The following is a 72,089-nucleotide window of genomic DNA, read 5'->3' on the forward strand; positions in this document are numbered from 1 at the left end:
TGACGGTGTGAAACCTTTTCATTTTTCCAAAAGTAAAATTAAAAATTAAAAATTAAAAATTAACTGACGGGTTTTAATATCTATTATCAGATTAAACTCTTAAATCCCCCTTCTCAGAATTCAAACTGCTAATACATCTCCCTTAAAGTTTTTGTTTTAGAACGGAATATATGGTGTATTCTGGGTAATTAGCATGCCCTGTCCGCATGTTCCATCTAAATTAGAGTACATGCATTACCCTATGCTGCCATCTAGTGGTCAAATTGAGGAGCCGTTCAGATTAGATCAACATCTCTTGTATATAGAAAGAGTCAGAAAACGAGTTGGTTAGAAGAAGAACTCAAAGTTTATTAATTAAATCATTGAGTCAAAAGTCGTTTTAATTAAATTTATTGAGAAAAGGAAAGAAAATAGACAAATAGGGGAAGTGAGAGAGAGAGAAAAAAATTGTTTGGGGAAGAAAAGGAAGAATTAAAAGATAATGAGAAAAAGTGATGTGGGACAAAAAAGGGGGAGGGTTTGTGAGTGAGAGGAAGAGGGAAAGAGAAAGGGGGAGGAACAAGATAAGAAAATAGAGGGGGGGGGGGAATTTAAGAAGGAGTGAAAGGTGGAAAAATCAAAAAAGTTTGAGAGAATAGAGAAGGAAAAAGAGAAAGGGAAAAATAAGAGCATCCTCATATATTTTGAGAAGGAGAGATTAGAGTCTCGGAGAGGGGTCTGTACGGACCGAACCCTCCGTAGCCGGACCGGGCTGGCGACTCTAATCTCCCACTGGCTCCCTCCTATTTGGAGGGAAGAATGGGAAAAAGAGTGAAAGTAGACCAATATAAACATTTCTCTAGTAAGTCTAAAAATAATAAAAGAATAATAAAAGAGATACTCAAGTCATCAGGGATATAATGATTTATTTGTATGAGGCCCCTCTTTAGCTGATATTATCCAGAGTCCAATATGTGAAGAAGATTTATTCTCAATCAACGGATTACGCAACTCCATTTATCTAAATATTAACTTTAATATTGTGCCTCTTCCGCTTCCCATATTTGAGTGTCCAGGTCAAAGTTTATTCCGAAATTAGAGTGGTTCGTCTACCTTATCTCCATCCGTGTATTCCTTTTTATGTTTACTATATTAATGAAACTGTTTATGTCTGTTTTATCCAGAAAAAGAGGAGGAGGTGTCAGCGGTGAGTAAAGCCAACATATCATGTTGTCGCAGGTGCAACTACTCTGTTGGTTAGACACTCTTATCACATCCTCCATCTACTACTCCTCTTGCGGTATTAATTGTGATCTTTTCGTCATCCTTCCTTAAAGTAGAAAATCGCATTGTTAAGCGTCAGACACCTACTTGTACCAATTTAATTGGTTATTTGTTGTCTTCATCGCTCCGTTTACTTTTTATAGTTACAGTAAAGACTGAATTTTTCAGGTTATCCAACGATTTTAATAAGTCCCCTTATTCAAAGTAAGTCTTATTTCCATTATTTAAAATCTAACTTGATCCATGTTTCAACTCCAAATTGTCAGGCATTTTTTCTATTTTTGTTTGTATTCCATTAGTCCACTACTATTCCCCTGCTTTTTTGTACTTTTCATTTAGACCCCCCGGGTATATAGTTCCTAATTTTCTAATCCATCCCCATTCCTTTTTCTTTCTTTCTGTAGATGTCCACTTGGAGTTTTGTTCAAGAACTCGAAATTTCATTCTTTCCTCCCCATGTCGTAAGAAGTGTTTGACTAGATAGGTATCTGTCTTTTTCTCGGTTCTAACGTTATATTTGTGATGTGCCTTTCTGGTGAGGAGAGTATTTCTGGTTTCCCCCACATATTTAGCTTTGCACATATTGCAGCTTATTAGGTATACACAGTTTGATTTATTTGGAGCCGTATAGTGTGGAGTTAGACGGTCCCCCGTGTTCTCATTTCTGAGTGTTTTTTGGTGTTTTGTTCGTTTGATGGTCGTCATCGGAGAAGTCAATCTAGATCTAACTAACAAGTCTTTAAGGTTTGGATTTTTCCCGAATGCCGAAACAAAACGTAAGTGTGATGAGTTGGGTACCTCTTTCATTTTTTCTTGGAAGTTCTGACGCAATTGTCGATGTGCTCTCAATGCAAAAGTCGAATACGTGGAGATACAGGGTAGTAACCGCCGTTGTGGTGTATTCTTGGCTCCTTGCGCTTTCTCGGTGTAGACCTGTTTCCTGATGGATCGTAGAAGAGTCCTGGAGTAGCCCCTGTTGCGTAGCGATCTGAACAGAGTTATTTCAGCTGCCTTCCTATGTCGTAATTCGGAACAGATTCTGTCGTATCTAAGCAACTGTGACTTAACTACCCCTTTGAAGGTGTGTTTTGGGTGGAAGCTGGTTCTATGCAACAACGCGTGTGTGTCTGTAGGTTTAAAATATATCCTAGTCATTAAAGTTTGTGGTAACGTATCGGACTTGTACACCAGTGTATCCAAAAACTGTATTTCTTTTAAACTGGTCGTTCGTTCTAGTGTAATGAGGGGATGATGATCATTTAAAAGTTTAAAGAAACTTTCAAGATCTTCCTTAGAGTGTTCCCATATCCCCCATATGTCATCCAAGTACCTCAAGTACAGTTTTGGAATTTTCTCACATGTTTTCAAAATGGATTCCTCCCACACCGCCATATAAATATTTGCATATGCAGGGGCAAATTTTTTGCCCATCGCTGTTCCCTTTGTCTGTAAATAATATTTATCATCAAACTCAAAGTCATTCCGCGTTAAACTCACATGCAAGAGTTTAAGGATGTCATCATCCGGTCTATTCTTGTCCGGGAATTTAGCCAAAGTGTCCCTCACCGCCGCCATGCCTAGGTCAATATCAATGTTAGTATACAGGCTATTTACATCCAAGGTGAACAGAGTCAAGGGTTCTGTAACTTCAACATTTCTGACTTTTTGTATAAAATCTGTCGTATCCTTCAGGTAGCTTGGATGTTTTGTCGAGATCGGAGTAAGAAAAGAGTCTATATAGCTCGCAATTTCGTAGCTCTCACTTCCGCAGTCCGATACAATTGGGCGACCCGGTGGCATAATACCAGGAACCGGCCATTTACTTGGCAATTTGTGCACCTTAGGAAGCATATAGAAGTATCTGGGTCTAGGTTTTTCAGGCCCTTCCAAAAACCTGGTTTGTTTTTTATTCAGTACTTTTCTTTTTTTCATATTTATCAGGATATTCTTGATAATTTCTTTTGTTTCCGGATACCATGGAGTTATTAACGGTGTGTAGTAATGTGTGTCCTGTAATTGTCTTAGTCCTTCCTTTATATACTGTATTTTGTCCATTATTACCCAACTGTTGCCCTTATCCGCTGGTTTCAGTATTATTCTCGAATCTTCTTGTAATTCCTTTAAGGCCCTTGATTCTTCCTGTGTAATATTTGTTTTTTCCTTAGTGTTGTTGATTAAGTCTTTAACCGATCTCCTATCCATGTCAATCAAGTCCCTGATTTGATCCGGAAGCAAGCGTGCGTCTGGTGCCCAATTAGATTTGGGGAGGAAGTGTCCCCCTGTAGGTGGATCTGAGAGTCCAAAGTAAATTTGACATTTTAGTCGTCGGTGATAGGACCGTAAATCTGTTTTAATGGAATCTCTAAGATGCTCCTGTCTAGTCTTTTGTTTTAGTGTGGGAATAAACGTTAGTCCCTTACTGAGTATACTTTCTTGGGCCGGAGTTAGTTTAAAATTCGTCGACAGGTTTATAATGCCATTTGCCCTTTTTAGGGGTTTCGTGGTTCCCCGAGAATTGGTTGGGGTGAGTCTAAAAAAGACGACCACCATTTCCACATTTGGGCACCTGTTTCGAGGGTCCAGTGAATGTTGTCCTGGATCGTCTTAAATTGATCTTTTTGGAGTCTCTGTATACCTCTTTGCGTAGACTGGATGTGAAAGTTCATCATCTGAATGTTTGCCATTTCTTTCCTTGGGAGTAAGTTGGACGCATTTACAAGCGGGATGTAAACCTCTGCCCGAGGGAACACTACCGTCGCTGCCTTGAGGAGTCTATTTATTTCTTTTTTAACATTTACCATGTTGGAATGGTGACGGTTATTTATTCCAAAGGAGAGGATGACTGCAATGACCTCTTCTGAAATTGGTGTGTTGTTTTTTAAGATATTTGTGGCATTATCCAGTTTGGCCCCTGGAAAACAGTCCACCTGGATTCTATTGTCCTCTATTTGTGGTAAATTCGCCATATTTGAATCTCCCATAATCAATATGGGGCGTCCCGGTGTCAAGGTCCAGTTATTAAGTTTGTCCCCGTCATGTTCGTGTCTCTCAAATAATGATCGTTGTGGTACAATGGGACGCATAGGTAGAAGTGGAAATACCTGCGATAGTTCGTGTTGCGCCAATGCCTCATCCATTGCCGTTGGAAAAAGTTCAACATCTGAATTAGTCTCAAACGGTTCCAGGCAATAAGTTTTTGACTGTTCCAGCTCAGGGTCCAGTGTTTCAGGTGGAATGTCTGCCCTACGTTTGCGTGGGGATTCCCCCGGCGGTGTAATCATGTCCTGTAATTCCGCAATTGTAGCTAGTAGCCAGTCCTGATTAATTCTCCTGAGGTCCTTATTGACCCATCTTTTTGCCACTGCAACCGCGTCTTCCCATTTGTCTCTTGGAAGACCCATAAGTTTTTCCACCGCTTCCGTCATACAGTCCGTGTGGTGGTCCTCCAATGTACGAACAGTTGCGTGTGTCCAATTTTTTGCATTTACAATTTTTTGGTTGGTCGACATTTCAGTTGGATGGGATGGGAAAACCCTCCTTATTAACGTATCTTCCATGTACATGAGTCTATTTGGGATCGGAGTTGTAGAGTTGGTTCGTTGTAAATGGTGTTTAGCTTTTATATATTGACTAATACCCCTCGTCATCAGTTGAAAGTCATCATATTTGGCACGTTGAGCCATTTCGAGGGAATCCTTCTGTAATCACAAACACAAAGGTAAACCCCGCTTAAAATACTTGAAAAAATTCTTGACAAAACCTTTATAGTTGCCTACACAGTAATATGTATGCACATCAGTATAATTTATGTACATAGTGAGACACATACTGCTTGACCAAGTGCGAACGTCCGAAGGCTCTGGCTGGGTTAGGTTATGGCATAAGGGTTAACTCCCGGGTATTTCCCGCCTCATCAAATTGACTGGACGGTTGTCGAAATACCAGGGGCAAGGCACGGGCCGGCGCTCGTCATACAGCACTCTTATGCTTATGTCTCTCACCTCTGTTTAATAAAAATCTTAATATCATAAAAAAATCTCAATATCATAAAAAATCGTCATATAATAAAAAATGTGTCTGACCTTTATTAAACTTGTACCCACAATAAGAGTTTCCTTTTGAGATACTTAGCCTCTACTCAAGCAAAAAGGTATCCAGACTAAGATCTGCTTTCAATAAAACCCTCCGAGGGTTGGGTTTAGGGTTTGGACCAAGGTAGGGTTTATATAGAGCCCCAAATGGTTGAGGTTAGGGTTAGGGGTTGGGGTTAGGCACCCTTCCTAGAATATATATTAATTCCACTGGTTGAGGTTAGGACTTTGTACCGGGGTGGGTTAACACCATACTTGAAATGGGTTGAGGTTAGGGCAACTTTCCTAGAATATATAGTAATTCAACTGGTTGAGGTTAGGAATTTGTATCGGGGTGGGTTAACACCATACTTGGAACCGGTTGAGGTTAGGGCAACCTTTCTAGAATATGTAGGAATTCAACTGGTTGAGGTTAGGATTTTGTACCGGGGTGGGTTAACATCATACTTGAAACTGGTTGAGGTTAGGGCAACCTTCCCAGAATGCGTAGTAAGTCAACTGGTTGAGGTTAGGACCTTGTATCGGGGTGGGTTAACACCATACTTGGAACCGGTTGAGGTTAGGGCAACCTTTCTAGAATATGTAGTAATTCAACTGGTTGAGGTTAGGATCTTGTACCGGGGTGAGGTTAACATCATACTTGCAACTGGTTGAGGTTAGGGCAACCTTCCCAGAATGTGCAGTAAGTCAACTGGTTGAGGTTAGGACCTTGTATCAGGGTGGGTTAACACCATATTTGAAACGGGTTGAGGTTAGGGCAACCGTCCCCGAAAATGCAGTAATAAAACGGTAATTTTTTTTTTTTTTTTTTTTTTTTTTTTTTAAATAGGACATTGTGCAGGGGTGGGTTAACACCATATTTGAGACAGGTTGAGTTTAGGGCTGGATTTTCACCTTTCATGAAACTATAACCCATACTAACCACAAAGGTCCCACATTTAAATAAAAACTTATCGCAATGAGTACAGCAGGGTATTATTTCCTATTTCAGTTAACAGTTTTATAGTGTCCCTGCTGTGATTTAGGGTAGGAACACATCATCAGTAGTGAACCTTGAGATCATTGGGTGTTTCGGCCATTGTCACTAGACACCCTCCCTCAAGGGCGGCCCCGCCAGAGTTGATCAAGCTCCGGGGTGTGTTCCTCTATTTTGGGTCCAATTCAGGTCATTGTATTTTAACGTTATCGAAACCCTTTGTTAGCAATTGTGTACCCTTGATTTGTTGGTGCTTAATGAAACCAACCTTGTAATATGTCATTTGGAAATTGTACTTTAAGCCCGATTTATTTTATGTTTAAACCATCCTATATGTGGTTCGTTGTACCATAAGGTCCCATAAAAATCATTCAATGCATGATAGATTTTTGCAACTTTTTCCCGTTCCCTAATTTTCTCATTTTAGTAAATGTCTCCCTCTATGGGTACCTTTCGGGAGTCCATCAGAGGTTAATGAAGTCTATATGAGACAAATTACATGCTTCTTCCACCATCTGTTTAGTAAACATTTTACATTCCCAAGGGAGTTGAAGTTGTCAGCCAGTTTTTATGTCCTGTCCAGAAATGTTTATTATTTATTTCAGATACCTAGTATTTCATTATATACTATTGAGGCGTTAATAACTATACACCCTCTATAGAAGTAATACATTACCTCCCTTTGTGACCGTTTCTAACCTTTGGTTCTGTATATATTCAACATTCAGATGTATAAAATGTACTCACCCTCAGTCGAGGGGAAAGGCGGTTGAGGGGGAAGGTAGTTGAAATCGAAGGATGAACTACCTTAGTCTGTTGCTTACAGGAGTGATTATCACCACGAGATGTCGCTAAAGAGCAAGAACGAAGTTTAATAGGATGAATTAAAATTAAGTGGAGAAAACAGATGTATAGACTTTAAGGTATTAAAGGAGAGTGAAGTTATTGACAGAAGAAAATAGGGGGGGAAATAGAGAGTAGGACAGAATTAAAGAAGAAATAAAGATTGTAAGAAAGCACAGAGGTTAGAGTTAAGAGAGAAATAGAAAAGGTACAGAGGTATTAAAAAAGATCGAAATTATAGACAGAGAAAAAAAGAAAGGACAGAGAGTAAGACAGAATTAAAGAAGAAATAATGGCTGTAAGGAAAATAAGAAATGAAATGAGAACTAAAGAGGGAAATAGAGAACGTACAGGTGATAAGAAGAAGAGGAGAAAAGGAGGAGAAAAGGAGGAGAAAAGGAGGGGAAAAGGAGGAGAAAAGGAGGGGAAAAGGAGGGGAAAAGGAGGAGAAGAAGAGGAGGAGGAGGAGGAGGAGAAGAAGAGGAGGAGGAGAAGAAGAGGAGAAGGAGAAGAAGAGGAGAAGGAGAGAAAGTTAGAAAATGCCAGTGTTATCATACATCGCAAAACCCCTGGCATTTTTTGAAAATACCAGTGCTCCATTACACCGCACAGCCCCTGGTATTTGTAACTATGTAAGAAAATAACAAGAAGAGACTGCGTATACTGACCAATCTGGAAGGCGTGCCTCAATCAGGATGGTTTGTCCTACCACTTACGTCGAAAAGCCCTAGAGGTCATTACTGTCCGTACTCCTTTAATTGACGGTGTGAAACCTTTTCATTTTTCCAAAAGTAAAATTAAAAATTAAAAATTAAAAATTAACTGACGGGTTTTAATATCTATTATCAGATTAAACTCTTAAATCCCCCTTCTCAGAATTCAAACTGCTAATACATCTCCCTTAAAGTTTTTGTTTTAGAACGGAATATATGGTGTATTCTGGGTAATTAGCATGCCCTGTCCGCATGTTCCATCTAAATTAGAGTACATGCATTACCCTATGCTGCCATCTAGTGGTCAAATTGAGGAGCCGTTCAGATTAGATCAACATCTCTTGTATATAGAAAGAGTCAGAAAACGAGTTGGTTAGAAGAAGAACTCAAAGTTTATTAATTAAATCATTGAGTCAAAAGTCGTTTTAATTAAATTTATTGAGAAAAGGAAAGAAAATAGACAAATAGGGGAAGTGAGAGAGAGAGAAAAAAATTGTTTGGGGAAGAAAAGGAAGAATTAAAAGATAATGAGAAAAAGTGATGTGGGACAAAAAAGGGGGAGGGTTTGTGAGTGAGAGGAAGAGGGAAAGAGAAAGGGGGAGGAACAAGATAAGAAAATAGAGGGGGGGGGGGAATTTAAGAAGGAGTGAAAGGTGGAAAAATCAAAAAAGTTTGAGAGAATAGAGAAGGAAAAAGAGAAAGGGAAAAATAAGAGCATCCTCATATATTTTGAGAAGGAGAGATTAGAGTCTCGGAGAGGGGTCTGTACGGACCGAACCCTCCGTAGCCGGACCGGGCTGGCGACTCTAATCTCCCACTGGCTCCCTCCTATTTGGAGGGAAGAATGGGAAAAAGAGTGAAAGTAGACCAATATAAACATTTCTCTAGTAAGTCTAAAAATAATAAAAGAATAATAAAAGAGATACTCAAGTCATCAGGGATATAATGATTTATTTGTATGAGGCCCCTCTTTAGCTGATATTATCCAGAGTCCAATATGTGAAGAAGATTTATTCTCAATCAACGGATTACGCAACTCCATTTATCTAAATATTAACTTTAATATTGTGCCTCTTCCGCTTCCCATATTTGAGTGTCCAGGTCAAAGTTTATTCCGAAATTAGAGTGGTTCGTCTACCTTATCTCCATCCGTGTATTCCTTTTTATGTTTACTATATTAATGAAACTGTTTATGTCTGTTTTATCCAGAAAAAGAGGAGGAGGTGTCAGCGGTGAGTAAAGCCAACATATCATGTTGTCGCAGGTGCAACTACTCTGTTGGTTAGACACTCTTATCACATCCTCCATCTACTACTCCTCTTGCGGTATTAATTGTGATCTTTTCGTCATCCTTCCTTAAAGTAGAAAATCGCATTGTTAAGCGTCAGACACCTACTTGTACCAATTTAATTGGTTATTTGTTGTCTTCATCGCTCCGTTTACTTTTTATAGTTACAGTAAAGACTGAATTTTTCAGGTTATCCAACGATTTTAATAAGTCCCCTTATTCAAAGTAAGTCTTATTTCCATTATTTAAAATCTAACTTGATCCATGTTTCAACTCCAAATTGTCAGGCATTTTTTCTATTTTTGTTTGTATTCCATTAGTCCACTACTATTCCCCTGCTTTTTTGTACTTTTCATTTAGACCCCCCGGGTATATAGTTCCTAATTTTCTAATCCATCCCCATTCCTTTTTCTTTCTTTCTGTAGATGTCCACTTGGAGTTTTGTTCAAGAACTCGAAATTTCATTCTTTCCTCCCCATGTCGTAAGAAGTGTTTGACTAGATAGGTATCTGTCTTTTTCTCGGTTCTAACGTTATATTTGTGATGTGCCTTTCTGGTGAGGAGAGTATTTCTGGTTTCCCCCACATATTTAGCTTTGCACATATTGCAGCTTATTAGGTATACACAGTTTGATTTATTTGGAGCCGTATAGTGTGGAGTTAGACGGTCCCCCGTGTTCTCATTTCTGAGTGTTTTTTGGTGTTTTGTTCGTTTGATGGTCGTCATCGGAGAAGTCAATCTAGATCTAACTAACAAGTCTTTAAGGTTTGGATTTTTCCCGAATGCCGAAACAAAACGTAAGTGTGATGAGTTGGGTACCTCTTTCATTTTTTCTTGGAAGTTCTGACGCAATTGTCGATGTGCTCTCAATGCAAAAGTCGAATACGTGGAGATACAGGGTAGTAACCGCCGTTGTGGTGTATTCTTGGCTCCTTGTGCTTTCTCGGTGTAGACCTGTTTCCTGATGGATCGTAGAAGAGTCCTGGAGTAGCCCCTGTTGCGTAGCGATCTGAACAGAGTTATTTCAGCTGCCTTCCTATGTCGTAATTCGGAACAGATTCTGTCGTATCTAAGCAACTGTGACTTAACTACCCCTTTGAAGGTGTGTTTTGGGTGGAAGCTGGTTCTATGCAACAACGCGTGTGTGTCTGTAGGTTTAAAATATATCCTAGTCATTAAAGTTTGTGGTAACGTATCGGACTTGTACACCAGTGTATCCAAAAACTGTATTTCTTTTAAACTGGTCGTTCGTTCTAGTGTAATGAGGGGATGATGATCATTTAAAAGTTTAAAGAAACTTTCAAGATCTTCCTTAGAGTGTTCCCATATCCCCCATATGTCATCCAAGTACCTCAAGTACAGTTTTGGAATTTTCTCACATGTTTTCAAAATGGATTCCTCCCACACCGCCATATAAATATTTGCATATGCAGGGGCAAATTTTTTGCCCATCGCTGTTCCCTTTGTCTGTAAATAATATTTATCATCAAACTCAAAGTCATTCCGCGTTAAACTCACATGCAAGAGTTTAAGGATGTCATCATCCGGTCTATTCTTGTCCGGGAATTTAGCCAAAGTGTCCCTCACCGCCGCCATGCCTAGGTCAATATCAATGTTAGTATACAGGCTATTTACATCCAAGGTGAACAGAGTCAAGGGTTCTGTAACTTCAACATTTCTGACTTTTTGTATAAAATCTGTCGTATCCTTCAGGTAGCTTGGATGTTTTGTCGAGATCGGAGTAAGAAAAGAGTCTATATAGCTCGCAATTTCGTAGCTCTCACTTCCGCAGTCCGATACAATTGGGCGACCCGGTGGCATAATACCAGGAACCGGCCATTTACTTGGCAATTTGTGCACCTTAGGAAGCATATAGAAGTATCTGGGTCTAGGTTTTTCAGGCCCTTCCAAAAACCTGGTTTGTTTTTTATTCAGTACTTTTCTTTTTTTCATATTTATCAGGATATTCTTGATAATTTCTTTTGTTTCCGGATACCATGGAGTTATTAACGGTGTGTAGTAATGTGTGTCCTGTAATTGTCTTAGTCCTTCCTTTATATACTGTATTTTGTCCATTATTACCCAACTGTTGCCCTTATCCGCTGGTTTCAGTATTATTCTCGAATCTTCTTGTAATTCCTTTAAGGCCCTTGATTCTTCCTGTGTAATATTTGTTTTTTCCTTAGTGTTGTTGATTAAGTCTTTAACCGATCTCCTATCCATGTCAATCAAGTCCCTGATTTGATCCGGAAGCAAGCGTGCGTCTGGTGCCCAATTAGATTTGGGGAGGAAGTGTCCCCCTGTAGGTGGATCTGAGAGTCCAAAGTAAATTTGACATTTTAGTCGTCGGTGATAGGACCGTAAATCTGTTTTAATGGAATCTCTAAGATGCTCCTGTCTAGTCTTTTGTTTTAGTGTGGGAATAAACGTTAGTCCCTTACTGAGTATACTTTCTTGGGCCGGAGTTAGTTTAAAATTCGTCGACAGGTTTATAATGCCATTTGCCCTTTTTAGGGGTTTCGTGGTTCCCCGAGAATTGGTTGGGGTGAGTCTAAAAAAGACGACCACCATTTCCACATTTGGGCACCTGTTTCGAGGGTCCAGTGAATGTTGTCCTGGATCGTCTTAAATTGATCTTTTTGGAGTCTCTGTATACCTCTTTGCGTAGACTGGATGTGAAAGTTCATCATCTGAATGTTTGCCATTTCTTTCCTTGGGAGTAAGTTGGACGCATTTACAAGCGGGATGTAAACCTCTGCCCGAGGGAACACTACCGTCGCTGCCTTGAGGAGTCTATTTATTTCTTTTTTAACATTTACCATGTTGGAATGGTGACGGTTATTTATTCCAAAGGAGAGGATGACTGCAATGACCTCTTCTGAAATTGGTGTGTTGTTTTTTAAGATATTTGTGGCATTATCCAGTTTGGCCCCTGGAAAACAGTCCACCTGGATTCTATTGTCCTCTATTTGTGGTAAATTCGCCATATTTGAATCTCCCATAATCAATATGGGGCGTCCCGGTGTCAAGGTCCAGTTATTAAGTTTGTCCCCGTCATGTTCGTGTCTCTCAAATAATGATCGTTGTGGTACAATGGGACGCATAGGTAGAAGTGGAAATACCTGCGATAGTTCGTGTTGCGCCAATGCCTCATCCATTGCCGTTGGAAAAAGTTCAACATCTGAATTAGTCTCAAACGGTTCCAGGCAATAAGTTTTTGACTGTTCCAGCTCAGGGTCCAGTGTTTCAGGTGGAATGTCTGCCCTACGTTTGCGTGGGGATTCCCCCGGCGGTGTAATCATGTCCTGTAATTCCGCAATTGTAGCTAGTAGCCAGTCCTGATTAATTCTCCTGAGGTCCTTATTGACCCATCTTTTTGCCACTGCAACCGCGTCTTCCCATTTGTCTCTTGGAAGACCCATAAGTTTTTCCACCGCTTCCGTCATACAGTCCGTGTGGTGGTCCTCCAATGTACGAACAGTTGCGTGTGTCCAATTTTTTGCATTTACAATTTTTTGGTTGGTCGACATTTCAGTTGGATGGGATGGGAAAACCCTCCTTATTAACGTATCTTCCATGTACATGAGTCTATTTGGGATCGGAGTTGTAGAGTTGGTTCGTTGTAAATGGTGTTTAGCTTTTATATATTGACTAATACCCCTCGTCATCAGTTGAAAGTCATCATATTTGGCACGTTGAGCCATTTCGAGGGAATCCTTCTGTAATCACAAACACAAAGGTAAACCCCGCTTAAAATACTTGAAAAAATTCTTGACAAAACCTTTATAGTTGCCTACACAGTAATATGTATGCACATCAGTATAATTTATGTACATAGTGAGACACATACTGCTTGACCAAGTGCGAACGTCCGAAGGCTCTGGCTGGGTTAGGTTATGGCATAAGGGTTAACTCCCGGGTATTTCCCGCCTCATCAAATTGACTGGACGGTTGTCGAAATACCAGGGGCAAGGCACGGGCCGGCGCTCGTCATACAGCACTCTTATGCTTATGTCTCTCACCTCTGTTTAATAAAAATCTTAATATCATAAAAAAATCTCAATATCATAAAAAATCGTCATATAATAAAAAATGTGTCTGACCTTTATTAAACTTGTACCCACAATAAGAGTTTCCTTTTGAGATACTTAGCCTCTACTCAAGCAAAAAGGTATCCAGACTAAGATCTGCTTTCAATAAAACCCTCCGAGGGTTGGGTTTAGGGTTTGGACCAAGGTAGGGTTTATATAGAGCCCCAAATGGTTGAGGTTAGGGTTAGGGGTTGGGGTTAGGCACCCTTCCTAGAATATATATTAATTCCACTGGTTGAGGTTAGGACTTTGTACCGGGGTGGGTTAACACCATACTTGAAATGGGTTGAGGTTAGGGCAACTTTCCTAGAATATATAGTAATTCAACTGGTTGAGGTTAGGAATTTGTATCGGGGTGGGTTAACACCATACTTGGAACCGGTTGAGGTTAGGGCAACCTTTCTAGAATATGTAGGAATTCAACTGGTTGAGGTTAGGATTTTGTACCGGGGTGGGTTAACATCATACTTGAAACTGGTTGAGGTTAGGGCAACCTTCCCAGAATGCGTAGTAAGTCAACTGGTTGAGGTTAGGACCTTGTATCGGGGTGGGTTAACACCATACTTGGAACCGGTTGAGGTTAGGGCAACCTTTCTAGAATATGTAGTAATTCAACTGGTTGAGGTTAGGATCTTGTACCGGGGTGAGGTTAACATCATACTTGCAACTGGTTGAGGTTAGGGCAACCTTCCCAGAATGTGCAGTAAGTCAACTGGTTGAGGTTAGGACCTTGTATCAGGGTGGGTTAACACCATATTTGAAACGGGTTGAGGTTAGGGCAACCGTCCCCGAAAATGCAGTAATAAAACGGTAATTTTTTTTTTTTTTTTTTAAATAGGACATTGTGCAGGGGTGGGTTAACACCATATTTGAGACAGGTTGAGTTTAGGGCTGGATTTTCACCTTTCATGAAACTATAACCCATACTAACCACAAAGGTCCCACATTTAAATAAAAACTTATCGCAATGAGTACAGCAGGGTATTATTTCCTATTTCAGTTAACAGTTTTATAGTGTCCCTGCTGTGATTTAGGGTAGGAACACATCATCAGTAGTGAACCTTGAGATCATTGGGTGTTTCGGCCATTGTCACTAGACACCCTCCCTCAAGGGCGGCCCCGCCAGAGTTGATCAAGCTCCGGGGTGTGTTCCTCTATTTTGGGTCCAATTCAGGTCATTGTATTTTAACGTTATCGAAACCCTTTGTTAGCAATTGTGTACCCTTGATTTGTTGGTGCTTAATGAAACCAACCTTGTAATATGTCATTTGGAAATTGTACTTTAAGCCCGATTTATTTTATGTTTAAACCATCCTATATGTGGTTCGTTGTACCATAAGGTCCCATAAAAATCATTCAATGCATGATAGATTTTTGCAACTTTTTCCCGTTCCCTAATTTTCTCATTTTAGTAAATGTCTCCCTCTATGGGTACCTTTCGGGAGTCCATCAGAGGTTAATGAAGTCTATATGAGACAAATTACATGCTTCTTCCACCATCTGTTTAGTAAACATTTTACATTCCCAAGGGAGTTGAAGTTGTCAGCCAGTTTTTATGTCCTGTCCAGAAATGTTTATTATTTATTTCAGATACCTAGTATTTCATTATATACTATTGAGGCGTTAATAACTATACACCCTCTATAGAAGTAATACATTACCTCCCTTTGTGACCGTTTCTAACCTTTGGTTCTGTATATATTCAACATTCAGATGTATAAAATGTACTCACCCTCAGTCGAGGGGAAAGGCGGTTGAGGGGGAAGGTAGTTGAAATCGAAGGATGAACTACCTTAGTCTGTTGCTTACAGGAGTGATTATCACCACGAGATGTCGCTAAAGAGCAAGAACGAAGTTTAATAGGATGAATTAAAATTAAGTGGAGAAAACAGATGTATAGACTTTAAGGTATTAAAGGAGAGTGAAGTTATTGACAGAAGAAAATAGGGGGGGAAATAGAGAGTAGGACAGAATTAAAGAAGAAATAAAGATTGTAAGAAAGCACAGAGGTTAGAGTTAAGAGAGAAATAGAAAAGGTACAGAGGTATTAAAAAAGATCGAAATTATAGACAGAGAAAAAAAGAAAGGACAGAGAGTAAGACAGAATTAAAGAAGAAATAATGGCTGTAAGGAAAATAAGAAATGAAATGAGAACTAAAGAGGGAAATAGAGAACGTACAGGTGATAAGAAGAAGAGGAGAAAAGGAGGAGAAAAGGAGGAGAAAAGGAGGGGAAAAGGAGGAGAAAAGGAGGGGAAAAGGAGGAGAAAAGGAGGGGAAAAGGAGGAGAAGAAGAGGAGGAGGAGGAGGAGAAGAAGAGGAGGAGGAGAAGAAGAGGAGAAGGAGAAGAAGAGGAGAAGGAGAGAAAGTTAGAAAATGCCAGTGTTATCATACATCGCAAAACCCCTGGCATTTTTTGAAAATACCAGTGCTCCATTACACCGCACAGCCCCTGGTATTTGTAACTATGTAAGAAAATAACAAGAAGAGACTGCGTATACTGACCAATCTGGAAGGCGTGCCTCAATCAGGATGGTTTGTCCTACCACTTACGTCGAAAAGCCCTAGAGGTCATTACTGTCCGTACTCCTTTAATTGACGGTGTGAAACCTTTTCATTTTTCCAAAAGTAAAATTAAAAATTAAAAATTAAAAATTAACTGACGGGTTTTAATATCTATTATCAGATTAAACTCTTAAATCCCCCTTCTCAGAATTCAAACTGCTAATACATCTCCCTTAAAGTTTTTGTTTTAGAACGGAATATATGGTGTATTCTGGGTAATTAGCATGCCCTGTCCGCATGTTCCATCTAAATTAGAGTACATGCATTACCCTATGCTGCCATCTAGTGGTCAAATTGAGGAGCCGTTCAGATTAGATCAACATCTCTTGTATATAGAAAGAGTCAGAAAACGAGTTGGTTAGAAGAAGAACTCAAAGTTTATTAATTAAATCATTGAGTCAAAAGTCGTTTTAATTAAATTTATTGAGAAAAGGAAAGAAAATAGACAAATAGGGGAAGTGAGAGAGAGAGAAAAAAATTGTTTGGGGAAGAAAAGGAAGAATTAAAAGATAATGAGAAAAAGTGATGTGGGACAAAAAAGGGGGAGGGTTTGTGAGTGAGAGGAAGAGGGAAAGAGAAAGGGGGAGGAACAAGATAAGAAAATAGAGGGGGGGGGGGAATTTAAGAAGGAGTGAAAGGTGGAAAAATCAAAAAAGTTTGAGAGAATAGAGAAGGAAAAAGAGAAAGGGAAAAATAAGAGCATCCTCATATATTTTGAGAAGGAGAGATTAGAGTCTCGGAGAGGGGTCTGTACGGACCGAACCCTCCGTAGCCGGACCGGGCTGGCGACTCTAATCTCCCACTGGCTCCCTCCTATTTGGAGGGAAGAATGGGAAAAAGAGTGAAAGTAGACCAATATAAACATTTCTCTAGTAAGTCTAAAAATAATAAAAGAATAATAAAAGAGATACTCAAGTCATCAGGGATATAATGATTTATTTGTATGAGGCCCCTCTTTAGCTGATATTATCCAGAGTCCAATATGTGAAGAAGATTTATTCTCAATCAACGGATTACGCAACTCCATTTATCTAAATATTAACTTTAATATTGTGCCTCTTCCGCTTCCCATATTTGAGTGTCCAGGTCAAAGTTTATTCCGAAATTAGAGTGGTTCGTCTACCTTATCTCCATCCGTGTATTCCTTTTTATGTTTACTATATTAATGAAACTGTTTATGTCTGTTTTATCCAGAAAAAGAGGAGGAGGTGTCAGCGGTGAGTAAAGCCAACATATCATGTTGTCGCAGGTGCAACTACTCTGTTGGTTAGACACTCTTATCACATCCTCCATCTACTACTCCTCTTGCGGTATTAATTGTGATCTTTTCGTCATCCTTCCTTAAAGTAGAAAATCGCATTGTTAAGCGTCAGACACCTACTTGTACCAATTTAATTGGTTATTTGTTGTCTTCATCGCTCCGTTTACTTTTTATAGTTACAGTAAAGACTGAATTTTTCAGGTTATCCAACGATTTTAATAAGTCCCCTTATTCAAAGTAAGTCTTATTTCCATTATTTAAAATCTAACTTGATCCATGTTTCAACTCCAAATTGTCAGGCATTTTTTCTATTTTTGTTTGTATTCCATTAGTCCACTACTATTCCCCTGCTTTTTTGTACTTTTCATTTAGACCCCCCGGGTATATAGTTCCTAATTTTCTAATCCATCCCCATTCCTTTTTCTTTCTTTCTGTAGATGTCCACTTGGAGTTTTGTTCAAGAACTCGAAATTTCATTCTGTCCTCCCCATGTCGTAAGAAGTGTTTGACTAGATAGGTATCTGTCTTTTTCTCGGTTCTAACGTTATATTTGTGATGTGCCTTTCTGGTGAGGAGAGTATTTCTGGTTTCCCCCACATATTTAGCTTTGCACATATTGCAGCTTATTAGGTATACACAGTTTGATTTATTTGGAGCCGTATAGTGTGGAGTTAGACGGTCCCCCGTGTTCTCATTTCTGAGTGTTTTTTGGTGTTTTGTTCGTTTGATGGTCGTCATCGGAGAAGTCAATCTAGATCTAACTAACAAGTCTTTAAGGTTTGGATTTTTCCCGAATGCCGAAACAAAACGTAAGTGTGATGAGTTGGGTACCTCTTTCATTTTTTCTTGGAAGTTCTGACGCAATTGTCGATGTGCTCTCAATGCAAAAGTCGAATACGTGGAGATACAGGGTAGTAACCGCCGTTGTGGTGTATTCTTGGCTCCTTGTGCTTTCTCGGTGTAGACCTGTTTCCTGATGGATCGTAGAAGAGTCCTGGAGTAGCCCCTGTTGCGTAGCGATCTGAACAGAGTTATTTCAGCTGCCTTCCTATGTCGTAATTCGGAACAGATTCTGTCGTATCTAAGCAACTGTGACTTAACTACCCCTTTGAAGGTGTGTTTTGGGTGGAAGCTGGTTCTATGCAACAACGCGTGTGTGTCTGTAGGTTTAAAATATATCCTAGTCATTAAAGTTTGTGGTAACGTATCGGACTTGTACACCAGTGTATCCAAAAACTGTATTTCTTTTAAACTGGTCGTTCGTTCTAGTGTAATGAGGGGATGATGATCATTTAAAAGTTTAAAGAAACTTTCAAGATCTTCCTTAGAGTGTTCCCATATCCCCCATATGTCATCCAAGTACCTCAAGTACAGTTTTGGAATTTTCTCACATGTTTTCAAAATGGATTCCTCCCACACCGCCATATAAATATTTGCATATGCAGGGGCAAATTTTTTGCCCATCGCTGTTCCCTTTGTCTGTAAATAATATTTATCATCAAACTCAAAGTCATTCCGCGTTAAACTCACATGCAAGAGTTTAAGGATGTCATCATCCGGTCTATTCTTGTCCGGGAATTTAGCCAAAGTGTCCCTCACCGCCGCCATGCCTAGGTCAATATCAATGTTAGTATACAGGCTATTTACATCCAAGGTGAACAGAGTCAAGGGTTCTGTAACTTCAACATTTCTGACTTTTTGTATAAAATCTGTCGTATCCTTCAGGTAGCTTGGATGTTTTGTCGAGATCGGAGTAAGAAAAGAGTCTATATAGCTCGCAATTTCGTAGCTCTCACTTCCGCAGTCCGATACAATTGGGCGACCCGGTGGCATAATACCAGGAACCGGCCATTTACTTGGCAATTTGTGCACCTTAGGAAGCATATAGAAGTATCTGGGTCTAGGTTTTTCAGGCCCTTCCAAAAACCTGGTTTGTTTTTTATTCAGTACTTTTCTTTTTTTCATATTTATCAGGATATTCTTGATAATTTCTTTTGTTTCCGGATACCATGGAGTTATTAACGGTGTGTAGTAATGTGTGTCCTGTAATTGTCTTAGTCCTTCCTTTATATACTGTATTTTGTCCATTATTACCCAACTGTTGCCCTTATCCGCTGGTTTCAGTATTATTCTCGAATCTTCTTGTAATTCCTTTAAGGCCCTTGATTCTTCCTGTGTAATATTTGTTTTTTCCTTAGTGTTGTTGATTAAGTCTTTAACCGATCTCCTATCCATGTCAATCAAGTCCCTGATTTGATCCGGAAGCAAGCGTGCGTCTGGTGCCCAATTAGATTTGGGGAGGAAGTGTCCCCCTGTAGGTGGATCTGAGAGTCCAAAGTAAATTTGACATTTTAGTCGTCGGTGATAGGACCGTAAATCTGTTTTAATGGAATCTCTAAGATGCTCCTGTCTAGTCTTTTGTTTTAGTGTGGGAATAAACGTTAGTCCCTTACTGAGTATACTTTCTTGGGCCGGAGTTAGTTTAAAATTCGTCGACAGGTTTATAATGCCATTTGCCCTTTTTAGGGGTTTCGTGGTTCCCCGAGAATTGGTTGGGGTGAGTCTAAAAAAGACGACCACCATTTCCACATTTGGGCACCTGTTTCGAGGGTCCAGTGAATGTTGTCCTGGATCGTCTTAAATTGATCTTTTTGGAGTCTCTGTATACCTCTTTGCGTAGACTGGATGTGAAAGTTCATCATCTGAATGTTTGCCATTTCTTTCCTTGGGAGTAAGTTGGACGCATTTACAAGCGGGATGTAAACCTCTGCCCGAGGGAACACTACCGTCGCTGCCTTGAGGAGTCTATTTATTTCTTTTTTAACATTTACCATGTTGGAATGGTGACGGTTATTTATTCCAAAGGAGAGGATGACTGCAATGACCTCTTCTGAAATTGGTGTGTTGTTTTTTAAGATATTTGTGGCATTATCCAGTTTGGCCCCTGGAAAACAGTCCACCTGGATTCTATTGTCCTCTATTTGTGGTAAATTCGCCATATTTGAATCTCCCATAATCAATATGGGGCGTCCCGGTGTCAAGGTCCAGTTATTAAGTTTGTCCCCGTCATGTTCGTGTCTCTCAAATAATGATCGTTGTGGTACAATGGGACGCATAGGTAGAAGTGGAAATACCTGCGATAGTTCGTGTTGCGCCAATGCCTCATCCATTGCCGTTGGAAAAAGTTCAACATCTGAATTAGTCTCAAACGGTTCCAGGCAATAAGTTTTTGACTGTTCCAGCTCAGGGTCCAGTGTTTCAGGTGGAATGTCTGCCCTACGTTTGCGTGGGGATTCCCCCGGCGGTGTAATCATGTCCTGTAATTCCGCAATTGTAGCTAGTAGCCAGTCCTGATTAATTCTCCTGAGGTCCTTATTGACCCATCTTTTTGCCACTGCAACCGCGTCTTCCCATTTGTCTCTTGGAAGACCCATAAGTTTTTCCACCGCTTCCGTCATACAGTCCGTGTGGTGGTCCTCCAATGTACGAACAGTTGCGTGTGTCCAATTTTTTGCATTTACAATTTTTTGGTTGGTCGACATTTCAGTTGGATGGGATGGGAAAACCCTCCTTATTAACGTATCTTCCATGTACATGAGTCTATTTGGGATCGGAGTTGTAGAGTTGGTTCGTTGTAAATGGTGTTTAGCTTTTATATATTGACTAATACCCCTCGTCATCAGTTGAAAGTCATCATATTTGGCACGTTGAGCCATTTCGAGGGAATCCTTCTGTAATCACAAACACAAAGGTAAACCCCGCTTAAAATACTTGAAAAAATTCTTGACAAAACCTTTATAGTTGCCTACACAGTAATATGTATGCACATCAGTATAATTTATGTACATAGTGAGACACATACTGCTTGACCAAGTGCGAACGTCCGAAGGCTCTGGCTGGGTTAGGTTATGGCATAAGGGTTAACTCCCGGGTATTTCCCGCCTCATCAAATTGACTGGACGGTTGTCGAAATACCAGGGGCAAGGCACGGGCCGGCGCTCGTCATACAGCACTCTTATGCTTATGTCTCTCACCTTTGTTTAATAAAAATCTTAATATCATAAAAAAATCTCAATATCATAAAAAATCGTCATATAATAAAAAATGTGTCTGACCTTTATTAAACTTGTACCCACAATAAGAGTTTCCTTTTGAGATACTTAGCCTCTACTCAAGCAAAAAGGTATCCAGACTAAGATCTGCTTTCAATAAAACCCTCCGAGGGTTGGGTTTAGGGTTTGGACCAAGGTAGGGTTTATATAGAGCCCCAAATGGTTGAGGTTAGGGTTAGGGGTTGGGGTTAGGCACCCTTCCTAGAATATATATTAATTCCACTGGTTGAGGTTAGGACTTTGTACCGGGGTGGGTTAACACCATACTTGAAATGGGTTGAGGTTAGGGCAACTTTCCTAGAATATATAGTAATTCAACTGGTTGAGGTTAGGAATTTGTATCGGGGTGGGTTAACACCATACTTGGAACCGGTTGAGGTTAGGGCAACCTTTCTAGAATATGTAGGAATTCAACTGGTTGAGGTTAGGATTTTGTACCGGGGTGGGTTAACATCATACTTGAAACTGGTTGAGGTTAGGGCAACCTTCCCAGAATGCGTAGTAAGTCAACTGGTTGAGGTTAGGACCTTGTATCGGGGTGGGTTAACACCATACTTGGAACCGGTTGAGGTTAGGGCAACCTTTCTAGAATATGTAGTAATTCAACTGGTTGAGGTTAGGATCTTGTACCGGGGTGAGGTTAACATCATACTTGCAACTGGTTGAGGTTAGGGCAACCTTCCCAGAATGTGCAGTAAGTCAACTGGTTGAGGTTAGGACCTTGTATCAGGGTGGGTTAACACCATATTTGAAACGGGTTGAGGTTAGGGCAACCGTCCCCGAAAATGCAGTAATAAAACGGTAATTTTTTTTTTTTTTTTTTTTTTTTTTTTTTAAATAGGACATTGTGCAGGGGTGGGTTAACACCATATTTGAGACAGGTTGAGTTTAGGGCTGGATTTTCACCTTTCATGAAACTATAACCCATACTAACCACAAAGGTCCCACATTTAAATAAAAACTTATCGCAATGAGTACAGCAGGGTATTATTTCCTATTTCAGTTAACAGTTTTATAGTGTCCCTGCTGTGATTTAGGGTAGGAACACATCATCAGTAGTGAACCTTGAGATCATTGGGTGTTTCGGCCATTGTCACTAGACACCCTCCCTCAAGGGCGGCCCCGCCAGAGTTGATCAAGCTCCGGGGTGTGTTCCTCTATTTTGGGTCCAATTCAGGTCATTGTATTTTAACGTTATCGAAACCCTTTGTTAGCAATTGTGTACCCTTGATTTGTTGGTGCTTAATGAAACCAACCTTGTAATATGTCATTTGGAAATTGTACTTTAAGCCCGATTTATTTTATGTTTAAACCATCCTATATGTGGTTCGTTGTACCATAAGGTCCCATAAAAATCATTCAATGCATGATAGATTTTTGCAACTTTTTCCCGTTCCCTAATTTTCTCATTTTAGTAAATGTCTCCCTCTATGGGTACCTTTCGGGAGTCCATCAGAGGTTAATGAAGTCTATATGAGACAAATTACATGCTTCTTCCACCATCTGTTTAGTAAACATTTTACATTCCCAAGGGAGTTGAAGTTGTCAGCCAGTTTTTATGTCCTGTCCAGAAATGTTTATTATTTATTTCAGATACCTAGTATTTCATTATATACTATTGAGGCGTTAATAACTATACACCCTCTATAGAAGTAATACATTACCTCCCTTTGTGACCGTTTCTAACCTTTGGTTCTGTATATATTCAACATTCAGATGTATAAAATGTACTCACCCTCAGTCGAGGGGAAAGGCGGTTGAGGGGGAAGGTAGTTGAAATCGAAGGATGAACTACCTTAGTCTGTTGCTTACAGGAGTGATTATCACCACGAGATGTCGCTAAAGAGCAAGAACGAAGTTTAATAGGATGAATTAAAATTAAGTGGAGAAAACAGATGTATAGACTTTAAGGTATTAAAGGAGAGTGAAGTTATTGACAGAAGAAAATAGGGGGGGAAATAGAGAGTAGGACAGAATTAAAGAAGAAATAAAGATTGTAAGAAAGCACAGAGGTTAGAGTTAAGAGAGAAATAGAAAAGGTACAGAGGTATTAAAAAAGATCGAAATTATAGACAGAGAAAAAAAGAAAGGACAGAGAGTAAGACAGAATTAAAGAAGAAATAATGGCTGTAAGGAAAATAAGAAATGAAATGAGAACTAAAGAGGGAAATAGAGAACGTACAGGTGATAAGAAGAAGAGGAGAAAAGGAGGAGAAAAGGAGGAGAAAAGGAGGAGAAAAGGAGGGGAAAAGGAGGAGAAAAGGAGGGGAAAAGGAGGAGAAAAGGAGGGGAAAAGGAGGAGAAGAAGAGGAGGAGGAGGAGGAGAAGAAGAGGAGGAGGAGAAGAAGAGGAGAAGGAGAAGAAGAGGAGAAGGAGAGAAAGTTAGAAAATGCCAGTGTTATCATACATCGCAAAACCCCTGGCATTTTTTGAAAATACCAGTGCTCCATTACACCGCACAGCCCCTGGTATTTGTAACTATGTAAGAAAATAACAAGAAGAGACTGCGTATACTGACCAATCTGGAAGGCGTGCCTCAATCAGGATGGTTTGTCCTACCACTTACGTCGAAAAGCCCTAGAGGTCATTACTGTCCGTACTCCTTTAATTGACGGTGTGAAACCTTTTCATTTTTCCAAAAGTAAAATTAAAAATTAAAAATTAAAAATTAACTGACGGGTTTTAATATCTATTATCAGATTAAACTCTTAAATCCCCCTTCTCAGAATTCAAACTGCTAATACATCTCCCTTAAAGTTTTTGTTTTAGAACGGAATATATGGTGTATTCTGGGTAATTAGCATGCCCTGTCCGCATGTTCCATCTAAATTAGAGTACATGCATTACCCTATGCTGCCATCTAGTGGTCAAATTGAGGAGCCGTTCAGATTAGATCAACATCTCTTGTATATAGAAAGAGTCAGAAAACGAGTTGGTTAGAAGAAGAACTCAAAGTTTATTAATTAAATCATTGAGTCAAAAGTCGTTTTAATTAAATTTATTGAGAAAAGGAAAGAAAATAGACAAATAGGGGAAGTGAGAGAGAGAGAAAAAAATTGTTTGGGGAAGAAAAGGAAGAATTAAAAGATAATGAGAAAAAGTGATGTGGGACAAAAAAGGGGGAGGGTTTGTGAGTGAGAGGAAGAGGGAAAGAGAAAGGGGGAGGAACAAGATAAGAAAATAGAGGGGGGGGGGGGAATTTAAGAAGGAGTGAAAGGTGGAAAAATCAAAAAAGTTTGAGAGAATAGAGAAGGAAAAAGAGAAAGGGAAAAATAAGAGCATCCTCATATATTTTGAGAAGGAGAGATTAGAGTCTCGGAGAGGGGTCTGTACGGACCGAACCCTCCGTAGCCGGACCGGGCTGGCGACTCTAATCTCCCACTGGCTCCCTCCTATTTGGAGGGAAGAATGGGAAAAAGAGTGAAAGTAGACCAATATAAACATTTCTCTAGTAAGTCTAAAAATAATAAAAGAATAATAAAAGAGATACTCAAGTCATCAGGGATATAATGATTTATTTGTATGAGGCCCCTCTTTAGCTGATATTATCCAGAGTCCAATATGTGAAGAAGATTTATTCTCAATCAACGGATTACGCAACTCCATTTATCTAAATATTAACTTTAATATTGTGCCTCTTCCGCTTCCCATATTTGAGTGTCCAGGTCAAAGTTTATTCCGAAATTAGAGTGGTTCGTCTACCTTATCTCCATCCGTGTATTCCTTTTTATGTTTACTATATTAATGAAACTGTTTATGTCTGTTTTATCCAGAAAAAGAGGAGGAGGTGTCAGCGGTGAGTAAAGCCAACATATCATGTTGTCGCAGGTGCAACTACTCTGTTGGTTAGACACTCTTATCACATCCTCCATCTACTACTCCTCTTGCGGTATTAATTGTGATCTTTTCGTCATCCTTCCTTAAAGTAGAAAATCGCATTGTTAAGCGTCAGACACCTACTTGTACCAATTTAATTGGTTATTTGTTGTCTTCATCGCTCCGTTTACTTTTTATAGTTACAGTAAAGACTGAATTTTTCAGGTTATCCAACGATTTTAATAAGTCCCCTTATTCAAAGTAAGTCTTATTTCCATTATTTAAAATCTAACTTGATCCATGTTTCAACTCCAAATTGTCAGGCATTTTTTCTATTTTTGTTTGTATTCCATTAGTCCACTACTATTCCCCTGCTTTTTTGTACTTTTCATTTAGACCCCCCGGGTATATAGTTCCTAATTTTCTAATCCATCCCCATTCCTTTTTCTTTCTTTCTGTAGATGTCCACTTGGAGTTTTGTTCAAGAACTCGAAATTTCATTCTTTCCTCCCCATGTCGTAAGAAGTGTTTGACTAGATAGGTATCTGTCTTTTTCTCGGTTCTAACGTTATATTTGTGATGTGCCTTTCTGGTGAGGAGAGTATTTCTGGTTTCCCCCACATATTTAGCTTTGCACATATTGCAGCTTATTAGGTATACACAGTTTGATTTATTTGGAGCCGTATAGTGTGGAGTTAGACGGTCCCCCGTGTTCTCATTTCTGAGTGTTTTTTGGTGTTTTGTTCGTTTGATGGTCGTCATCGGAGAAGTCAATCTAGATCTAACTAACAAGTCTTTAAGGTTTGGATTTTTCCCGAATGCCGAAACAAAACGTAAGTGTGATGAGTTGGGTACCTCTTTCATTTTTTCTTGGAAGTTCTGACGCAATTGTCGATGTGCTCTCAATGCAAAAGTCGAATACGTGGAGATACAGGGTAGTAACCGCCGTTGTGGTGTATTCTTGGCTCCTTGTGCTTTCTCGGTGTAGACCTGTTTCCTGATGGATCGTAGAAGAGTCCTGGAGTAGCCCCTGTTGCGTAGCGATCTGAACAGAGTTATTTCAGCTGCCTTCCTATGTCGTAATTCGGAACAGATTCTGTCGTATCTAAGCAACTGTGACTTAACTACCCCTTTGAAGGTGTGTTTTGGGTGGAAGCTGGTTCTATGCAACAACGCGTGTGTGTCTGTAGGTTTAAAATATATCCTAGTCATTAAAGTTTGTGGTAACGTATCGGACTTGTACACCAGTGTATCCAAAAACTGTATTTCTTTTAAACTGGTCGTTCGTTCTAGTGTAATGAGGGGATGATGATCATTTAAAAGTTTAAAGAAACTTTCAAGATCTTCCTTAGAGTGTTCCCATATCCCCCATATGTCATCCAAGTACCTCAAGTACAGTTTTGGAATTTTCTCACATGTTTTCAAAATGGATTCCTCCCACACCGCCATATAAATATTTGCATATGCAGGGGCAAATTTTTTGCCCATCGCTGTTCCCTTTGTCTGTAAATAATATTTATCATCAAACTCAAAGTCATTCCGCGTTAAACTCACATGCAAGAGTTTAAGGATGTCATCATCCGGTCTATTCTTGTCCGGGAATTTAGCCAAAGTGTCCCTCACCGCCGCCATGCCTAGGTCAATATCAATGTTAGTATACAGGCTATTTACATCCAAGGTGAACAGAGTCAAGGGTTCTGTAACTTCAACATTTCTGACTTTTTGTATAAAATCTGTCGTATCCTTCAGGTAGCTTGGATGTTTTGTCGAGATCGGAGTAAGAAAAGAGTCTATATAGCTCGCAATTTCGTAGCTCTCACTTCCGCAGTCCGATACAATTGGGCGACCCGGTGGCATAATACCAGGAACCGGCCATTTACTTGGCAATTTGTGCACCTTAGGAAGCATATAGAAGTATCTGGGTCTAGGTTTTTCAGGCCCTTCCAAAAACCTGGTTTGTTTTTTATTCAGTACTTTTCTTTTTTTCATATTTATCAGGATATTCTTGATAATTTCTTTTGTTTCCGGATACCATGGAGTTATTAACGGTGTGTAGTAATGTGTGTCCTGTAATTGTCTTAGTCCTTCCTTTATATACTGTATTTTGTCCATTATTACCCAACTGTTGCCCTTATCCGCTGGTTTCAGTATTATTCTCGAATCTTCTTGTAATTCCTTTAAGGCCCTTGATTCTTCCTGTGTAATATTTGTTTTTTCCTTAGTGTTGTTGATTAAGTCTTTAACCGATCTCCTATCCATGTCAATCAAGTCCCTGATTTGATCCGGAAGCAAGCGTGCGTCTGGTGCCCAATTAGATTTGGGGAGGAAGTGTCCCCCTGTAGGTGGATCTGAGAGTCCAAAGTAAATTTGACATTTTAGTCGTCGGTGATAGGACCGTAAATCTGTTTTAATGGAATCTCTAAGATGCTCCTGTCTAGTCTTTTGTTTTAGTGTGGGAATAAACGTTAGTCCCTTACTGAGTATACTTTCTTGGGCCGGAGTTAGTTTAAAATTCGTCGACAGGTTTATAATGCCATTTGCCCTTTTTAGGGGTTTCGTGGTTCCCCGAGAATTGGTTGGGGTGAGTCTAAAAAAGACGACCACCATTTCCACATTTGGGCACCTGTTTCGAGGGTCCAGTGAATGTTGTCCTGGATCGTCTTAAATTGATCTTTTTGGAGTCTCTGTATACCTCTTTGCGTAGACTGGATGTGAAAGTTCATCATCTGAATGTTTGCCATTTCTTTCCTTGGGAGTAAGTTGGACGCATTTACAAGCGGGATGTAAACCTCTGCCCGAGGGAACACTACCGTCGCTGCCTTGAGGAGTCTATTTATTTCTTTTTTAACATTTACCATGTTGGAATGGTGACGGTTATTTATTCCAAAGGAGAGGATGACTGCAATGACCTCTTCTGAAATTGGTGTGTTGTTTTTTAAGATATTTGTGGCATTATCCAGTTTGGCCCCTGGAAAACAGTCCACCTGGATTCTATTGTCCTCTATTTGTGGTAAATTCGCCATATTTGAATCTCCCATAATCAATATGGGGCGTCCCGGTGTCAAGGTCCAGTTATTAAGTTTGTCCCCGTCATGTTCGTGTCTCTCAAATAATGATCGTTGTGGTACAATGGGACGCATAGGTAGAAGTGGAAATACCTGCGATAGTTCGTGTTGCGCCAATGCCTCATCCATTGCCGTTGGAAAAAGTTCAACATCTGAATTAGTCTCAAACGGTTCCAGGCAATAAGTTTTTGACTGTTCCAGCTCAGGGTCCAGTGTTTCAGGTGGAATGTCTGCCCTACGTTTGCGTGGGGATTCCCCCGGCGGTGTAATCATGTCCTGTAATTCCGCAATTGTAGCTAGTAGCCAGTCCTGATTAATTCTCCTGAGGTCCTTATTGACCCATCTTTTTGCCACTGCAACCGCGTCTTCCCATTTGTCTCTTGGAAGACCCATAAGTTTTTCCACCGCTTCCGTCATACAGTCCGTGTGGTGGTCCTCCAATGTACGAACAGTTGCGTGTGTCCAATTTTTTGCATTTACAATTTTTTGGTTGGTCGACATTTCAGTTGGATGGGATGGGAAAACCCTCCTTATTAACGTATCTTCCATGTACATGAGTCTATTTGGGATCGGAGTTGTAGAGTTGGTTCGTTGTAAATGGTGTTTAGCTTTTATATATTGACTAATACCCCTCGTCATCAGTTGAAAGTCATCATATTTGGCACGTTGAGCCATTTCGAGGGAATCCTTCTGTAATCACAAACACAAAGGTAAACCCCGCTTAAAATACTTGAAAAAATTCTTGACAAAACCTTTATAGTTGCCTACACAGTAATATGTATGCACATCAGTATAATTTATGTACATAGTGAGACACATACTGCTTGACCAAGTGCGAACGTCCGAAGGCTCTGGCTGGGTTAGGTTATGGCATAAGGGTTAACTCCCGGGTATTTCCCGCCTCATCAAATTGACTGGACGGTTGTCGAAATACCAGGGGCAAGGCACGGGCCGGCGCTCGTCATACAGCACTCTTATGCTTATGTCTCTCACCTCTGTTTAATAAAAATCTTAATATCATAAAAAAATCTCAATATCATAAAAAATCGTCATATAATAAAAAATGTGTCTGACCTTTATTAAACTTGTACCCACAATAAGAGTTTCCTTTTGAGATACTTAGCCTCTACTCAAGCAAAAAGGTATCCAGACTAAGATCTGCTTTCAATAAAACCCTCCGAGGGTTGGGTTTAGGGTTTGGACCAAGGTAGGGTTTATATAGAGCCCCAAATGGTTGAGGTTAGGGTTAGGGGTTGGGGTTAGGCACCCTTCCTAGAATATATATTAATTCCACTGGTTGAGGTTAGGACTTTGTACCGGGGTGGGTTAACACCATACTTGAAATGGGTTGAGGTTAGGGCAACTTTCCTAGAATATATAGTAATTCAACTGGTTGAGGTTAGGAATTTGTATCGGGGTGGGTTAACACCATACTTGGAACCGGTTGAGGTTAGGGCAACCTTTCTAGAATATGTAGGAATTCAACTGGTTGAGGTTAGGATTTTGTACCGGGGTGGGTTAACATCATACTTGAAACTGGTTGAGGTTAGGGCAACCTTCCCAGAATGCGTAGTAAGTCAACTGGTTGAGGTTAGGACCTTGTATCGGGGTGGGTTAACACCATACTTGGAACCGGTTGAGGTTAGGGCAACCTTTCTAGAATATGTAGTAATTCAACTGGTTGAGGTTAGGATCTTGTACCGGGGTGAGGTTAACATCATACTTGCAACTGGTTGAGGTTAGGGCAACCTTCCCAGAATGTGCAGTAAGTCAACTGGTTGAGGTTAGGACCTTGTATCAGGGTGGGTTAACACCATATTTGAAACGGGTTGAGGTTAGGGCAACCGTCCCCGAAAATGCAGTAATAAAACGGTAATTTTTTTTTTTTTTTTTTTTTTTTTTTTTTTTTTTTTTTAAATAGGACATTGTGCAGGGGTGGGTTAACACCATATTTGAGACAGGTTGAGTTTAGGGCTGGATTTTCACCTTTCATGAAACTATAACCCATACTAACCACAAAGGTCCCACATTTAAATAAAAACTTATCGCAATGAGTACAGCAGGGTATTATTTCCTATTTCAGTTAACAGTTTTATAGTGTCCCTGCTGTGATTTAGGGTAGGAACACATCATCAGTAGTGAACCTTGAGATCATTGGGTGTTTCGGCCATTGTCACTAGACACCCTCCCTCAAGGGCGGCCCCGCCAGAGTTGATCACGCTCCGGGGTGTGTTCCTCTATTTTGGGTCCAATTCAGGTCATTGTATTCTTACGTTATCGCAGCACCTTTGTAAGCAATTGTGCACCATTGTTGTGTTGGTGCTTAATGAAAACCTCCTTGTAATATCTCATTTGGAAATTGTACTTTGATCCTGATTTATGTTATGTTTAAAACATCACATATGCAGCCCGTTGTACCATAAGGTCCCATAAAAATCATTCAATGCATGACAGATTTTTGCAACTTTTTCACCTGCCCTTATTTTCTCATATAGGTAAATGTCTCCCTCTATGGGTCCCTTTCGGTAGTCCATCAGAGGTTAATAGAGTCTATGTGAGACAAATTACATGAGTTTTCAACCATCTCTTTAGTATATAGTTTTCATTCCCAAGGAGGTTATAATTATCAGTCGTTCTTGTGTCCTGTCCAGAAATTCCCTTCGGTTCTGTATATATTCACCATTCCGATGTATAAAATGTACTCACCCTCAGTCGAGGGGAAAGGCGGTTGAGGGGGAAGGCAGTTGAATCGTAGGATGAACTTAGTATGTAGCTACAGGAGTGATTATCACCACGAGATGTCGCTAAAGAGCAAAAACGAAGTTTAATAGGATGAATTAAAAATAAGTGGAAAGAACAGATGTATAGACCATAAGGTATTAAAGAAGAGTGAAGTTATTGACAGAAGAGACAGAAGAAAATAGGGGGGGAATAGAGAATAAGACAGAATTAAAGAAGAAATAAAGATTGCAAGAAAGAACAGAGGCTGGAGCTAAAGAGCTAAAAAGAGAAATACCCAAGGTACCGGGGTATTAAAAAAATCGAAATTATAGGCAGAAGAAAGGAGGATAGAGTAAGATAGAATTAAAGAAGAAACAAAGGCTGTAAGGAAGATAAGAAACGAAATGAGAACTAAAGAGGGAAATAGAGAACGTACAGGTGATAAGAAGAAAAGGAGAAAGACAAGGAGAGAAAGTTAGAAAAAGTTAGAAAATGCCAGTGTTATCATACATCGCAAAACCCCTGGCACTTTTTGAAAATACCAGTGCTCCATTACACCGCACAGCCCCTGGTATTTGTAACTATGTAAGAAAGTAACAAGAAGAGACTGCGTATACTGACCAATCTGGAAGGCGTGCCCCAATCAGGATGGTTTGTCCTAACACTTACGTCGAAAAGCCCTAGAGGTCATTACCGTCCGTACTACTTTAATTGACGGTGTAACACTTTTCATTTTTCCAAAAGTAAAATTAAAAATTAATTAACGGGTTTTAATATCTATTATCAAACTAACCTCTTAAATCCCCCTTCTCAGAAGTCAAACCGCTAATACATCTCCTTTAAAGTTTTGTTTTAGAACGGAATATATGGTGTATTCTGGGTAATTAGCATGCCCTGTCCAAATGTTCAATCTAAATTAGAGCACATGCTTTAACCTATACTGCCATCTAGTGGTCAAATTGAGGAGCCGTTCAGATTAGACCAACATCTTCTGTATATAGAAAGAGTCAGAGAACGAGTTGGTTAGAAGAAAAACTCAAAGTTTATTAATTAAATCATTGAGTTCAAAAACATTTTAATTAAACTTATTGAGGAAAGGAGAGAAAATAGACCAATAGGGCAAATGAGAGAGAGAAAAAAATTTGGGGGGAAGAAAAGGAGGAATTAAGAGATAATGAGAAAAAGTGATGTGGGGGAAAAAAAAAAAAAGGGGGGTTTTTGTGTGAGAGAAAGAGGGAAAGGGGGAGGAACAAGATGAGAAAATAGGGGGGGGGGAGATAAAAAAAGGGGGTTGAAGAAGGAGTGAAAGGTGGAAAAATCAAAAAAGTTTGAGAGAATAGGGAAGGAAAAAGAGAAAGGGAAAAATAAGAGCACCCTCATAGATTTTGAGAAGGAGAGATTAGAGTCTCGGAGAGGGGTCTGTACGGACCGAACCCTCCGTAGCCGGACCGGGCTGGCGACTCTAACCTCCCACTGACTCCCTCCTACTTAGAGGGAAGAATGGGAAGAAAAGTGAAAGTGGTTTAACATCATCATTTTTCTATTATATATAAACGATACTCAAGTCTCCAGGGATACCTTGATTTACTTGTGTGAGGTTCATCTTTGGCTAATATTATCAATTTTTTGAGTTTAGCCCTAACATTTTGTCTAAAAGCACTCGTCATGAGTTGCAAATTGCCACAATCCATCCTATGTGCCCTTTCAAGAGACTTTTTTCCTAGCCAGAAGCACAAGGAATCCGTAGTCCCTGCTTTCGTGCCTTTAAAGACATCTTTACATTTGCACATCCATTTTATAGTACCAGTTGTTGCGTTGAGAATTTCTTTAGCTTGTCGATAGCTCCGTTGGAGTTTTTTGAGTTTAGTCTTAACATTTTGTCTAAAAGTTTTCGTCATGAGTTGCAAATTGCCACAATCCATCCTATGTGCCCTTTCAAGAGACTTTTTTCCTAGCCAGAAGCACAAGGAATCCGTAGTCCCTGCTTTCGTGCCTTTAAAGACATCTTTACATTTGCATATCCATTTTATAGTACCAGTTGTTGCGTTGAGAATTTCTTTAGCTTGTCGATAGCTCCGTTGGAGTTTTTTGAGTTTAGTCTTAACATTTTGTCTAAAAGTTTTCGTCATGAGTTGCAAATTGCCACAATCCATCCTATGTGCCCTTTCAAGAGACTTTTTTCCTAGCCAGAAGCACAAGGAATCCGTAGTCCCTGCTTTCGTGCCTTTAAAGACATCTTTACATTTGCATATCCATTTTATAGTACCAGTTGTTGCGTTGAGAATTTCTTTAGCTTGTCGATAGCTCCGTTGGAGTTTTTTGAGTTTAGTCTTAACATTTTGTCTAAAAGTTCACGTCATGAGTTGCAAATTGCCACAATCCATCCTATGTGCCCTTTCAAGAGACTTTTTTCCTAGCCAGAAGCACAAGGAATCCGTAGTCCCTGCTTTCGTGCCTTTAAAGACATCTTTACATTTGCATATCCATTTTATAGTACCAGTTGTTGCGTTGAGAATTTCTTTAGCTTGTCGATAGCTCCGTTGGAGTTTTTTGAGTTCAGTCTTAACATTTTGTCTAAAAGTTCTCGTCATGAGTTGCAAATTGCCACAATCCATCCTATGTGCCCTTTCAAGAGACTTTTTTCCTAGCCAGAAGCACAAGGAATCCGTAGTCCCTGCTTTCGTGCCTTTAAAGACATCTTTACATTTGCACATCCATTTTATAGTACCAGTTGTTGCGTTGAGAATTTCTTTTAGCTTGTCGATAGCTCCGTTGGAGTTTTTTGAGTTTAGTCTTAACATTTTGTCTAAAAGTTCTCGTCATGAGTTGCAAATTGCCACAATCCATCCTATGTGCCCTTTCAAGAGACTTTTTTCTAGCCAGAAGCACAAGGAATCCGTAGTCCCTGCTTTCGTGTCTTTAAAGACATCTTTACATTTGCATATTCATTTTATAGTCCAATGTTTTGCGTTGAGAATTTTTGGTTTGTTTAAATCTCCGTTGAATTGTCTTGTGTTTAGTCTTAATATATCGTACAATATTTCCGGTCATGAGTTGAAAATTGTCATATTCCACCCGCTGTACCATTTTAAATCAAGCAAAAAGGTGTCCAGACTAAGACCTGCTTTCAATAAAACCCTCCGAGGGTTGGGTTTAGGGTTTGGACCGAGGTAGGGGTTATATAGAGCCCCAAATGGTTGAGGTTAGGGTTAGGGGTTGGGGTTAGGCACCCTTCCTAGAATATATATTAATTCCACTGGTTGAGGGTAGGACTTTGTACCGGGGTGGGTTAACACCATACTTGAAATGGGTTGAGGTTAGGGCAACCTTCCTAGAATATATAGTAATTCAACTGGTTGAGGTTAGGAATTTGTATCGGGGTGGGTTAACACCATACTTGGAACCGGTTGAGGTTAGGGCAACCTTTCTAGAATATGTAGTAATTCAACTGGTTGAGGTTAGGATTTTGTACCGGGGTGAGGTTAACATCATACTTGAAACGGGGTGAGGTTAGGGCAACCTTCCCAGAATGTGTAGTACTTCAACTGGTTGAGGTTAGGAATTTGTATCGGGGTGGGTTAACACCATACTTGAAACGGGTTGAGGTTAGGGCTACGTACCCAGAGCATATAGGACGTAAACTGGTTGAGGTTAGGACTTTGTACCGGGGTGGGTTAACACCATACTTGAAATGGGTTGAGGTTAGGGCAACCTTCCTAGAATATATAGTAATTCAACTGGTTGAGGTTAGGAATTTGTACCGGGGTGGGTTAACACCATACTTGAAATGGGTTGAGGTTAGGGCAACTTTCCTAGAATATATAGTAATTCAACTGGTTGAGGTTAGGAATTTGTATCGGGGTGGGTTAACACCATACTTGGAACCGGTTGAGGTTAGGGCCACCTTTCTAGAATATGTAGTAATTCAACTGGTTGAGGTTAGGATTTTGTACCGGGGTGGGTTAACATCATACTTGAAACTGGTTGAGGTTAGGGCAACCTTCCCAGAATGTGTAGTAAGTCAACTGGTTGAGGTTAGGAATTTGTATCGGGGTGGGTTGACACTATACTTGGAACCGGTTGAGGTTAGGGCAACCTTTCTAGAATATGTAGTAATTCAACTGGTTGAGGTTAGGATTTTGTACCGGGGTGAGGTTAACATCATACTTGAAACGGGTTGAGGTTAGGGCAACCTTCTCAGAATGTGTAGTAAGTCAACTGGTTGAGGTTAGGAATTTGTATCGGGGTGGGTTAACACTATACTTGAAACGGGTTGAGGTTAGGGCTACGTACCCAGAGCATATAGGACGTAAACTGGTTGAGGTTAGGATTTTGTACCGGGGTGGGTTAACATCATACTTGAAACTGGTTGAGGTTAGGGCAACCTTCCCAGAATGTGTAGTAAGTCAACTGGTTGAGGTTAGGAATTTGTATCGGGGTGGGTTAACACCATACTTGAAACGGGTTGAGGTTAGGGCTACGTACCCAGATCATATAGGACGTAAACTGGTTGAGGTTAGGACTTTGTACCCGGGTGGGTTAACACCATACTTGAAATGGGTTGAGGTTAGGGCAACCTTCCTAGAATATATAGTAATTCAACTGGTTGAGGTTAGGAATTTGTATCGGGGTGGGTTGACACCATACTTGGAACCGGTTGAGGTTAGGGCAACCTTTCTAGAATATGTAGTAATTCAACTGGTTGAGGTTAGGATTTTGTACCGGGGTGAGGTTAACATCATACTTGAAACGGGTTGAGGTTAGGGCAACCTTCTCAGAATGTGTAGTAAGTCAACTGGTTGAGGTTAGGAATTTGTATCGGGGTGGGTTAACACCATACTTGAAACGGGTTGAGGTTAGGGCTACGTACCCAGAGCTTATAGGACGTAAACTGGTTGAGGTTAGGATTTTGTACCGGGGTGGATTAACATCATACTTGAAACTGGTTGAGGTTAGGGCAACCTTCCCAGAATGTGTAGTAATTCAACTGGTTGAGGTTAGGACCTTGTATCGGGGTGGGTTAACACCATATTTGAAACGGGTTGAGGTTAGGGTAACCGTCCCAGAAAATGCAGTAATTAAACAAGAAACTACATAAGAGCACCCTCATAGATTTTGAGAAGGAGAGATTAGAGTCTCGGAGAGGGGTCTGTACGGACCGAACCTTCCGTAGCCGGACCGGGCTGGCGACTCTAGTCTCCCACCGACTCCCTCCTATTTGGAAGGAAGAATGGGAAGAAGAGTGAAGTGGTCTAACATCAACATTTTTCTAATATATATAAACGATATAAAATATAGCAATCACCTTTTCTTTGAAGAAAACTTTATGTTTGCATACACACTAATATGTATGCACATCAGTATAATTTAAGTACATAGTGAGACACATACTGCTTGACCAAGTGCGAACGTCCGAAGGCTCTGGCTGGGTTAGGTTATGGCATAAGGGTTAACTCCCGGGTATTTCCCGCCTCATCAAATTGACTGGACGGTTGTCGAAATACCAGGGGCAAGGCACGGGCCGGCGCTCGTCATACAGCACTCTTATGCTTATGTCTCTCACCTCTGTTTAATAAAAATCTTAATATCATAAAAAATCGTCATAATAAAAAATGTGTCTGACCTTTACTAAACTTGTACCCTGAATAAGAGTTTCCTTTTGAGATACTTAGCCCCTAATCAAGCAAAAAGGTATCCAGACCAAGATTCGCTTTCAATAACACACTCCGAGGGTTGGGTTTAGGGTTTGGACCAAGGTAGGGTTTATATAGGGCCCCAAATGGTTGAGGTTAGGGTTAGGGGTTGGGGTTAGGCACCCTTCCTAGAATATATATTAATTCAACTGGTTGAGGTTAGGACCTTGTGTCGGGGTGGGTTAACACCATATTCGAAACCGGTTGAGGTTAGGGCAACCGTCCCCGAAAATGCAGTAATTAAACGGTAATTTTTTTTTTTTTTTTTTTTTTTTTTTTTTTTTTTTTTTTTTTTTTTAAATAGGACATTGTGCAGGGGTGGGTTAACACCATATTTGAGACAGGTTGAGTTTAGGGCTGGATTTTCACCTTTCATGAAACTATAACCCATACTAACCACAAAGGTCCCACATTTAAATAAAAACTTATCGCAATGAGTACAGCAGGGTATTATTTCCTATTTCAGTTAACAGTTTTATAGTGTCCCTGCTGTGATTTAGGGTAGGAACACATCATCAGTAGTGAACCTTGAGATCATTGGGTGTTTCGGCCATTGTCACTAGACACCCTCCCTCAAGGGCGGCCCCGCCAGAGTTGATCACGCTCCGGGGTGTGTTCCTCTATTTTGGGTCCAATTCAGGTCATTGTATTCTTACGTTATCGCAGCACCTTTGTAAGCAATTGTGCACCATTGTTGTGTTGGTGCTTAATGAAAACCTCCTTGTAATATCTCATTTGGAAATTGTACTTTGATCCTGATTTATGTTATGTTTAAAACATCACATATGCAGCCCGTTGTACCATAAGGTCCCATAAAAATCATTCAATGCATGACAGATTTTTGCAACTTTTTCACCTGCCCTTATTTTCTCATATAGGTAAATGTCTCCCTCTATGGGTCCCTTTCGGTAGTCCATCAGAGGTTAATAGAGTCTATGTGAGACAAATTACATGAGTTTTCAACCATCTCTTTAGTATATAGTTTTCATTCCCAAGGAGGTTATAATTATCAGTCGTTCTTGTGTCCTGTCCAGAAATTCCCTTCGGTTCTGTATATATTCACCATTCCGATGTATAAAATGTACTCACCCTCAGTCGAGGGGAAAGGCGGTTGAGGGGGAAGGCAGTTGAATCGTAGGATGAACTTAGTATGTAGCTACAGGAGTGATTATCACCACGAGATGTCGCTAAAGAGCAAAAACGAAGTTTAATAGGATGAATTAAAAATAAGTGGAAAGAACAGATGTATAGACCATAAGGTATTAAAGAAGAGTGAAGTTATTGACAGAAGAGACAGAAGAAAATAGGGGGGGAATAGAGAATAAGACAGAATTAAAGAAGAAATAAAGATTGCAAGAAAGAACAGAGGCTGGAGCTAAAGAGCTAAAAAGAGAAATACCCAAGGTACCGGGGTATTAAAAAAATCGAAATTATAGGCAGAAGAAAGGAGGATAGAGTAAGATAGAATTAAAGAAGAAACAAAGGCTGTAAGGAAGATAAGAAACGAAATGAGAACTAAAGAGGGAAATAGAGAACGTACAGGTGATAAGAAGAAAAGGAGAAAGACAAGGAGAGAAAGTTAGAAAAAGTTAGAAAATGCCAGTGTTATCATACATCGCAAAACCCCTGGCACTTTTTGAAAATACCAGTGCTCCATTACACCGCACAGCCCCTGGTATTTGTAACTATGTAAGAAAGTAACAAGAAGAGACTGCGTATACTGACCAATCTGGAAGGCGTGCCCCAATCAGGATGGTTTGTCCTAACACTTACGTCGAAAAGCCCTAGAGGTCATTACCGTCCGTACTACTTTAATTGACGGTGTAACACTTTTCATTTTTCCAAAAGTAAAATTAAAAATTAATTAACGGGTTTTAATATCTATTATCAAACTAACCTCTTAAATCCCCCTTCTCAGAAGTCAAACCGCTAATACATCTCCTTTAAAGTTTTGTTTTAGAACGGAATATATGGTGTATTCTGGGTAATTAGCATGCCCTGTCCAAATGTTCAATCTAAATTAGAGCACATGCTTTAACCTATACTGCCATCTAGTGGTCAAATTGAGGAGCCGTTCAGATTAGACCAACATCTTCTGTATATAGAAAGAGTCAGAGAACGAGTTGGTTAGAAGAAAAACTCAAAGTTTATTAATTAAATCATTGAGTTCAAAAACATTTTAATTAAACTTATTGAGGAAAGGAGAGAAAATAGACCAATAGGGCAAATGAGAGAGAGAAAAAAATTTGGGGGGAAGAAAAGGAGGAATTAAGAGATAATGAGAAAAAGTGATGTGGGGGAAAAAAAAAAAAAGGGGGGTTTTTGTGTGAGAGAAAGAGGGAAAGGGGGAGGAACAAGATGAGAAAATAGGGGGGGGGGAGATAAAAAAAGGGGGTTGAAGAAGGAGTGAAAGGTGGAAAAATCAAAAAAGTTTGAGAGAATAGGGAAGGAAAAAGAGAAAGGGAAAAATAAGAGCACCCTCATAGATTTTGAGAAGGAGAGATTAGAGTCTCGGAGAGGGGTCTGTACGGACCGAACCCTCCGTAGCCGGACCGGGCTGGCGACTCTAACCTCCCACTGACTCCCTCCTACTTAGAGGGAAGAATGGGAAGAAAAGTGAAAGTGGTTTAACATCATCATTTTTCTATTATATATAAACGATACTCAAGTCTCCAGGGATACCTTGATTTACTTGTGTGAGGTTCATCTTTGGCTAATATTATCAATTTTTTGAGTTTAGCCCTAACATTTTGTCTAAAAGCACTCGTCATGAGTTGCAAATTGCCACAATCCATCCTATGTGCCCTTTCAAGAGACTTTTTTCCTAGCCAGAAGCACAAGGAATCCGTAGTCCCTGCTTTCGTGCCTTTAAAGACATCTTTACATTTGCACATCCATTTTATAGTACCAGTTGTTGCGTTGAGAATTTCTTTAGCTTGTCGATAGCTCCGTTGGAGTTTTTTGAGTTTAGTCTTAACATTTTGTCTAAAAGTTTTCGTCATGAGTTGCAAATTGCCACAATCCATCCTATGTGCCCTTTCAAGAGACTTTTTTCCTAGCCAGAAGCACAAGGAATCCGTAGTCCCTGCTTTCGTGCCTTTAAAGACATCTTTACATTTGCATATCCATTTTATAGTACCAGTTGTTGCGTTGAGAATTTCTTTAGCTTGTCGATAGCTCCGTTGGAGTTTTTTGAGTTTAGTCTTAACATTTTGTCTAAAAGTTTTCGTCATGAGTTGCAAATTGCCACAATCCATCCTATGTGCCCTTTCAAGAGACTTTTTTCCTAGCCAGAAGCACAAGGAATCCGTAGTCCCTGCTTTCGTGCCTTTAAAGACATCTTTACATTTGCATATCCATTTTATAGTACCAGTTGTTGCGTTGAGAATTTCTTTAGCTTGTCGATAGCTCCGTTGGAGTTTTTTGAGTTTAGTCTTAACATTTTGTCTAAAAGTTCACGTCATGAGTTGCAAATTGCCACAATCCATCCTATGTGCCCTTTCAAGAGACTTTTTTCCTAGCCAGAAGCACAAGGAATCCGTAGTCCCTGCTTTCGTGCCTTTAAAGACATCTTTACATTTGCATATCCATTTTATAGTACCAGTTGTTGCGTTGAGAATTTCTTTAGCTTGTCGATAGCTCCGTTGGAGTTTTTTGAGTTCAGTCTTAACATTTTGTCTAAAAGTTCTCGTCATGAGTTGCAAATTGCCACAATCCATCCTATGTGCCCTTTCAAGAGACTTTTTTCCTAGCCAGAAGCACAAGGAATCCGTAGTCCCTGCTTTCGTGCCTTTAAAGACATCTTTACATTTGCACATCCATTTTATAGTACCAGTTGTTGCGTTGAGAATTTCTTTTAGCTTGTCGATAGCTCCGTTGGAGTTTTTTGAGTTTAGTCTTAACATTTTGTCTAAAAGTTCTCGTCATGAGTTGCAAATTGCCACAATCCATCCTATGTGCCCTTTCAAGAGACTTTTTTCTAGCCAGAAGCACAAGGAATCCGTAGTCCCTGCTTTCGTGTCTTTAAAGACATCTTTACATTTGCATATTCATTTTATAGTCCAATGTTTTGCGTTGAGAATTTTTGGTTTGTTTAAATCTCCGTTGAATTGTCTTGTGTTTAGTCTTAATATATCGTACAATATTTCCGGTCATGAGTTGAAAATTGTCATATTCCACCCGCTGTACCATTTTAAATCAAGCAAAAAGGTGTCCAGACTAAGACCTGCTTTCAATAAAACCCTCCGAGGGTTGGGTTTAGGGTTTGGACCGAGGTAGGGGTTATATAGAGCCCCAAATGGTTGAGGTTAGGGTTAGGGGTTGGGGTTAGGCACCCTTCCTAGAATATATATTAATTCCACTGGTTGAGGGTAGGACTTTGTACCGGGGTGGGTTAACACCATACTTGAAATGGGTTGAGGTTAGGGCAACCTTCCTAGAATATATAGTAATTCAACTGGTTGAGGTTAGGAATTTGTATCGGGGTGGGTTAACACCATACTTGGAACCGGTTGAGGTTAGGGCAACCTTTCTAGAATATGTAGTAATTCAACTGGTTGAGGTTAGGATTTTGTACCGGGGTGAGGTTAACATCATACTTGAAACGGGGTGAGGTTAGGGCAACCTTCCCAGAATGTGTAGTACTTCAACTGGTTGAGGTTAGGAATTTGTATCGGGGTGGGTTAACACCATACTTGAAACGGGTTGAGGTTAGGGCTACGTACCCAGAGCATATAGGACGTAAACTGGTTGAGGTTAGGACTTTGTACCGGGGTGGGTTAACACCATACTTGAAATGGGTTGAGGTTAGGGCAACCTTCCTAGAATATATAGTAATTCAACTGGTTGAGGTTAGGAATTTGTACCGGGGTGGGTTAACACCATACTTGAAATGGGTTGAGGTTAGGGCAACTTTCCTAGAATATATAGTAATTCAACTGGTTGAGGTTAGGAATTTGTATCGGGGTGGGTTAACACCATACTTGGAACCGGTTGAGGTTAGGGCCACCTTTCTAGAATATGTAGTAATTCAACTGGTTGAGGTTAGGATTTTGTACCGGGGTGGGTTAACATCATACTTGAAACTGGTTGAGGTTAGGGCAACCTTCCCAGAATGTGTAGTAAGTCAACTGGTTGAGGTTAGGAATTTGTATCGGGGTGGGTTGACACTATACTTGGAACCGGTTGAGGTTAGGGCAACCTTTCTAGAATATGTAGTAATTCAACTGGTTGAGGTTAGGATTTTGTACCGGGGTGAGGTTAACATCATACTTGAAACGGGTTGAGGTTAGGGCAACCTTCTCAGAATGTGTAGTAAGTCAACTGGTTGAGGTTAGGAATTTGTATCGGGGTGGGTTAACACTATACTTGAAACGGGTTGAGGTTAGGGCTACGTACCCAGAGCATATAGGACGTAAACTGGTTGAGGTTAGGATTTTGTACCGGGGTGGGTTAACATCATACTTGAAACTGGTTGAGGTTAGGGCAACCTTCCCAGAATGTGTAGTAAGTCAACTGGTTGAGGTTAGGAATTTGTATCGGGGTGGGTTAACACCATACTTGAAACGGGTTGAGGTTAGGGCTACGTACCCAGATCATATAGGACGTAAACTGGTTGAGGTTAGGACTTTGTACCCGGGTGGGTTAACACCATACTTGAAATGGGTTGAGGTTAGGGCAACCTTCCTAGAATATATAGTAATTCAACTGGTTGAGGTTAGGAATTTGTATCGGGGTGGGTTGACACCATACTTGGAACCGGTTGAGGTTAGGGCAACCTTTCTAGAATATGTAGTAATTCAACTGGTTGAGGTTAGGATTTTGTACCGGGGTGAGGTTAACATCATACTTGAAACGGGTTGAGGTTAGGGCAACCTTCTCAGAATGTGTAGTAAGTCAACTGGTTGAGGTTAGGAATTTGTATCGGGGTGGGTTAACACCATACTTGAAACGGGTTGAGGTTAGGGCTACGTACCCAGAGCTTATAGGACGTAAACTGGTTGAGGTTAGGATTTTGTACCGGGGTGGATTAACATCATACTTGAAACTGGTTGAGGTTAGGGCAACCTTCCCAGAATGTGTAGTAATTCAACTGGTTGAGGTTAGGACCTTGTATCGGGGTGGGTTAACACCATATTTGAAACGGGTTGAGGTTAGGGTAACCGTCCCAGAAAATGCAGTAATTAAACAAGAAACTACATAAGAGCACCCTCATAGATTTTGAGAAGGAGAGATTAGAGTCTCGGAGAGGGGTCTGTACGGACCGAACCTTCCGTAGCCGGACCGGGCTGGCGACTCTAGTCTCCCACCGACTCCCTCCTATTTGGAAGGAAGAATGGGAAGAAGAGTGAAGTGGTCTAACATCAACATTTTTCTAATATATATAAACGATATAAAATATAGCAATCACCTTTTCTTTGAAGAAAACTTTATGTTTGCATACACACTAATATGTATGCACATCAGTATAATTTAAGTACATAGTGAGACACATACTGCTTGACCAAGTGCGAACGTCCGAAGGCTCTGGCTGGGTTAGGTTATGGCATAAGGGTTAACTCCCGGGTATTTCCCGCCTCATCAAATTGACTGGACGGTTGTCGAAATACCAGGGGCAAGGCACGGGCCGGCGCTCGTCATACAGCACTCTTATGCTTATGTCTCTCACCTCTGTTTAATAAAAATCTTAATATCATAAAAAATCGTCATAATAAAAAATGTGTCTGACCTTTACTAAACTTGTACCCTGAATAAGAGTTTCCTTTTGAGATACTTAGCCCCTAATCAAGCAAAAAGGTATCCAGACCAAGATTCGCTTTCAATAACACACTCCGAGGGTTGGGTTTAGGGTTTGGACCAAGGTAGGGTTTATATAGGGCCCCAAATGGTTGAGGTTAGGGTTAGGGGTTGGGGTTAGGCACCCTTCCTAGAATATATATTAATTCAACTGGTTGAGGTTAGGACCTTGTGTCGGGGTGGGTTAACACCATATTCGAAACCGGTTGAGGTTAGGGCAACCGTCCCCGAAAATGCAGTAATTAAACGGTAATTTTTTTTTTTTTTTTTTTTTTTTTTTTTTTTTTTTTTTTTTTTTTTAAATAGGACATTGTGCAGGGGTGGGTTAACACCATATTTGAGACAGGTTGAGTTTAGGGCTGGATTTTCACCTTTCATGAAACTATAACCCATACTAACCACAAAGGTCCCACATTTAAATAAAAACTTATCGCAATGAGTACAGCAGGGTATTATTTCCTATTTCAGTTAACAGTTTTATAGTGTCCCTGCTGTGATTTAGGGTAGGAACACATCATCAGTAGTGAACCTTGAGATCATTGGGTGTTTCGGCCATTGTCACTAGACACCCTCCCTCAAGGGCGGCCCCGCCAGAGTTGATCACGCTCCGGGGTGTGTTCCTCTATTTTGGGTCCAATTCAGGTCATTGTATTCTTACGTTATCGCAGCACCTTTGTAAGCAATTGTGCACCATTGTTGTGTTGGTGCTTAATGAAAACCTCCTTGTAATATCTCATTTGGAAATTGTACTTTGATCCTGATTTATGTTATGTTTAAAACATCACATATGCAGCCCGTTGTACCATAAGGTCCCATAAAAATCATTCAATGCATGACAGATTTTTGCAACTTTTTCACCTGCCCTTATTTTCTCATATAGGTAAATGTCTCCCTCTATGGGTCCCTTTCGGTAGTCCATCAGAGGTTAATAGAGTCTATGTGAGACAAATTACATGAGTTTTCAACCATCTCTTTAGTATATAGTTTTCATTCCCAAGGAGGTTATAATTATCAGTCGTTCTTGTGTCCTGTCCAGAAATTCCCTTCGGTTCTGTATATATTCACCATTCCGATGTATAAAATGTACTCACCCTCAGTCGAGGGGAAAGGCGGTTGAGGGGGAAGGCAGTTGAATCGTAGGATGAACTTAGTATGTAGCTACAGGAGTGATTATCACCACGAGATGTCGCTAAAGAGCAAAAACGAAGTTTAATAGGATGAATTAAAAATAAGTGGAAAGAACAGATGTATAGACCATAAGGTATTAAAGAAGAGTGAAGTTATTGACAGAAGAGACAGAAGAAAATAGGGGGGGAATAGAGAATAAGACAGAATTAAAGAAGAAATAAAGATTGCAAGAAAGAACAGAGGCTGGAGCTAAAGAGCTAAAAAGAGAAATACCCAAGGTACCGGGGTATTAAAAAAATCGAAATTATAGGCAGAAGAAAGGAGGATAGAGTAAGATAGAATTAAAGAAGAAACAAAGGCTGTAAGGAAGATAAGAAACGAAATGAGAACTAAAGAGGGAAATAGAGAACGTACAGGTGATAAGAAGAAAAGGAGAAAGACAAGGAGAGAAAGTTAGAAAAAGTTAGAAAATGCCAGTGTTATCATACATCGCAAAACCCCTGGCACTTTTTGAAAATACCAGTGCTCCATTACACCGCACAGCCCCTGGTATTTGTAACTATGTAAGAAAGTAACAAGAAGAGACTGCGTATACTGACCAATCTGGAAGGCGTGCCCCAATCAGGATGGTTTGTCCTAACACTTACGTCGAAAAGCCCTAGAGGTCATTACCGTCCGTACTACTTTAATTGACGGTGTAACACTTTTCATTTTTCCAAAAGTAAAATTAAAAATTAATTAACGGGTTTTAATATCTATTATCAAACTAACCTCTTAAATCCCCCTTCTCAGAAGTCAAACCGCTAATACATCTCCTTTAAAGTTTTGTTTTAGAACGGAATATATGGTGTATTCTGGGTAATTAGCATGCCCTGTCCAAATGTTCAATCTAAATTAGAGCACATGCTTTAACCTATACTGCCATCTAGTGGTCAAATTGAGGAGCCGTTCAGATTAGACCAACATCTTCTGTATATAGAAAGAGTCAGAGAACGAGTTGGTTAGAAGAAAAACTCAAAGTTTATTAATTAAATCATTGAGTTCAAAAACATTTTAATTAAACTTATTGAGGAAAGGAGAGAAAATAGACCAATAGGGCAAATGAGAGAGAGAAAAAAATTTGGGGGGAAGAAAAGGAGGAATTAAGAGATAATGAGAAAAAGTGATGTGGGGGAAAAAAAAAAAAAGGGGGGTTTTTGTGTGAGAGAAAGAGGGAAAGGGGGAGGAACAAGATGAGAAAATAGGGGGGGGGGAGATAAAAAAAGGGGGTTGAAGAAGGAGTGAAAGGTGGAAAAATCAAAAAAGTTTGAGAGAATAGGGAAGGAAAAAGAGAAAGGGAAAAATAAGAGCACCCTCATAGATTTTGAGAAGGAGAGATTAGAGTCTCGGAGAGGGGTCTGTACGGACCGAACCCTCCGTAGCCGGACCGGGCTGGCGACTCTAACCTCCCACTGACTCCCTCCTACTTAGAGGGAAGAATGGGAAGAAAAGTGAAAGTGGTTTAACATCATCATTTTTCTATTATATATAAACGATACTCAAGTCTCCAGGGATACCTTGATTTACTTGTGTGAGGTTCATCTTTGGCTAATATTATCAATTTTTTGAGTTTAGCCCTAACATTTTGTCTAAAAGCACTCGTCATGAGTTGCAAATTGCCACAATCCATCCTATGTGCCCTTTCAAGAGACTTTTTTCCTAGCCAGAAGCACAAGGAATCCGTAGTCCCTGCTTTCGTGCCTTTAAAGACATCTTTACATTTGCACATCCATTTTATAGTACCAGTTGTTGCGTTGAGAATTTCTTTAGCTTGTCGATAGCTCCGTTGGAGTTTTTTGAGTTTAGTCTTAACATTTTGTCTAAAAGTTTTCGTCATGAGTTGCAAATTGCCACAATCCATCCTATGTGCCCTTTCAAGAGACTTTTTTCCTAGCCAGAAGCACAAGGAATCCGTAGTCCCTGCTTTCGTGCCTTTAAAGACATCTTTACATTTGCATATCCATTTTATAGTACCAGTTGTTGCGTTGAGAATTTCTTTAGCTTGTCGATAGCTCCGTTGGAGTTTTTTGAGTTTAGTCTTAACATTTTGTCTAAAAGTTTTCGTCATGAGTTGCAAATTGCCACAATCCATCCTATGTGCCCTTTCAAGAGACTTTTTTCCTAGCCAGAAGCACAAGGAATCCGTAGTCCCTGCTTTCGTGCCTTTAAAGACATCTTTACATTTGCATATCCATTTTATAGTACCAGTTGTTGCGTTGAGAATTTCTTTAGCTTGTCGATAGCTCCGTTGGAGTTTTTTGAGTTTAGTCTTAACATTTTGTCTAAAAGTTCACGTCATGAGTTGCAAATTGCCACAATCCATCCTATGTGCCCTTTCAAGAGACTTTTTTCCTAGCCAGAAGCACAAGGAATCCGTAGTCCCTGCTTTCGTGCCTTTAAAGACATCTTTACATTTGCATATCCATTTTATAGTACCAGTTGTTGCGTTGAGAATTTCTTTAGCTTGTCGATAGCTCCGTTGGAGTTTTTTGAGTTCAGTCTTAACATTTTGTCTAAAAGTTCTCGTCATGAGTTGCAAATTGCCACAATCCATCCTATGTGCCCTTTCAAGAGACTTTTTTCCTAGCCAGAAGCACAAGGAATCCGTAGTCCCTGCTTTCGTGCCTTTAAAGACATCTTTACATTTGCACATCCATTTTATAGTACCAGTTGTTGCGTTGAGAATTTCTTTTAGCTTGTCGATAGCTCCGTTGGAGTTTTTTGAGTTTAGTCTTAACATTTTGTCTAAAAGTTCTCGTCATGAGTTGCAAATTGCCACAATCCATCCTATGTGCCCTTTCAAGAGACTTTTTTCTAGCCAGAAGCACAAGGAATCCGTAGTCCCTGCTTTCGTGTCTTTAAAGACATCTTTACATTTGCATATTCATTTTATAGTCCAATGTTTTGCGTTGAGAATTTTTGGTTTGTTTAAATCTCCGTTGAATTGTCTTGTGTTTAGTCTTAATATATCGTACAATATTTCCGGTCATGAGTTGAAAATTGTCATATTCCACCCGCTGTACCATTTTAAATCAAGCAAAAAGGTGTCCAGACTAAGACCTGCTTTCAATAAAACCCTCCGAGGGTTGGGTTTAGGGTTTGGACCGAGGTAGGGGTTATATAGAGCCCCAAATGGTTGAGGTTAGGGTTAGGGGTTGGGGTTAGGCACCCTTCCTAGAATATATATTAATTCCACTGGTTGAGGGTAGGACTTTGTACCGGGGTGGGTTAACACCATACTTGAAATGGGTTGAGGTTAGGGCAACCTTCCTAGAATATATAGTAATTCAACTGGTTGAGGTTAGGAATTTGTATCGGGGTGGGTTAACACCATACTTGGAACCGGTTGAGGTTAGGGCAACCTTTCTAGAATATGTAGTAATTCAACTGGTTGAGGTTAGGATTTTGTACCGGGGTGAGGTTAACATCATACTTGAAACGGGGTGAGGTTAGGGCAACCTTCCCAGAATGTGTAGTACTTCAACTGGTTGAGGTTAGGAATTTGTATCGGGGTGGGTTAACACCATACTTGAAACGGGTTGAGGTTAGGGCTACGTACCCAGAGCATATAGGACGTAAACTGGTTGAGGTTAGGACTTTGTACCGGGGTGGGTTAACACCATACTTGAAATGGGTTGAGGTTAGGGCAACCTTCCTAGAATATATAGTAATTCAACTGGTTGAGGTTAGGAATTTGTACCGGGGTGGGTTAACACCATACTTGAAATGGGTTGAGGTTAGGGCAACTTTCCTAGAATATATAGTAATTCAACTGGTTGAGGTTAGGAATTTGTATCGGGGTGGGTTAACACCATACTTGGAACCGGTTGAGGTTAGGGCCACCTTTCTAGAATATGTAGTAATTCAACTGGTTGAGGTTAGGATTTTGTACCGGGGTGGGTTAACATCATACTTGAAACTGGTTGAGGTTAGGGCAACCTTCCCAGAATGTGTAGTAAGTCAACTGGTTGAGGTTAGGAATTTGTATCGGGGTGGGTTGACACTATACTTGGAACCGGTTGAGGTTAGGGCAACCTTTCTAGAATATGTAGTAATTCAACTGGTTGAGGTTAGGATTTTGTACCGGGGTGAGGTTAACATCATACTTGAAACGGGTTGAGGTTAGGGCAACCTTCTCAGAATGTGTAGTAAGTCAACTGGTTGAGGTTAGGAATTTGTATCGGGGTGGGTTAACACTATACTTGAAACGGGTTGAGGTTAGGGCTACGTACCCAGAGCATATAGGACGTAAACTGGTTGAGGTTAGGATTTTGTACCGGGGTGGGTTAACATCATACTTGAAACTGGTTGAGGTTAGGGCAACCTTCCCAGAATGTGTAGTAAGTCAACTGGTTGAGGTTAGGAATTTGTATCGGGGTGGGTTAACACCATACTTGAAACGGGTTGAGGTTAGGGCTACGTACCCAGATCATATAGGACGTAAACTGGTTGAGGTTAGGACTTTGTACCCGGGTGGGTTAACACCATACTTGAAATGGGTTGAGGTTAGGGCAACCTTCCTAGAATATATAGTAATTCAACTGGTTGAGGTTAGGAATTTGTATCGGGGTGGGTTGACACCATACTTGGAACCGGTTGAGGTTAGGGCAACCTTTCTAGAATATGTAGTAATTCAACTGGTTGAGGTTAGGATTTTGTACCGGGGTGAGGTTAACATCATACTTGAAACGGGTTGAGGTTAGGGCAACCTTCTCAGAATGTGTAGTAAGTCAACTGGTTGAGGTTAGGAATTTGTATCGGGGTGGGTTAACACCATACTTGAAACGGGTTGAGGTTAGGGCTACGTACCCAGAGCTTATAGGACGTAAACTGGTTGAGGTTAGGATTTTGTACCGGGGTGGATTAACATCATACTTGAAACTGGTTGAGGTTAGGGCAACCTTCCCAGAATGTGTAGTAATTCAACTGGTTGAGGTTAGGACCTTGTATCGGGGTGGGTTAACACCATATTTGAAACGGGTTGAGGTTAGGGTAACCGTCCCAGAAAATGCAGTAATTAAACAAGAAACTACATAAGAGCACCCTCATAGATTTTGAGAAGGAGAGATTAGAGTCTCGGAGAGGGGTCTGTACGGACCGAACCTTCCGTAGCCGGACCGGGCTGGCGACTCTAGTCTCCCACCGACTCCCTCCTATTTGGAAGGAAGAATGGGAAGAAGAGTGAAGTGGTCTAACATCAACATTTTTCTAATATATATAAACGATATAAAATATAGCAATCACCTTTTCTTTGAAGAAAACTTTATGTTTGCATACACACTAATATGTATGCACATCAGTATAATTTAAGTACATAGTGAGACACATACTGCTTGACCAAGTGCGAACGTCCGAAGGCTCTGGCTGGGTTAGGTTATGGCATAAGGGTTAACTCCCGGGTATTTCCCGCCTCATCAAATTGACTGGACGGTTGTCGAAATACCAGGGGCAAGGCACGGGCCGGCGCTCGTCATACAGCACTCTTATGCTTATGTCTCTCACCTCTGTTTAATAAAAATCTTAATATCATAAAAAATCGTCATAATAAAAAATGTGTCTGACCTTTACTAAACTTGTACCCTGAATAAGAGTTTCCTTTTGAGATACTTAGCCCCTAATCAAGCAAAAAGGTATCCAGACCAAGATTCGCTTTCAATAACACACTCCGAGGGTTGGGTTTAGGGTTTGGACCAAGGTAGGGTTTATATAGGGCCCCAAATGGTTGAGGTTAGGGTTAGGGGTTGGGGTTAGGCACCCTTCCTAGAATATATATTAATTCAACTGGTTGAGGTTAGGACCTTGTGTCGGGGTGGGTTAACACCATATTCGAAACCGGTTGAGGTTAGGGCAACCGTCCCCGAAAATGCAGTAATTAAACGGTAATTTTTTTTTTTTTTTTTTTTTTTTTTTTTTTTTTTTTTTTTTTTTTAAATAGGACATTGTGCAGGGGTGGGTTAACACCATATTTGAGACAGGTTGAGTTTAGGGCTGGATTTTCACCTTTCATGAAACTATAACCCATACTAACCACAAAGGTCCCACATTTAAATAAAAACTTATCGCAATGAGTACAGCAGGGTATTATTTCCTATTTCAGTTAACAGTTTTATAGTGTCCCTGCTGTGATTTAGGGTAGGAACACATCATCAGTAGTGAACCTTGAGATCATTGGGTGTTTCGGCCATTGTCACTAGACACCCTCCCTCAAGGGCGGCCCCGCCAGAGTTGATCACGCTCCGGGGTGTGTTCCTCTATTTTGGGTCCAATTCAGGTCATTGTATTCTTACGTTATCGCAGCACCTTTGTAAGCAATTGTGCACCATTGTTGTGTTGGTGCTTAATGAAAACCTCCTTGTAATATCTCATTTGGAAATTGTACTTTGATCCTGATTTATGTTATGTTTAAAACATCACATATGCAGCCCGTTGTACCATAAGGTCCCATAAAAATCATTCAATGCATGACAGATTTTTGCAACTTTTTCACCTGCCCTTATTTTCTCATATAGGTAAATGTCTCCCTCTATGGGTCCCTTTCGGTAGTCCATCAGAGGTTAATAGAGTCTATGTGAGACAAATTACATGAGTTTTCAACCATCTCTTTAGTATATAGTTTTCATTCCCAAGGAGGTTATAATTATCAGTCGTTCTTGTGTCCTGTCCAGAAATTCCCTTCGGTTCTGTATATATTCACCATTCCGATGTATAAAATGTACTCACCCTCAGTCGAGGGGAAAGGCGGTTGAGGGGGAAGGCAGTTGAATCGTAGGATGAACTTAGTATGTAGCTACAGGAGTGATTATCACCACGAGATGTCGCTAAAGAGCAAAAACGAAGTTTAATAGGATGAATTAAAAATAAGTGGAAAGAACAGATGTATAGACCATAAGGTATTAAAGAAGAGTGAAGTTATTGACAGAAGAGACAGAAGAAAATAGGGGGGGAATAGAGAATAAGACAGAATTAAAGAAGAAATAAAGATTGCAAGAAAGAACAGAGGCTGGAGCTAAAGAGCTAAAAAGAGAAATACCCAAGGTACCGGGGTATTAAAAAAATCGAAATTATAGGCAGAAGAAAGGAGGATAGAGTAAGATAGAATTAAAGAAGAAACAAAGGCTGTAAGGAAGATAAGAAACGAAATGAGAACTAAAGAGGGAAATAGAGAACGTACAGGTGATAAGAAGAAAAGGAGAAAGACAAGGAGAGAAAGTTAGAAAAAGTTAGAAAATGCCAGTGTTATCATACATCGCAAAACCCCTGGCACTTTTTGAAAATACCAGTGCTCCATTACACCGCACAGCCCCTGGTATTTGTAACTATGTAAGAAAGTAACAAGAAGAGACTGCGTATACTGACCAATCTGGAAGGCGTGCCCCAATCAGGATGGTTTGTCCTAACACTTACGTCGAAAAGCCCTAGAGGTCATTACCGTCCGTACTACTTTAATTGACGGTGTAACACTTTTCATTTTTCCAAAAGTAAAATTAAAAATTAATTAACGGGTTTTAATATCTATTATCAAACTAACCTCTTAAATCCCCCTTCTCAGAAGTCAAACCGCTAATACATCTCCTTTAAAGTTTTGTTTTAGAACGGAATATATGGTGTATTCTGGGTAATTAGCATGCCCTGTCCAAATGTTCAATCTAAATTAGAGCACATGCTTTAACCTATACTGCCATCTAGTGGTCAAATTGAGGAGCCGTTCAGATTAGACCAACATCTTCTGTATATAGAAAGAGTCAGAGAACGAGTTGGTTAGAAGAAAAACTCAAAGTTTATTAATTAAATCATTGAGTTCAAAAACATTTTAATTAAACTTATTGAGGAAAGGAGAGAAAATAGACCAATAGGGCAAATGAGAGAGAGAAAAAAATTTGGGGGGAAGAAAAGGAGGAATTAAGAGATAATGAGAAAAAGTGATGTGGGGGAAAAAAAAAAAAGGGGGGTTTTTGTGTGAGAGAAAGAGGGAAAGGGGGAGGAACAAGATGAGAAAATAGGGGGGGGGGAGATAAAAAAAGGGGGTTGAAGAAGGAGTGAAAGGTGGAAAAATCAAAAAAGTTTGAGAGAATAGGGAAGGAAAAAGAGAAAGGGAAAAATAAGAGCACCCTCATAGATTTTGAGAAGGAGAGATTAGAGTCTCGGAGAGGGGTCTGTACGGACCGAACCCTCCGTAGCCGGACCGGGCTGGCGACTCTAACCTCCCACTGACTCCCTCCTACTTAGAGGGAAGAATGGGAAGAAAAGTGAAAGTGGTTTAACATCATCATTTTTCTATTATATATAAACGATACTCAAGTCTCCAGGGATACCTTGATTTACTTGTGTGAGGTTCATCTTTGGCTAATATTATCAATTTTTTGAGTTTAGCCCTAACATTTTGTCTAAAAGCACTCGTCATGAGTTGCAAATTGCCACAATCCATCCTATGTGCCCTTTCAAGAGACTTTTTTCCTAGCCAGAAGCACAAGGAATCCGTAGTCCCTGCTTTCGTGCCTTTAAAGACATCTTTACATTTGCACATCCATTTTATAGTACCAGTTGTTGCGTTGAGAATTTCTTTAGCTTGTCGATAGCTCCGTTGGAGTTTTTTGAGTTTAGTCTTAACATTTTGTCTAAAAGTTTTCGTCATGAGTTGCAAATTGCCACAATCCATCCTATGTGCCCTTTCAAGAGACTTTTTTCCTAGCCAGAAGCACAAGGAATCCGTAGTCCCTGCTTTCGTGCCTTTAAAGACATCTTTACATTTGCATATCCATTTTATAGTACCAGTTGTTGCGTTGAGAATTTCTTTAGCTTGTCGATAGCTCCGTTGGAGTTTTTTGAGTTTAGTCTTAACATTTTGTCTAAAAGTTTTCGTCATGAGTTGCAAATTGCCACAATCCATCCTATGTGCCCTTTCAAGAGACTTTTTTCCTAGCCAGAAGCACAAGGAATCCGTAGTCCCTGCTTTCGTGCCTTTAAAGACATCTTTACATTTGCATATCCATTTTATAGTACCAGTTGTTGCGTTGAGAATTTCTTTAGCTTGTCGATAGCTCCGTTGGAGTTTTTTGAGTTTAGTCTTAACATTTTGTCTAAAAGTTCACGTCATGAGTTGCAAATTGCCACAATCCATCCTATGTGCCCTTTCAAGAGACTTTTTTCCTAGCCAGAAGCACAAGGAATCCGTAGTCCCTGCTTTCGTGCCTTTAAAGACATCTTTACATTTGCATATCCATTTTATAGTACCAGTTGTTGCGTTGAGAATTTCTTTAGCTTGTCGATAGCTCCGTTGGAGTTTTTTGAGTTCAGTCTTAACATTTTGTCTAAAAGTTCTCGTCATGAGTTGCAAATTGCCACAATCCATCCTATGTGCCCTTTCAAGAGACTTTTTTCCTAGCCAGAAGCACAAGGAATCCGTAGTCCCTGCTTTCGTGCCTTTAAAGACATCTTTACATTTGCACATCCATTTTATAGTACCAGTTGTTGCGTTGAGAATTTCTTTTAGCTTGTCGATAGCTCCGTTGGAGTTTTTTGAGTTTAGTCTTAACATTTTGTCTAAAAGTTCTCGTCATGAGTTGCAAATTGCCACAATCCATCCTATGTGCCCTTTCAAGAGACTTTTTTCTAGCCAGAAGCACAAGGAATCCGTAGTCCCTGCTTTCGTGTCTTTAAAGACATCTTTACATTTGCATATTCATTTTATAGTCCAATGTTTTGCGTTGAGAATTTTTGGTTTGTTTAAATCTCCGTTGAATTGTCTTGTGTTTAGTCTTAATATATCGTACAATATTTCCGGTCATGAGTTGAAAATTGTCATATTCCACCCGCTGTACCATTTTAAATCAAGCAAAAAGGTGTCCAGACTAAGACCTGCTTTCAATAAAACCCTCCGAGGGTTGGGTTTAGGGTTTGGACCGAGGTAGGGGTTATATAGAGCCCCAAATGGTTGAGGTTAGGGTTAGGGGTTGGGGTTAGGCACCCTTCCTAGAATATATATTAATTCCACTGGTTGAGGGTAGGACTTTGTACCGGGGTGGGTTAACACCATACTTGAAATGGGTTGAGGTTAGGGCAACCTTCCTAGAATATATAGTAATTCAACTGGTTGAGGTTAGGAATTTGTATCGGGGTGGGTTAACACCATACTTGGAACCGGTTGAGGTTAGGGCAACCTTTCTAGAATATGTAGTAATTCAACTGGTTGAGGTTAGGATTTTGTACCGGGGTGAGGTTAACATCATACTTGAAACGGGGTGAGGTTAGGGCAACCTTCCCAGAATGTGTAGTACTTCAACTGGTTGAGGTTAGGAATTTGTATCGGGGTGGGTTAACACCATACTTGAAACGGGTTGAGGTTAGGGCTACGTACCCAGAGCATATAGGACGTAAACTGGTTGAGGTTAGGACTTTGTACCGGGGTGGGTTAACACCATACTTGAAATGGGTTGAGGTTAGGGCAACCTTCCTAGAATATATAGTAATTCAACTGGTTGAGGTTAGGAATTTGTACCGGGGTGGGTTAACACCATACTTGAAATGGGTTGAGGTTAGGGCAACTTTCCTAGAATATATAGTAATTCAACTGGTTGAGGTTAGGAATTTGTATCGGGGTGGGTTAACACCATACTTGGAACCGGTTGAGGTTAGGGCCACCTTTCTAGAATATGTAGTAATTCAACTGGTTGAGGTTAGGATTTTGTACCGGGGTGGGTTAACATCATACTTGAAACTGGTTGAGGTTAGGGCAACCTTCCCAGAATGTGTAGTAAGTCAACTGGTTGAGGTTAGGAATTTGTATCGGGGTGGGTTGACACTATACTTGGAACCGGTTGAGGTTAGGGCAACCTTTCTAGAATATGTAGTAATTCAACTGGTTGAGGTTAGGATTTTGTACCGGGGTGAGGTTAACATCATACTTGAAACGGGTTGAGGTTAGGGCAACCTTCTCAGAATGTGTAGTAAGTCAACTGGTTGAGGTTAGGAATTTGTATCGGGGTGGGTTAACACTATACTTGAAACGGGTTGAGGTTAGGGCTACGTACCCAGAGCATATAGGACGTAAACTGGTTGAGGTTAGGATTTTGTACCGGGGTGGGTTAACATCATACTTGAAACTGGTTGAGGTTAGGGCAACCTTCCCAGAATGTGTAGTAAGTCAACTGGTTGAGGTTAGGAATTTGTATCGGGGTGGGTTAACACCATACTTGAAACGGGTTGAGGTTAGGGCTACGTACCCAGATCATATAGGACGTAAACTGGTTGAGGTTAGGACTTTGTACCCGGGTGGGTTAACACCATACTTGAAATGGGTTGAGGTTAGGGCAACCTTCCTAGAATATATAGTAATTCAACTGGTTGAGGTTAGGAATTTGTATCGGGGTGGGTTGACACCATACTTGGAACCGGTTGAGGTTAGGGCAACCTTTCTAGAATATGTAGTAATTCAACTGGTTGAGGTTAGGATTTTGTACCGGGGTGAGGTTAACATCATACTTGAAACGGGTTGAGGTTAGGGCAACCTTCTCAGAATGTGTAGTAAGTCAACTGGTTGAGGTTAGGAATTTGTATCGGGGTGGGTTAACACCATACTTGAAACGGGTTGAGGTTAGGGCTACGTACCCAGAGCTTATAGGACGTAAACTGGTTGAGGTTAGGATTTTGTACCGGGGTGGATTAACATCATACTTGAAACTGGTTGAGGTTAGGGCAACCTTCCCAGAATGTGTAGTAATTCAACTGGTTGAGGTTAGGACCTTGTATCGGGGTGGGTTAACACCATATTTGAAACGGGTTGAGGTTAGGGTAACCGTCCCAGAAAATGCAGTAATTAAACAAGAAACTACATAAGAGCACCCTCATAGATTTTGAGAAGGAGAGATTAGAGTCTCGGAGAGGGGTCTGTACGGACCGAACCTTCCGTAGCCGGACCGGGCTGGCGACTCTAGTCTCCCACCGACTCCCTCCTATTTGGAAGGAAGAATGGGAAGAAGAGTGAAGTGGTCTAACATCAACATTTTTCTAATATATATAAACGATATAAAATATAGCAATCACCTTTTCTTTGAAGAAAACTTTATGTTTGCATACACACTAATATGTATGCACATCAGTATAATTTAAGTACATAGTGAGACACATACTGCTTGACCAAGTGCGAACGTCCGAAGGCTCTGGCTGGGTTAGGTTATGGCATAAGGGTTAACTCCCGGGTATTTCCCGCCTCATCAAATTGACTGGACGGTTGTCGAAATACCAGGGGCAAGGCACGGGCCGGCGCTCGTCATACAGCACTCTTATGCTTATGTCTCTCACCTCTGTTTAATAAAAATCTTAATATCATAAAAAATCGTCATAATAAAAAATGTGTCTGACCTTTACTAAACTTGTACCCTGAATAAGAGTTTCCTTTTGAGATACTTAGCCCCTAATCAAGCAAAAAGGTATCCAGACCAAGATTCGCTTTCAATAACACACTCCGAGGGTTGGGTTTAGGGTTTGGACCAAGGTAGGGTTTATATAGGGCCCCAAATGGTTGAGGTTAGGGTTAGGGGTTGGGGTTAGGCACCCTTCCTAGAATATATATTAATTCAACTGGTTGAGGTTAGGACCTTGTGTCGGGGTGGGTTAACACCATATTCGAAACCGGTTGAGGTTAGGGCAACCGTCCCCGAAAATGCAGTAATTAAACGGTAATTTTTTTTTTTTTTTTTTTTTTTTTTTTTTTTTAAATAGGACATTGTGCAGGGGTGGGTTAACACCATATTTGAGACAGGTTGAGTTTAGGGCTGGATTTTCACCTTTCATGAAACTATAACCCATACTAACCACAAAGGTCCCACATTTAAATAAAAACTTATCGCAATGAGTACAGCAGGGTATTATTTCCTATTTCAGTTAACAGTTTTATAGTGTCCCTGCTGTGATTTAGGGTAGGAACACATCATCAGTAGTGAACCTTGAGATCATTGGGTGTTTCGGCCATTGTCACTAGACACCCTCCCTCAAGGGCGGCCCCGCCAGAGTTGATCACGCTCCGGGGTGTGTTCCTCTATTTTGGGTCCAATTCAGGTCATTGTATTCTTACGTTATCGCAGCACCTTTGTAAGCAATTGTGCACCATTGTTGTGTTGGTGCTTAATGAAAACATCCTTGTAATATCTCATTTGGAAATTGTACTTTGAACCTGATTTATGTTATGTTTAAAACATCACATATGCAGCCCGTTGTACCATAAGGTCCCATAAAAATCATTCAATGCATGACAGATTTTTGCAACTTTTTCACCTGCCCTTATTTTCTCATATAGGTAAATGTCTCCCTCTATGGGTCCCTTTCGGTAGTCCATCAGAGGTTAATAGAGTCTATGTGAGACAAATTACATGCGTTTTCAACCATCTCTTTAGTATATATTTTTCATTCCCAAGGAGGTTATAATTATCAGTCGTTCTTGTGTCCTGTCCAGAAATTCCCTTCGGTTCTGTATATATTCACCATTCCGATGTATAAAATGTACTCACCCTCAGTCGAGGGGAAAGGCGGTTGAGGGGGAAGGCAGTTGAATCGTAGGATGAACTTAGTATGTAGCTACAGGAGTGATTATCACCACGAGATGTCGCTAAAGAGCAAAAACGAAGTTTAATAGGATGAATTAAAAATAAGTGGAAAGAACAGATGTATAGACCATAAGGTATTAAAGAAGAGTGAAGTTATTGACAGAAGAGACAGAAGAAAATAGGGGGGGAATAGAGAATAAGACAGAATTAAAGAAGAAATAAAGATTGCAAGAAAGAACAGAGGCTGGAGCTAAAGAGCTAAAAAGAGAAATACCCAAGGTACCGGGGTATTAAAAAAATCGAAATTATAGGCAGAAGAAAGGAGGATAGAGTAAGATAGAATTAAAGAAGAAACAAAGGCTGTAAGGAAGATAAGAAACGAAATGAGAACTAAAGAGGGAAATAGAGAACGTACAGGTGATAAGAAGAAAAGGAGAAAGACAAGGAGAGAAAGTTAGAAAAAGTTAGAAAATGCCAGTGTTATCATACATCGCAAAACCCCTGGCACTTTTTGAAAATACCAGTGCTCCATTACACCGCACAGCCCCTGGTATTTGTAACTATGTAAGAAAGTAACAAGAAGAGACTGCGTATACTGACCAATCTGGAAGGCGTGCCCCAATCAGGATGGTTTGTCCTAACACTTACGTCGAAAAGCCCTAGAGGTCATTACCGTCCGTACTACTTTAATTGACGGTGTAAAACTTTTCATTTTTCCAAAAGTAAAAGTAAAAATTAATTAACGGGTTTTAATATCTATTATCAAACTAACCTCTTAAATCCCCCTTCTCAGAAGTCAAACCGCTAATACATCTCCTTTAAAGTTTTGTTTTAGAACGGAATATATGGTGTATTCTGGGTAATTAGCATGCCCTGTCCAAATGTTCAATCTAAATTAGAGCACATGCTTTAACCTATACTGCCATCTAGTGGTCAAATTGAGGAGCCGTTCAGATTAGACCAACATCTTCTGTATATAGAAAGAGTCAGAGAACGAGTTGGTTAGAAGAAAAACTCAAAGTTTATTAATTAAATCATTGAGTTCAAAAACATTTTAATTAAACTTATTGAGGAAAGGAGAGAAAATAGACCAATAGGGCAAATGAGAGAGAGAAAAAAATTTGGGGGGAAGAAAAGGAGGAATTAAGAGATAATGAGAAAAAGTGATGTGGGGGAAAAAAAAAAAAAGGGGGGTTTTTGTGTGAGAGAAAGAGGGAAAGGGGGAGGAACAAGATGAGAAAATAGGGGGGGGGGAGATAAAAAAAGGGGGTTGAAGAAGGAGTGAAAGGTGGAAAAATCAAAAAAGTTTGAGAGAATAGGGAAGGAAAAAGAGAAAGGGAAAAATAAGAGCACCCTCATAGATTTTGAGAAGGAGAGATTAGAGTCTCGGAGAGGGGTCTGTACGGACCGAACCCTCCGTAGCCGGACCGGGCTGGCGACTCTAACCTCCCACTGACTCCCTCCTACTTAGAGGGAAGAATGGGAAGAAAAGTGAAAGTGGTTTAACATCATCATTTTTCTATTATATATAAACGATACTCAAGTCTCCAGGGATACCTTGATTTACTTGTGTGAGGTTCATCTTTGGCTAATATTATCAATTTTTTGAGTTTAGCCCTAACATTTTGTCTAAAAGCACTCGTCATGAGTTGCAAATTGCCACAATCCATCCTATGTGCCCTTTCAAGAGACTTTTTTCCTAGCCAGAAGCACAAGGAATCCGTAGTCCCTGCTTTCGTGCCTTTAAAGACATCTTTACATTTGCACATCCATTTTATAGTACCAGTTGTTGCGTTGAGAATTTCTTTAGCTTGTCGATAGCTCCGTTGGAGTTTTTTGAGTTTAGTCTTAACATTTTGTCTAAAAGTTTTCGTCATGAGTTGCAAATTGCCACAATCCATCCTATGTGCCCTTTCAAGAGACTTTTTTCCTAGCCAGAAGCACAAGGAATCCGTAGTCCCTGCTTTCGTGCCTTTAAAGACATCTTTACATTTGCATATCCATTTTATAGTACCAGTTGTTGCGTTGAGAATTTCTTTAGCTTGTCGATAGCTCCGTTGGAGTTTTTTGAGTTTAGTCTTAACATTTTGTCTAAAAGTTTTCGTCATGAGTTGCAAATTGCCACAATCCATCCTATGTGCCCTTTCAAGAGACTTTTTTCCTAGCCAGAAGCACAAGGAATCCGTAGTCCCTGCTTTCGTGCCTTTAAAGACATCTTTACATTTGCATATCCATTTTATAGTACCAGTTGTTGCGTTGAGAATTTCTTTAGCTTGTCGATAGCTCCGTTGGAGTTTTTTGAGTTTAGTCTTAACATTTTGTCTAAAAGTTCACGTCATGAGTTGCAAATTGCCACAATCCATCCTATGTGCCCTTTCAAGAGACTTTTTTCCTAGCCAGAAGCACAAGGAATCCGTAGTCCCTGCTTTCGTGCCTTTAAAGACATCTTTACATTTGCATATCCATTTTATAGTACCAGTTGTTGCGTTGAGAATTTCTTTAGCTTGTCGATAGCTCCGTTGGAGTTTTTTGAGTTCAGTCTTAACATTTTGTCTAAAAGTTCTCGTCATGAGTTGCAAATTGCCACAATCCATCCTATGTGCCCTTTCAAGAGACTTTTTTCCTAGCCAGAAGCACAAGGAATCCGTAGTCCCTGCTTTCGTGCCTTTAAAGACATCTTTACATTTGCACATCCATTTTATAGTACCAGTTGTTGCGTTGAGAATTTCTTTTAGCTTGTCGATAGCTCCGTTGGAGTTTTTTGAGTTTAGTCTTAACATTTTGTCTAAAAGTTCTCGTCATGAGTTGCAAATTGCCACAATCCATCCTATGTGCCCTTTCAAGAGACTTTTTTCTAGCCAGAAGCACAAGGAATCCGTAGTCCCTGCTTTCGTGTCTTTAAAGACATCTTTACATTTGCATATTCATTTTATAGTCCAATGTTTTGCGTTGAGAATTTTTGGTTTGTTTAAATCTCCGTTGAATTGTCTTGTGTTTAGTCTTAATATATCGTACAATATTTCCGGTCATGAGTTGAAAATTGTCATATTCCACCCGCTGTACCATTTTAAATCAAGCAAAAAGGTGTCCAGACTAAGACCTGCTTTCAATAAAACCCTCCGAGGGTTGGGTTTAGGGTTTGGACCGAGGTAGGGGTTATATAGAGCCCCAAATGGTTGAGGTTAGGGTTAGGGGTTGGGGTTAGGCACCCTTCCTAGAATATATATTAATTCCACTGGTTGAGGGTAGGACTTTGTACCGGGGTGGGTTAACACCATACTTGAAATGGGTTGAGGTTAGGGCAACCTTCCTAGAATATATAGTAATTCAACTGGTTGAGGTTAGGAATTTGTATCGGGGTGGGTTAACACCATACTTGGAACCGGTTGAGGTTAGGGCAACCTTTCTAGAATATGTAGTAATTCAACTGGTTGAGGTTAGGATTTTGTACCGGGGTGAGGTTAACATCATACTTGAAACGGGGTGAGGTTAGGGCAACCTTCCCAGAATGTGTAGTACTTCAACTGGTTGAGGTTAGGAATTTGTATCGGGGTGGGTTAACACCATACTTGAAACGGGTTGAGGTTAGGGCTACGTACCCAGAGCATATAGGACGTAAACTGGTTGAGGTTAGGACTTTGTACCGGGGTGGGTTAACACCATACTTGAAATGGGTTGAGGTTAGGGCAACCTTCCTAGAATATATAGTAATTCAACTGGTTGAGGTTAGGAATTTGTACCGGGGTGGGTTAACACCATACTTGAAATGGGTTGAGGTTAGGGCAACTTTCCTAGAATATATAGTAATTCAACTGGTTGAGGTTAGGAATTTGTATCGGGGTGGGTTAACACCATACTTGGAACCGGTTGAGGTTAGGGCCACCTTTCTAGAATATGTAGTAATTCAACTGGTTGAGGTTAGGATTTTGTACCGGGGTGGGTTAACATCATACTTGAAACTGGTTGAGGTTAGGGCAACCTTCCCAGAATGTGTAGTAAGTCAACTGGTTGAGGTTAGGAATTTGTATCGGGGTGGGTTGACACTATACTTGGAACCGGTTGAGGTTAGGGCAACCTTTCTAGAATATGTAGTAATTCAACTGGTTGAGGTTAGGATTTTGTACCGGGGTGAGGTTAACATCATACTTGAAACGGGTTGAGGTTAGGGCAACCTTCTCAGAATGTGTAGTAAGTCAACTGGTTGAGGTTAGGAATTTGTATCGGGGTGGGTTAACACTATACTTGAAACGGGTTGAGGTTAGGGCTACGTACCCAGAGCATATAGGACGTAAACTGGTTGAGGTTAGGATTTTGTACCGGGGTGGGTTAACATCATACTTGAAACTGGTTGAGGTTAGGGCAACCTTCCCAGAATGTGTAGTAAGTCAACTGGTTGAGGTTAGGAATTTGTATCGGGGTGGGTTAACACCATACTTGAAACGGGTTGAGGTTAGGGCTACGTACCCAGATCATATAGGACGTAAACTGGTTGAGGTTAGGACTTTGTACCCGGGTGGGTTAACACCATACTTGAAATGGGTTGAGGTTAGGGCAACCTTCCTAGAATATATAGTAATTCAACTGGTTGAGGTTAGGAATTTGTATCGGGGTGGGTTGACACCATACTTGGAACCGGTTGAGGTTAGGGCAACCTTTCTAGAATATGTAGTAATTCAACTGGTTGAGGTTAGGATTTTGTACCGGGGTGAGGTTAACATCATACTTGAAACGGGTTGAGGTTAGGGCAACCTTCTCAGAATGTGTAGTAAGTCAACTGGTTGAGGTTAGGAATTTGTATCGGGGTGGGTTAACACCATACTTGAAACGGGTTGAGGTTAGGGCTACGTACCCAGAGCTTATAGGACGTAAACTGGTTGAGGTTAGGATTTTGTACCGGGGTGGATTAACATCATACTTGAAACTGGTTGAGGTTAGGGCAACCTTCCCAGAATGTGTAGTAATTCAACTGGTTGAGGTTAGGACCTTGTATCGGGGTGGGTTAACACCATATTTGAAACGGGTTGAGGTTAGGGTAACCGTCCCAGAAAATGCAGTAATTAAACAAGAAACTACATAAGAGCACCCTCATAGATTTTGAGAAGGAGAGATTAGAGTCTCGGAGAGGGGTCTGTACGGACCGAACCTTCCGTAGCCGGACCGGGCTGGCGACTCTAGTCTCCCACCGACTCCCTCCTATTTGGAAGGAAGAATGGGAAGAAGAGTGAAGTGGTCTAACATCAACATTTTTCTAATATATATAAACGATATAAAATATAGCAATCACCTTTTCTTTGAAGAAAACTTTATGTTTGCATACACACTAATATGTATGCACATCAGTATAATTTAAGTACATAGTGAGACACATACTGCTTGACCAAGTGCGAACGTCCGAAGGCTCTGGCTGGGTTAGGTTATGGCATAAGGGTTAACTCCCGGGTATTTCCCGCCTCATCAAATTGACTGGACGGTTGTCGAAATACCAGGGGCAAGGCACGGGCCGGCGCTCGTCATACAGCACTCTTATGCTTATGTCTCTCACCTCTGTTTAATAAAAATCTTAATATCATAAAAAATCGTCATAATAAAAAATGTGTCTGACCTTTACTAAACTTGTACCCTGAATAAGAGTTTCCTTTTGAGATACTTAGCCCCTAATCAAGCAAAAAGGTATCCAGACCAAGATTCGCTTTCAATAACACACTCCGAGGGTTGGGTTTAGGGTTTGGACCAAGGTAGGGTTTATATAGGGCCCCAAATGGTTGAGGTTAGGGTTAGGGGTTGGGGTTAGGCACCCTTCCTAGAATATATATTAATTCAACTGGTTGAGGTTAGGACCTTGTGTCGGGGTGGGTTAACACCATATTCGAAACCGGTTGAGGTTAGGGCAACCGTCCCCGAAAATGCAGTAATTAAACGGTAATTTTTTTTTTTTTTTTTTTTTTTTTTTTTTAAATAGGACATTGTGCAGGGGTGGGTTAACACCATATTTGAGACAGGTTGAGTTTAGGGCTGGATTTTCACCTTTCATGAAACTATAACCCATACTAACCACAAAGGTCCCACATTTAAATAAAAACTTATCGCAATGAGTACAGCAGGGTATTATTTCCTATTTCAGTTAACAGTTTTATAGTGTCCCTGCTGTGATTTAGGGTAGGAACACATCATCAGTAGTGAACCTTGAGATCATTGGGTGTTTCGGCCATTGTCACTAGACACCCTCCCTCAAGGGCGGCCCCGCCAGAGTTGATCACGCTCCGGGGTGTGTTCCTCTATTTTGGGTCCAATTCAGGTCATTGTATTCTTACGTTATCGCAGCACCTTTGTAAGCAATTGTGCACCATTGTTGTGTTGGTGCTTAATGAAAACATCCTTGTAATATCTCATTTGGAAATTGTACTTTGAACCTGATTTATGTTATGTTTAAAACATCACATATGCAGCCCGTTGTACCATAAGGTCCCATAAAAATCATTCAATGCATGACAGATTTTTGCAACTTTTTCACCTGCCCTTATTTTCTCATATAGGTAAATGTCTCCCTCCATGGGTCCCTTTCGGTAGTCCATCAGAGGTTAATAGAGCCTATGTGAGACAAATTACATGAGTTTTCAACCATCTCTTTAGTATATATTTTTCATTCCCAAGGAGGTTATAATTATCAGTCGTTCTTGTGTCCTGTCCAGAAATTCCCTTCGGTTCTGTATATATTCACCATTCCGATGTATAAAATGTACTCACCCTCAGTCGAGGGGAAAGGCGGTTGAGGGGGAAGGCAGTTGAATCGTAGGATGAACTTAGTATGTAGCTACAGGAGTGATTATCACCACGAGATGTCGCTAAAGAGCAAAAACGAAGTTTAATAGGATGAATTAAAAATAAGTGGAAAGAACAGATGTATAGACCATAAGGTATTAAAGAAGAGTGAAGTTATTGACAGAAGAGACAGAAGAAAATAGGGGGGGAATAGAGAATAAGACAGAATTAAAGAAGAAATAAAGATTGCAAGAAAGAACAGAGGCTGGAGCTAAAGAGCTAAAAAGAGAAATACCCAAGGTACCGGGGTATTAAAAAAATCGAAATTATAGGCAGAAGAAAGGAGGATAGAGTAAGATAGAATTAAAGAAGAAACAAAGGCTGTAAGGAAGATAAGAAACGAAATGAGAACTAAAGAGGGAAATAGAGAACGTACAGGTGATAAGAAGAAAAGGAGAAAGACAAGGAGAGAAAGTTAGAAAAAGTTAGAAAATGCCAGTGTTATCATACATCGCAAAACCCCTGGCACTTTTTGAAAATACCAGTGCTCCATTACACCGCACAGCCCCTGGTATTTGTAACTATGTAAGAAAGTAACAAGAAGAGACTGCGTATACTGACCAATCTGGAAGGCGTGCCCCAATCAGGATGGTTTGTCCTAACACTTACGTCGAAAAGCCCTAGAGGTCATTACCGTCCGTACTACTTTAATTGACGGTGTAACACTTTTCATTTTTCCAAAAGTAAAATTAAAAATTAATTAACGGGTTTTAATATCTATTATCAAACTAACCTCTTAAATCCCCCTTCTCAGAAGTCAAACCGCTAATACATCTCCTTTAAAGTTTTGTTTTAGAACGGAATATATGGTGTATTCTGGGTAATTAGCATGCCCTGTCCAAATGTTCAATCTAAATTAGAGCACATGCTTTAACCTATACTGCCATCTAGTGGTCAAATTGAGGAGCCGTTCAGATTAGACCAACATCTTCTGTATATAGAAAGAGTCAGAGAACGAGTTGGTTAGAAGAAAAACTCAAAGTTTATTAATTAAATCATTGAGTTCAAAAACATTTTAATTAAACTTATTGAGGAAAGGAGAGAAAATAGACCAATAGGGCAAATGAGAGAGAGAAAAAAATTTGGGGGGAAGAAAAGGAGGAATTAAGAGATAATGAGAAAAAGTGATGTGGGGGAAAAAAAAAAAAAGGGGGGTTTTTGTGTGAGAGAAAGAGGGAAAGGGGGAGGAACAAGATGAGAAAATAGGGGGGGGGGAGATAAAAAAAGGGGGTTGAAGAAGGAGTGAAAGGTGGAAAAATCAAAAAAGTTTGAGAGAATAGGGAAGGAAAAAGAGAAAGGGAAAAATAAGAGCACCCTCATAGATTTTGAGAAGGAGAGATTAGAGTCTCGGAGAGGGGTCTGTACGGACCGAACCCTCCGTAGCCGGACCGGGCTGGCGACTCTAACCTCCCACTGACTCCCTCCTACTTAGAGGGAAGAATGGGAAGAAAAGTGAAAGTGGTTTAACATCATCATTTTTCTATTATATATAAACGATACTCAAGTCTCCAGGGATACCTTGATTTACTTGTGTGAGGTTCATCTTTGGCTAATATTATCAATTTTTTGAGTTTAGCCCTAACATTTTGTCTAAAAGCACTCGTCATGAGTTGCAAATTGCCACAATCCATCCTATGTGCCCTTTCAAGAGACTTTTTTCCTAGCCAGAAGCACAAGGAATCCGTAGTCCCTGCTTTCGTGCCTTTAAAGACATCTTTACATTTGCACATCCATTTTATAGTACCAGTTGTTGCGTTGAGAATTTCTTTAGCTTGTCGATAGCTCCGTTGGAGTTTTTTGAGTTTAGTCTTAACATTTTGTCTAAAAGTTTTCGTCATGAGTTGCAAATTGCCACAATCCATCCTATGTGCCCTTTCAAGAGACTTTTTTCCTAGCCAGAAGCACAAGGAATCCGTAGTCCCTGCTTTCGTGCCTTTAAAGACATCTTTACATTTGCATATCCATTTTATAGTACCAGTTGTTGCGTTGAGAATTTCTTTAGCTTGTCGATAGCTCCGTTGGAGTTTTTTGAGTTTAGTCTTAACATTTTGTCTAAAAGTTTTCGTCATGAGTTGCAAATTGCCACAATCCATCCTATGTGCCCTTTCAAGAGACTTTTTTCCTAGCCAGAAGCACAAGGAATCCGTAGTCCCTGCTTTCGTGCCTTTAAAGACATCTTTACATTTGCATATCCATTTTATAGTACCAGTTGTTGCGTTGAGAATTTCTTTAGCTTGTCGATAGCTCCGTTGGAGTTTTTTGAGTTTAGTCTTAACATTTTGTCTAAAAGTTCACGTCATGAGTTGCAAATTGCCACAATCCATCCTATGTGCCCTTTCAAGAGACTTTTTTCCTAGCCAGAAGCACAAGGAATCCGTAGTCCCTGCTTTCGTGCCTTTAAAGACATCTTTACATTTGCATATCCATTTTATAGTACCAGTTGTTGCGTTGAGAATTTCTTTAGCTTGTCGATAGCTCCGTTGGAGTTTTTTGAGTTCAGTCTTAACATTTTGTCTAAAAGTTCTCGTCATGAGTTGCAAATTGCCACAATCCATCCTATGTGCCCTTTCAAGAGACTTTTTTCCTAGCCAGAAGCACAAGGAATCCGTAGTCCCTGCTTTCGTGCCTTTAAAGACATCTTTACATTTGCACATCCATTTTATAGTACCAGTTGTTGCGTTGAGAATTTCTTTTAGCTTGTCGATAGCTCCGTTGGAGTTTTTTGAGTTTAGTCTTAACATTTTGTCTAAAAGTTCTCGTCATGAGTTGCAAATTGCCACAATCCATCCTATGTGCCCTTTCAAGAGACTTTTTTCTAGCCAGAAGCACAAGGAATCCGTAGTCCCTGCTTTCGTGTCTTTAAAGACATCTTTACATTTGCATATTCATTTTATAGTCCAATGTTTTGCGTTGAGAATTTTTGGTTTGTTTAAATCTCCGTTGAATTGTCTTGTGTTTAGTCTTAATATATCGTACAATATTTCCGGTCATGAGTTGAAAATTGTCATATTCCACCCGCTGTACCATTTTAAATCAAGCAAAAAGGTGTCCAGACTAAGACCTGCTTTCAATAAAACCCTCCGAGGGTTGGGTTTAGGGTTTGGACCGAGGTAGGGGTTATATAGAGCCCCAAATGGTTGAGGTTAGGGTTAGGGGTTGGGGTTAGGCACCCTTCCTAGAATATATATTAATTCCACTGGTTGAGGGTAGGACTTTGTACCGGGGTGGGTTAACACCATACTTGAAATGGGTTGAGGTTAGGGCAACCTTCCTAGAATATATAGTAATTCAACTGGTTGAGGTTAGGAATTTGTATCGGGGTGGGTTAACACCATACTTGGAACCGGTTGAGGTTAGGGCAACCTTTCTAGAATATGTAGTAATTCAACTGGTTGAGGTTAGGATTTTGTACCGGGGTGAGGTTAACATCATACTTGAAACGGGGTGAGGTTAGGGCAACCTTCCCAGAATGTGTAGTACTTCAACTGGTTGAGGTTAGGAATTTGTATCGGGGTGGGTTAACACCATACTTGAAACGGGTTGAGGTTAGGGCTACGTACCCAGAGCATATAGGACGTAAACTGGTTGAGGTTAGGACTTTGTACCGGGGTGGGTTAACACCATACTTGAAATGGGTTGAGGTTAGGGCAACCTTCCTAGAATATATAGTAATTCAACTGGTTGAGGTTAGGAATTTGTACCGGGGTGGGTTAACACCATACTTGAAATGGGTTGAGGTTAGGGCAACTTTCCTAGAATATATAGTAATTCAACTGGTTGAGGTTAGGAATTTGTATCGGGGTGGGTTAACACCATACTTGGAACCGGTTGAGGTTAGGGCCACCTTTCTAGAATATGTAGTAATTCAACTGGTTGAGGTTAGGATTTTGTACCGGGGTGGGTTAACATCATACTTGAAACTGGTTGAGGTTAGGGCAACCTTCCCAGAATGTGTAGTAAGTCAACTGGTTGAGGTTAGGAATTTGTATCGGGGTGGGTTGACACTATACTTGGAACCGGTTGAGGTTAGGGCAACCTTTCTAGAATATGTAGTAATTCAACTGGTTGAGGTTAGGATTTTGTACCGGGGTGAGGTTAACATCATACTTGAAACGGGTTGAGGTTAGGGCAACCTTCTCAGAATGTGTAGTAAGTCAACTGGTTGAGGTTAGGAATTTGTATCGGGGTGGGTTAACACTATACTTGAAACGGGTTGAGGTTAGGGCTACGTACCCAGAGCATATAGGACGTAAACTGGTTGAGGTTAGGATTTTGTACCGGGGTGGGTTAACATCATACTTGAAACTGGTTGAGGTTAGGGCAACCTTCCCAGAATGTGTAGTAAGTCAACTGGTTGAGGTTAGGAATTTGTATCGGGGTGGGTTAACACCATACTTGAAACGGGTTGAGGTTAGGGCTACGTACCCAGATCATATAGGACGTAAACTGGTTGAGGTTAGGACTTTGTACCCGGGTGGGTTAACACCATACTTGAAATGGGTTGAGGTTAGGGCAACCTTCCTAGAATATATAGTAATTCAACTGGTTGAGGTTAGGAATTTGTATCGGGGTGGGTTGACACCATACTTGGAACCGGTTGAGGTTAGGGCAACCTTTCTAGAATATGTAGTAATTCAACTGGTTGAGGTTAGGATTTTGTACCGGGGTGAGGTTAACATCATACTTGAAACGGGTTGAGGTTAGGGCAACCTTCTCAGAATGTGTAGTAAGTCAACTGGTTGAGGTTAGGAATTTGTATCGGGGTGGGTTAACACCATACTTGAAACGGGTTGAGGTTAGGGCTACGTACCCAGAGCTTATAGGACGTAAACTGGTTGAGGTTAGGATTTTGTACCGGGGTGGATTAACATCATACTTGAAACTGGTTGAGGTTAGGGCAACCTTCCCAGAATGTGTAGTAATTCAACTGGTTGAGGTTAGGACCTTGTATCGGGGTGGGTTAACACCATATTTGAAACGGGTTGAGGTTAGGGTAACCGTCCCAGAAAATGCAGTAATTAAACAAGAAACTACATAAGAGCACCCTCATAGATTTTGAGAAGGAGAGATTAGAGTCTCGGAGAGGGGTCTGTACGGACCGAACCTTCCGTAGCCGGACCGGGCTGGCGACTCTAGTCTCCCACCGACTCCCTCCTATTTGGAAGGAAGAATGGGAAGAAGAGTGAAGTGGTCTAACATCAACATTTTTCTAATATATATAAACGATATAAAATATAGCAATCACCTTTTCTTTGAAGAAAACTTTATGTTTGCATACACACTAATATGTATGCACATCAGTATAATTTAAGTACATAGTGAGACACATACTGCTTGACCAAGTGCGAACGTCCGAAGGCTCTGGCTGGGTTAGGTTATGGCATAAGGGTTAACTCCCGGGTATTTCCCGCCTCATCAAATTGACTGGACGGTTGTCGAAATACCAGGGGCAAGGCACGGGCCGGCGCTCGTCATACAGCACTCTTATGCTTATGTCTCTCACCTCTGTTTAATAAAAATCTTAATATCATAAAAAATCGTCATAATAAAAAATGTGTCTGACCTTTACTAAACTTGTACCCTGAATAAGAGTTTCCTTTTGAGATACTTAGCCCCTAATCAAGCAAAAAGGTATCCAGACCAAGATTCGCTTTCAATAACACACTCCGAGGGTTGGGTTTAGGGTTTGGACCAAGGTAGGGTTTATATAGGGCCCCAAATGGTTGAGGTTAGGGTTAGGGGTTGGGGTTAGGCACCCTTCCTAGAATATATATTAATTCAACTGGTTGAGGTTAGGACCTTGTGTCGGGGTGGGTTAACACCATATTCGAAACCGGTTGAGGTTAGGGCAACCGTCCCCGAAAATGCAGTAATTAAACGGTAATTTTTTTTTTTTTTTTTTTTTTTTTTTTTTTTTTTTTTTTTTTTTTTTTTTTTTAAATAGGACATTGTGCAGGGGTGGGTTAACACCATATTTGAGACAGGTTGAGTTTAGGGCTGGATTTTCACCTTTCATGAAACTATAACCCATACTAACCACAAAGGTCCCACATTTAAATAAAAACTTATCGCAATGAGTACAGCAGGGTATTATTTCCTATTTCAGTTAACAGTTTTATAGTGTCCCTGCTGTGATTTAGGGTAGGAACACATCATCAGTAGTGAACCTTGAGATCATTGGGTGTTTCGGCCATTGTCACTAGACACCCTCCCTCAAGGGCGGCCCCGCCAGAGTTGATCACGCTCCGGGGTGTGTTCCTCTATTTTGGGTCCAATTCAGGTCATTGTATTCTTACGTTATCGCAGCACCTTTGTAAGCAATTGTGCACCATTGTTGTGTTGGTGCTTAATGAAAACATCCTTGTAATATCTCATTTGGAAATTGTACTTTGAACCTGATTTATGTTATGTTTAAAACATCACATATGCAGCCCGTTGTACCATAAGGTCCCATAAAAATCATTCAATGCATGACAGATTTTTGCAACTTTTTCACCTGCCCTTATTTTCTCATATAGGTAAATGTCTCCCTCCATGGGTCCCTTTCGGTAGTCCATCAGAGGTTAATAGAGCCTATGTGAGACAAATTACATGAGTTTTCAACCATCTCTTTAGTATATATTTTTCATTCCCAAGGAGGTTATAATTATCAGTCGTTCTTGTGTCCTGTCCAGAAATTCCCTTCGGTTCTGTATATATTCACCATTCCGATGTATAAAATGTACTCACCCTCAGTCGAGGGGAAAGGCGGTTGAGGGGGAAGGCAGTTGAATCGTAGGATGAACTTAGTATGTAGCTACAGGAGTGATTATCACCACGAGATGTCGCTAAAGAGCAAAAACGAAGTTTAATAGGATGAATTAAAAATAAGTGGAAAGAACAGATGTATAGACCATAAGGTATTAAAGAAGAGTGAAGTTATTGACAGAAGAGACAGAAGAAAATAGGGGGGGAATAGAGAATAAGACAGAATTAAAGAAGAAATAAAGATTGCAAGAAAGAACAGAGGCTGGAGCTAAAGAGCTAAAAAGAGAAATACCCAAGGTACCGGGGTATTAAAAAAATCGAAATTATAGGCAGAAGAAAGGAGGATAGAGTAAGATAGAATTAAAGAAGAAACAAAGGCTGTAAGGAAGATAAGAAACGAAATGAGAACTAAAGAGGGAAATAGAGAACGTACAGGTGATAAGAAGAAAAGGAGAAAGACAAGGAGAGAAAGTTAGAAAAAGTTAGAAAATGCCAGTGTTATCATACATCGCAAAACCCCTGGCAC

General features: G+C 40.3%; 1 long non-coding RNA gene across 28 annotated transcripts; it reads right to left on the reverse strand.

Moving 5' to 3' along the window:
* Positions 1-888: 888 nt before the first annotated feature.
* Positions 889-33,229, reverse strand: LOC144052027 (uncharacterized). 28 transcript variants are annotated; one of them, XR_013294145.1, is made up of 6 exons: positions 22,938-33,229; positions 20,225-20,821; positions 18,621-18,700; positions 14,998-18,111; positions 7,078-12,893; positions 889-4,961 (listed from the first exon to the last, which is right to left on the reverse strand). It is a non-coding gene; the product is annotated as an uncharacterized LOC144052027 (long non-coding RNA). The 28 variants fall into 28 exon arrangements; XR_013294144.1 differs by having other exon boundaries at positions 7,078-10,183; positions 10,693-10,772; positions 12,297-12,893; positions 14,998-20,821; XR_013294141.1 differs by having other exon boundaries at positions 14,998-20,821; positions 22,938-26,063; positions 26,573-26,652; positions 28,177-33,228.
* Positions 33,230-72,089: the final 38,860 nt, after the last annotated feature.

This window comes from Vanacampus margaritifer, chromosome 1 (assembly GCF_051991255.1).
Source record: "Vanacampus margaritifer isolate UIUO_Vmar chromosome 1, RoL_Vmar_1.0, whole genome shotgun sequence".
NCBI lineage: Eukaryota > Metazoa > Chordata > Actinopteri > Syngnathiformes > Syngnathidae > Vanacampus > Vanacampus margaritifer.